At 47.0% G+C, this 71,598-nt stretch overlaps 4 protein-coding genes across 4 annotated transcripts in view; 1 reads left to right on the top strand and 3 right to left on the bottom strand.

The window, feature by feature from the left end:
- Positions 1 to 52,001: 52,001 nt before the first annotated feature.
- Positions 52,002 to 55,398, bottom strand: LOC141041301 (uncharacterized). Its single transcript, XM_073507436.1, has 2 exons — positions 54,036 to 55,398; positions 52,002 to 52,123 (listed from the first exon to the last, which is right to left on the bottom strand). Exons 1-2 carry the CDS (start codon positions 55,396 to 55,398, stop codon positions 52,002 to 52,004), a joined length of 1,485 nt encoding a protein of 494 aa, XP_073363537.1.
- A 169-nt stretch (positions 55,399 to 55,567) lies between these two features.
- Positions 55,568 to 57,264, top strand: LOC109733885 (double-stranded RNA-binding protein 4-like). The gene is made up of 3 exons (XM_073509635.1): positions 55,568 to 55,839; positions 55,937 to 56,184; positions 56,938 to 57,264. The coding sequence occupies exons 1-3, from the start codon at positions 55,638 to 55,640 to the stop codon at positions 57,262 to 57,264; spliced, it is 777 nt and encodes a 258-aa protein (XP_073365736.1). The 5' UTR covers positions 55,568 to 55,637.
- Positions 57,265 to 63,385: 6,121 nt separating this feature from the next.
- LOC109733883 (organic cation/carnitine transporter 4-like) lies at positions 63,386 to 65,828 on the bottom strand. Its single transcript, XM_020293096.3, has 3 exons — positions 65,323 to 65,828; positions 63,965 to 64,820; positions 63,386 to 63,890 (listed from the first exon to the last, which is right to left on the bottom strand). The coding sequence occupies exons 1-3, from the start codon at positions 65,804 to 65,806 to the stop codon at positions 63,524 to 63,526; spliced, it is 1,707 nt and encodes a 568-aa protein (XP_020148685.2). The 5' UTR covers positions 65,807 to 65,828; the 3' UTR covers positions 63,386 to 63,523.
- Positions 65,829 to 71,400: 5,572 nt separating this feature from the next.
- LOC109733884 (organic cation/carnitine transporter 4) overlaps positions 71,401 to 71,598 on the bottom strand; it is a 6,271-nt gene continuing 6,073 nt past the window's right edge. The window contains exon 3 of the mRNA XM_020293097.4: positions 71,401 to 71,598. This exon is cut by the window's right edge and continues 349 nt beyond it. The gene's annotated coding sequence lies outside the window, so the exon portion shown is untranslated.

Below are 71,598 nucleotides of genomic sequence, written 5' to 3'. Positions count from 1 at the left end.
TTTTGAGGTGAGAACGGGCAATGCCCGGTACGAAGAGGCTTGCAAAATATGAAAAGGCGGAAGTGCGTATAGTCCACAAACCGAAAAGACTCATACGCGGCCGTGTGTCGCAACACTCGACCTGGGCATCGCGCATATGGCACTGTCAGAAAGGGCACATGGCCCACCCACATGTTCACAACCATCCATAAAACTTTGCCCGGTGAATTCAATGTGGGGCCTAGTGTCTCCTTCCATATATAAAACTCTGCCCCATGATTTCAACATGTGGGGGGGCCGTTGTGCCTGATTAATTAGCCTCACCCGTATTTCTTTACAAGGAAACTTGAGTTTCTAACAAGCTGTCGGAAATTGATCGTTCTAACGCGCGCGCGTGTAATAGCATCCCTCTCCACAAACTCACATTAGTTATAAAGAACTCATATACTTATTGTGAAAATCTAGAAGCCCTCAAAGCAAAGCACTACTCGCATGCCTGTAGGGAGGAGGTTGGTAGGAGTTAACCATCGCCCCCCCCCCCCCCCCCGCACGATATAGAGAACACAAAGGATATCAATCAAGGATTAATTACGCTCCAACTTCCCGCCATGCCATGAACGGCACTTTAATGAATAGAACATAACAAACTTTAGTATCAATATTTTACTAATCAATGTTTATCAACTAGTAAACCTTCATATTACAACCTCAATATCGTTAATCACACGCATCATATTCAGTGATCTAGATGCAAGTTTTTATTATACCATTCTTGTATACTTATCATTTTTTGACTAAACATATTCTCATGCAAATTACCACTACCTATTCAACTCTCAAAAAGATATAAGTGAAGCATGAGAGGGCAATTGATTTCCGTAAAATATAAGTATCGTCATGGTCTAAAGATATAAGTGAAGCACATGAGCAAAATTGCCTTAACTCAAAAGATGTAAGTGAAGTTCAATGAGCATTCTATGAATTGTGATGATTGAGCGTCTCCCGTAATTGGTGTGATCAGGAAACAATGATTATGGAAACAAACAAACAAATAAAAATATAATACATGATGCACCAAGCAAAACACATATCATGTGATGAATAATAATATAGCTCCGACTGATATTGCCGATACATTAGAGACGAAAGAGGGGATGCCTTCAGGGGCGTCCCCAAGCTTAGATGCTTGGATATTCCTTTAGTATTACCTTGGGTGCCTTGGGAATCCCCCAAGCTTACGGTCTTGCCACTCCTTATTCTTTCATCCATCGTAATCTCACACAAAACATAAAACTTCGATCACACAAAACACAACAAAACCTCGCGAGATCCATTAGTATAATAAAATAATCATTAACTTAGGTACTGTCATAACTAGATTCATAATTGTTATTGCATAATACCTACTATATTCTATCATTTCCATGACTTATACCACCCGATACAATCCATAGAAACATCAAAACAAGCACACTATGCAATAAAAACAGAACCCGTCTAAAACAGAACAATATGTAATGATGTATTTTTTAATCATGCTTATTAACTCCAAACATTATGAAAAATAAGTACAACGTACACAATTTGTGTAGCAATACTATGTAAAAAATTCAGAGTTTTCTCATGCTCCGATACAAAATGTAAATTCATGCACTGGACGCTGAAGTTTCTATTTTTGCACAGAACCAAATAAACAATCCTCCACATCAACCTAAAGTCTTTGCTTGGCATATAATTCAAAAGCAAAGATACAAACATAATCATTACAGTACCAATAATCATGTTTACACATAAAGAAAAAGAAATAAAAAAGGATAACTATTGTGTTGCCTCCCAACAAGCGCTATTGTTTAATGCCCCTAGCTAGGCATAGTGCGTAGTATCAAGTGTTGTGATCGTTGTAACGCCAACATTGCAGTGTCGCCCTTGTTGCAAAAGGATGAACACCATCGTCGTAATGCGTCGCCCCACCATTGCAGAAGCGGCACAACCCCCCGTCAGTGTTCCATCATTGTTGTTGGAGATGTAGATCCGCCTATCTTTGCAGCCTTGATGTAGCTGAAGAAGTAGAACCTTCATTGTAGTGCGGCTATTTCTGAAGCACCGCCATGGTTGTAGCGTCCTGGTCGCACACTTTTGCTGAAGTGTCGCTGACATTACGAAAGCACCATCATGGTTTCCAGTGTCATCATCGTCATTGCATCCCACCAACTTTGCGCATTGGGGGTTTCGACCCTCTAAACATTGTGAGGTGGAATAGCAACACCTCCTAACTAGCAGCAATGTCGTCATTGCCGAAATCATCTACCACACTGCAACCATGTCTGTCATTGCCCCAATCTATGGTGGTCGCCCCCACCCCACCCCGGGCGCAACATACATCACCTCTCGCAACGGTCCGACCATAGGGGAGAAAGACGGAGGGATGGGGAGGCTCTTGGAACACCCGCTTCCGAGGGAGTGCGCTTGCGGAAAGAGAAGGAATGGTGGAACCGAGCAGCGGGTCAAGCAGAGGGGCGCGTCACAGATTTAAAAGAAGAGCGGTGAATAGATAAGGAAGAGAAAGAGAAGAGCGTTGTGTCGCACCCCATGTGATACATGTCGCCGCACGACATAGCTGACACACCCTCAATGTCGTGAGGGGCAGCATTTTCCTAAAAATATTCATAGATTTAAAAGGAAAAATAAAAGCAAACAAAAAGAACATGAGAAAAATGGGCAAAGGCAAGTCAAAACAGAACAAAATAAGAAATGAAAAAAAATTTGGTGTGTAAGCTTCTACAAGCTTTCTAAAACCAAGAACTGGGTACAAGCTTAAATGGGTCGGACCATGAAAAATTTATCGGCTCCATTTAGACTATTTGGCGCCTTCGAATTTCTGAAGATTATATCTCGTGATGCTATCTGAGGACATCCGATTGTCACTACTGGAATCAGGGAATTTGCCATCAGCCAGTTCTTCGCCGTCTGCTAGCGGACGACAAAGAAGGTCTTTGCCGCCAGCTTACAAAAAACAGATGACAAAGAACTGGTGGACGGTAAAGATACTATTTGCCATCAGCCAGTTATTTGTCGTATGCTAGCGGACGGCAAAGATTCTTTGTCGTCCGCTAGTAGACGGCAAAGAGGTGGGTGGGGTCCAGCGTTGTAACGGCCCACCCCCGCCCCCACTTCTTTGCCGTCTGCTAGTGGACGACAAAGAATCTTTATCGTCTGCTAGCAGACGGCAAAGAGGTTAGTACCTAACGTTTGAATAACAGCCCACCCCCCCCATGCCTCCTCTCTCTTCCCCCATGCCATCTCTCTCTCCTCCCCGGATCCCCCACCGCAGCCGCCGGCCACCCCCACCGCCCCCGCCATGCACCCCCGCCGCCCCTGACCGGCCATCGCCCGACCCGTCGCCCCACCGCCCTGCCCAGGCCGCCCGCCAGCTGCCGTGGCCGCCCCGCCGCCCTGCCCCAGGCCAGCCCGACCCCCGATCCCCCATCGCAGCCGCCGGCCACCCCACCACCCCCGCCGCACTGACTGCCCACCGCCCCGGCCCGTCGCCCCGCCGCCCTGACCAGGCCTCCCGCCGGCTGCCGCAGCCGCCCCACCCCCTCCCCTGCGGCGGCCGCCGGAGCCCCGCCGTTAGGCAGGCCACAGCGCCGCCCCCTCCACTGTTTCAAACTCCTCCACTGGCCGCCCCCCTCCCAAGGTCAGTTCGAGGCATTCTCTTTTTTCTGTTTTTTAGAATTAGTTTATGTTCAATTTAGTTTAGAGTTACTTTACTTTAGGTTTAGTTTAGGTTTTTTATGTTTTTTAATGTTTAAGTATAGATTTAGTTTCGTTTAGGTTAATAAGAAAGTTGAAAAGAAGAAGAAGAAGAAGAGGGGTCAAGGATCGAGGTGTCGAGGGGTCAAGGGTCGAGGATCGAGGGTTGCCGAGGGGTCGAGGGTTGAGGGTCGCCGAGGGGTCGAGGGTCGAGGGTCTAGGGGTCGATGGTCGAGGATCTTCCAGTCCGAGTGCTGACCGACTGGTGTCATAGCTTAAGATGAGGATGTCCCCAAGCTAAAGGTCATGAGCGTGGGTGAACTGCTTCTATCCGTGCGCGAAGAACGGATGGAAGCAGTTCGCCCGCGCAGATGACCTTCAGCTCAGGCACGTCCGCATCTTCAGCTACGACAGCAGCTGCATGCTACTTCTTGAGCTTGCGTTGGTTTTTCCCTTGAAGAGGAAAGGTTGATGCAGCAAAGTAGAGTAAGTATTTCCCTCAGTTTTGAGAACCAAGGTATCAATCCAGTAGGATACAATGAACAAGTCACTGAATACCTGCACAAACAATCAACAACTTGCACCCAACGCGATAAAGGGGTTGTCAATCCCTTCACGGTTACTTTCAAAAGTGAGATCTGATAGAGATAGATGAACGGTAAAGTAAATATTTTTGGTATTTTTGGTTTATAGAACGGAAAGTAAAAGATTGCAAAGGAAGTAAATCGGAAACTAAAATTGTAGATCGGAAACTTATATAATGGAAAATAGACCCGGGAGCCATAGGTTTCGCTAGAGGCTTCTCTTAAGATAGAAATATTACGGTGGGTGAACAAATTACTACCGAGCAATTGATAGAAAAGCACAAAGTTATGACGATATCTAAGGAATGATCATGAATATAGGCATCACGTTCGTGTCAAGTAGACCAACACCTGCCTGCATGTACTATTATTACTCCACACATCGACCGACTCCTGCCTGCATCTAGAATATTAAGTTCATGAAGAACAGAGTAACACATTAAGTAAGATGACATGATGTAGAGGAATAAACTCAAGAAATATGATGTAAACCCGATCTTTCTATCCTCGATGGCAACAATACAATATGTGCCTTGCTGCCCCTACTGTCACTGGGAAAGGGCACTACAAGATTGAACCCAAAGCTAAGCACTTCTCCCATTGCAAGAAAAACCAATCTAGTTGGCCAAACCAATTCGATAGTTCGAAGAGACATGCAAAGATATCAAATCATGCATATAAGAATTCATAGAAGATTCAAATAATATTCATAGATAAGCTGATCATAAATCCACAATTCGTCTGATCTCGGCAAACACACCGCAAAAAGGTATTACATCGAATAGATCTCCAAGAACATCGAGGAGAACATGGTATTGAGAATCAAAGAGAGAGAAGAAACCATCTAGCTACTAGCTATGGACCCGTAGGTCTGTGGTAAACTACTCACGCTTCATCAAAAGGGCAGTGTTGTCGATGTAGAAGCCCTCCATGATCGAATCCCCCTCCGACAGGATGCCGGAAAAGGCCCCTAGATGGGCTCTCATGGGTACATAAGGTTGCGGTGGTGGAAAAGTGTTTTCATGGCTCCCTCTGTTGGTTTTGGGATATATGAGAATATATAGGCGAAGAAACTAGGTCGGTGGAATCACGAGGGGGGCATAAGGGTGGGGGGCGCGCCCTCCGTCCTTGTGGCCGCCTCGTGGCTTCTCTGTGACAGCCTGGTTTTTGCCCTTTCTTATTTGCTTGAAATTTCATTTGAAAGTTTTTGAAACTTGGAGTTTCTGAATCTTTTCATTTGGACTTAAACACATGGGCATCCTTGGCTTTCACCCAAGTGTTCACTTCTCTCCCAAACCATCACTTCACTTCTGATCCACCACAAAATAACCTTTGGAATATTTTTCTTAAATGAAAAATATTCATTTTCTCTCAAAAAACCCTAAGCTAGATCTGTTTGCTTCAAGGCAACCCCAATTTTGATGGCTCAGAAAATTCTAAGATATTTCACAAATATTCTAGGGACCCTAGGGCACCTCCCTGAGCAAAAATATTTCATCACTTTTTGGAATATTTTTGCTACAGAAAATCTTTTCTGTTCTGGACAGAAATGGTGGTTTCTACAGCAACTACCATTTTACTTGCTCCATTTGACCTGAACTTTCTTGTGCATTTTTACCTTACTAACTTATAACTAGCCTCCAAAGCACAACCCCAAACTCCCAGCCATTTGACCACAGTAACATCACAAAGTTACTGACCAGAAACTTACCTGGCTTGTAAAATCTTCTCTACTGCACCTGGATCCAAACCAAACCGTGGTAAACTTCAAAACTACCACAAACAACATGTCAGACATGATTTTTGGACGAAGGCTGGCCTGAGGAGAGAGTTCGCGCGGTGACCACGCGTGTCCACGATGCCAGGCATGCGTGTCGACGCGCTCTGGGTGACGTCGAGCGCTCTGTTCGAGCGTGCTCGCTTCCCCCGCCTGCCCAACCATGCCAAACCCCGCCATCATCATCGTCTCGACGTCCTTAACTCCTCCCTGGCACTCGCCGACGCCGGAGCTCGCCACTGCGAGCACGGGCAAGGTCCGGCCAGCCCAACAGTGTGGAGCGCACTGTGCTCGTCACCATCCCCTTGATCCTGTGCTCGTCTCCGTCGCCCACAGTGGTCGCGTGACCTCCGTCGCCTTCTCCCCCTCTCACTGACGCCGCTCGTCCCCAGGCGCCGTGGACAGGTGTCCACCGGCGGAGCCCGAAGCACCCTCACCGCTCGCCTATAAATAGAGCCACCCCAGCCTCCTCGAGCACCATCCAGCACTCACACACACCCCACGATCGAGTAGGAAGCCGTAGCCCGGCCGGGCAGGCCTCGGGCCGCCGTCCCCGAGCTCGAGCTCACCGGCGATCCCCTCTGGTCTCCGCGGTAGCTCCAGCCCCTCCCAGGCCTGGGAGACCCCTCGAAGGCCTCCGCCTCTCTCCGGTGAGGCCATCTCGCCCGCTTGGAGCCTCTGGAGTGACCTTTGCTCGCCGTCTTCCTCAACTCCGGCGACCTCCACGTTCTGCCTCCACTTGCGAGCTAGTTTCCGACGCCGTCCGACCACCCCTAGCCACGCTACGGGTACAGGCAGGTGCTCCATCGTCCCCTCTCTCAATCCCTCCCTCTCGTTTGGGCCAAGGAGCCCTCGTCGCCGGCGAGAGCTCCGGCGAAGCCGCGGCCCTCTCTGTTTCTCTCTCCCTCTTCCCCCACTTGACTAGCGGGGCCCGCTAGTCAGGCACTCAGTACACGCGCGAAGCGGTACGAGTGGTGGCGCCCCTGGGCTTTACGCCTTCGACGTCACCCCCCCCAGCTGTTTCTTTTTATTCAAATTCATTTATATTCCAAAGAGCTTCAAACAATTTTAACTTTTTAACCATAAGTCCAAATGAGATGATTCTTTTTGCATTGTGTTCTTTGAAAGGAAATCTAACAGCTCACCAAAGATGAGATTTTTCTGAGCTGTTTAGAATTTCTGGTGAATTTCAGAAGTGTTCTTGATATTTTCTTTTTGTGTTTAAAATTATTTTCAGAAGGTGAGGCTTGTCTTGAGGATCACCAGGAGGCTTGTGAACCTCATCTGCACTAAGGCAAGCCACAGCAACATTTTTATGATACCATTTCAATATTTGTGATTTTCTCACTTAAATGAAATGATTAACCCATGCATTTAAATAATTATTGAATTATTTGTATTCTGTTAAGTATTGGTCAGTTGTTATGCTTGAATTACAGAATAGTTGAAACTAGTTTAAGTGGGTAAAGCAAGTTAAAATTTATTTGAGGTGATGTTAGAAATAATTTTGTTATGAATGTTAGTAATTATTTAAAGCTTTGTGTTTGCATTCTTAAATTGATAAAAATTTGTTAGAAAATATTCTGTTAAATACTTGTTTAATCATAGTACTTGTCTTACAGAATGTTTGAACCCAACTTAGTGATAAAGAAATTAAGAGTTGTTGATAATGATATCTTTTGGTCAAGCATACGAAAAATTTATCGGAGTTACTTTCTTGCGTAGGAAATTAATAAAACTTGTTGCAAAATATTTTGGTTAAGTTGTGAGTCATTTTGAGCAAGTAGAGTAATATGAGTTGTTGACGTTTATGCTTGGTGTGCATATGGATGACGTCGGTCATTTTTATCAATATGTGATGCATGTGTTGTTTTGCAATTCATGCCATGCTATGACACCGGTCATTTTTAGTTTAAAGTTAATCCTGAATATAACTCAACTTGAATATACCGTTGACTGGGTCATGGTGCCGCTGAATCGAGTTTCTTTCCAGTGCAACCACATTTTCCTTGTGGGAAGGCCTTGATTCGGTCCATTGACACGGCCTCTGGTCGGTGCCTCCATCTAGGGAAGATTATGTCATGTTTGCCCTGGCCCGGTAAGCACACATAATCTTGTGTGCTCGTTGATGAGATTGTGGTACCGAGTCCCCGAGTGGGAGTGTTTTGACCACGACGGTGGTCGGGGTGTCTTTGGTAGACACGGGGCCACCCAGGACCAGCCCGTTGGGGATTTGGGTCGGAGTGTCCGGGAGAGTGCTGTGGTAGTGGAGGGGTTTTGTCGGAATGCCGTTGGTCCACCCGAATGGGAATGCGAGGCCATGGGTTCTGTGGTGTGGGTACAATGTGCTACCTCTGCAGAGTGTATAATCTATCGATAGCCGAGTCCACGGTCACGGACACCTCGTACTAGGTCCCACCATGAGTCAACGTTTAATAAAAATTGCACACTAAGCTATGAACTTTGCATTGTCAATGGATGGCAGAAATGCCATCGAGGTATTTGGGACCAAATGATGGTCGTGGTTGTGATCGTCGTAAGGATCACGAGTTGTTCTTGAGAAAGACCACTATGGTGGTGTGTTTGTGGTCCAGAGATGATCACAGTTGGTAAGCTGTCCTGAGGGACGTTTGGGCTTGATCACAGCATGTTGACATATAATGTTGCATTATTAATAATTGGTTAAATATCATGATATTGTTTGTCATTATGATTATGCTTGTTGTGAGCTTGCAAGTACATTCAATGTACTGACCTGGCGTGTCATGCCAGATTTCAAGAAAGTCTCGTTGGAAAGGAACGTTGTTCGAGTCTAGATCGTGTCCACATCAGTGTCCCTGTGATATGGAGCTTCCGCTACGACGTTATTCCGCTGCCACGTAATTGTTCGAGTCGAGGCCCCTTTATGTTCACTAAATAATGTACACATTGTTCCGCCGCACCAAGTGTGCCGCTTGGCCTCGACCACTGTTGTAATATGAACTCTGTTCCGCTAGCATCAATAAAGCGGTTGTTTTCTGTACCAATATGTTGTGTGTTGCCAGAAGACATGATCTCTGGGCTGGTAATGCAGGGTAAACCGGTCGCTCTGAGCCGGGGTGCCACATTCTCTGACTTGCACTCCAAGTCCTCTAGATGTCTTCTGGTCCAAGAAAAATCATCGCGAAAGTTTTATTCCGTTTGGACTCTGTTTTGTATTCCTTTTCTGCGAAACTCTAAAACAAGGAAAAAACAGAAACTGGCACTAGGCTCTAAGTTAATAGGTTAGTCCCAAAAATAATATAAACTAACATATTAATGCATATAAAACATCGAAAACAGATAATATAATAGCATGGAACAATCAAAAATTATAGATATGTTGGAGACGTATCACCGCACCATGCTCATAGTGAAGGTGTTCGACAGGACCGCCGAGGGGTCGAGGGTCGAGGATTGCCGAGGGGTCAGGGGTCGATGGTCGCCGAGGGGTCGAGGGTCGAGGGGTCGATGGTCGAGGATCTTCCGGTCTGAGTGATGACCGACTAGTGTCGTTGCTTAAGATGAGGATGTCCGCAAGCTAAAGGTCATGAGCGCGGGTGAACTGCTTCCATCCGTGCACGAAGAACGGATGGAAGTAGTTCGCCCGCGCTGATGACCTTCAGCTCGGGCATGTCCGCATCTTAAGCTATGACAACAGCCGCAACATGCTCATAGTGAAGGTGTTTGACTGGACCGCCGAGGAGTCGAGGGTCGAGGATAGCCGAGGGGTCAAGGGACAAGGAATGCCGACGGGTCGAGGGTCAAGGGGTTGATGGTAGCCGAGGGGTCGAGGATCGCCGAGGGGTCGAGGGTCGCTGAGGGAAAGAGGGTCGAGGGGTCGATGGTCGAGGATCTTTTGTCATGAGTCAGTTTGGTTGTTGAAGTTTCAAAATTGACAAACTAGATTAACTGATGAATATAGATGCTGATGGACCTATCTTTACCTATTATCTGATGAATATACATTTTATTATTCATGTAGGTATTCAATTTTTGTATGTTGTACTAATTCTGTTTACTCTTCTATCATGAACGGTATTAAAAGATTGTGGGTCTCGGTGTCAAAACCGGCGGATCTCGGGTAGGGGGTCCCGAACTGTGCGTCTAAGGCGGATGGTAACAGGAGGCGGGGGACACGATGTTTACCCAGGTTCGGGCCCTCTCAATGGAGGTAATATCCTACTTCCTGCTTGATTGATGTTGATGATATGAGTATTACAAGAGTTGATCTACCACGAGATCGGAGAGGCTAAACCCTAGAAGCTAGCCTATGGTATGATTGTCGTTGTCCTATGGACTAAACCCTCCAGTTTATATAGACACCGGAGGGGGCTAGGGTTACACAGAGTCGGTTACAAGGGAGGACATCTACATATCCGTATTGCCAAGCTTGCCTTCCACGCCAAGGAGAGTCCCACCCGGACACGGGACGAAGTCTTCAATCTTGTATCTTCATAGTCCAACAGTCCGGCCAAAGGATATAGTCCGGCTGTCCGAGGACCCCCTAATCTAGGACTCCCTCAGTAGCCCCTGAACCAGGCTTCAATGACGATGAGTCCGGCGCGCAGATTGTCTTCGGCATTGCAAGGTGGGTTCCTCCTCCGAATACTCCATTGAAGATTTTGAACACGAGGATAGTGTCCGGCTCTGCAAAACAAATTACACATACCACCGTAGAGAGAACAATATTTCCACAAATCTAATCTGCTGACAGCTTTTCATAACATGACGTACTGTCGTGGTCTGGTCATGATGAACCATTTTTCCGAGCCTGCCACTGTACGTGTTGCGAGGCGGTTTTATTGGCATGTCCTGTCAAAGCAGAGATCGTGTCCCTCTTTTCACGGGATTCTCATCAATACGAGTGCAAGTAACCCAACCGTGCCATCAATTACGGCGGTTGGGGGATAAGCGATTTTACCGGGCAAGCGGGGAGGCATAGAATACCTGTTGCCTTTATAAGGGGATAAGAACGCCCATTCACACCCACGCTTTCTTCTTCCCGATCCATTCCCCTCCGCCCGAGCTCCAGCGCCCAAGCGTTCATCTTTTCTGCCCACAAAGGCCTTCCGAAAATGTCCGGATCCGGAGCAGGAGGCAAATGGATGGCATCTACCGTCCGGGAGAAGGATATCAAAAAGCTTCGGGAGGCCGGGTATCTGGCCAAGAAAATCAGCCACCATCTCCCGACGGCGGGACAGATCGTCCCTACTCCGGAACCCCACGAGAGGGTTGTGTTCCTCCCTCACTTTGTCCACGGGCTAGGGTTTCCCCTCCACCCATTCATTCGCGGCATCATGTATTACTATGGGATCGATCTTCATGATCTGTCTCCTAATTCCTTCCTCAACATCTCGACATTCATTGTCGTGTGCGAGGCTTTTCTCCGGATCTCGCCACACTTCGGCTTATGGCTGAAGATTTTTAATGTGAAGCCCAAGGTAGTGGGCGGCGAGCATGCCGAGTGCGGGGGCGCTATGGTGAGCAAGATGCCCAATGTCATATGGCCAACAGGAACCTTTAACGATTCTGTCAAGGAGTGGCAACAGCAGTGGTTTTATATCACTGAGCCGCGCGGCACGGAATGGGCCGCTATTCCTGAGTTTCGATCCGGTGCCCCCCTGTGGCTTACATCCTGGGTCAAGAAGGGCCTGGACTGGTCCTCGTCCGATGAACTGTCGGTGCTCTAGACGCGCGTTAAAGATATGGGAGACAAGAACATTGAACTTGTCAATGTAGTCCAGGTAATGTTAGTTCGCCGGATCCTGCCTTGTCAACACCGGACCTGCAATCTATGGGAATTCGATCCAGCCAGGCACAAAACCTTACGAGAGCTTTTCGGCTCCTCGCACAAGGACATCTGGAAGGTGCTTTTCAAGTCCAGCAAATCATGGCCGGACTCCGCTGAGGACCGCGGGTACCAACTGTCCCGCCCTGCAAGTTTGGTAAGTCATCATACTTTTTATCCGCGTGACCCAAAGGAAGCGCTTAACATGTTTTATACAACTCTCCCAGGGCTGGACGAAGAAGGCGGAGCGGATCCATTGTCCGGCCCCGCTGCCCGAAGAACCGGCCGTCCCACTCCTGACGAAGATGCTGGTTCCGGCGCCTTACAAGGTGCCGAAGAAGACGGCCGAGAAGGAGGCCAAAAAGACCCGGGGCGGCCTTCGTCGCCGCGGCACTTCAAACACAATATCCGAAGGCTCTGATGCCCGTTCCGCCTCTGAAGAGGATGAGGAGGAGGAGGAAGATGAATCCCCTGTGGGGGGAAGAAAGAAGAGGACGGCCTCTGTACACTTGGAGGCCGAGCCGCCCAAAAGGGGAAAGGCTCCTCCTCCGGAGGAGTCCACTGCCGCCGCCGACAGCGGCCCGGCGTGGGATCCCAGGGCCCAGCCCCTGGTGAACTCGTGAGTATATAAAATCCGAGTACGTTTATGCGTCCAGACTCATCATGGCATAGTACTTTAACCCGAGCCATATTTTTTGTAGTCCGGCGAGGTCCCGTACCAAACAATCCTCATCAGAGGATTCGCTGAGCTCGGATGCTATGGAGAGCAGGACGCCCCCAAAGGTCCCTTCCTCCAAACAGGTGCATAACACCGAGGTTATGTCCCAGAAGGACCCCGGCCAAGGAGGAGAGGAAAAGACCTTGAAGGCGGTGCCCGGAGGTCAAACTTCAGGGGCCGGACACGTGGGGGAGAAAATTCCCATGGGAGCTGACGGAGGGGGCCATCTGGAATTCGGCTCCCAGCCGGATACGGTTCCGGAGACCAATCGCAGCCTCTCTCAACTGGAGGGGACATGCCTGTTACACTGGCAACCTCTATCCAACCAGAGGTGTCGGATGCTTTGTTGGTGGTGCTGAAGAGCGCCTCCATCGTCGATGAACACCGTGCCCTTATAGGTGCGGTGATTGAGAAGATTCAGTCTGCTGAGAGTGGACTGAATGGAGCATGTATCGGCCTTATAAAAGGTTTTGAGGTATGTTTTATGAGGTTTCGAAGAGTGTCGTGGTATGGATAGTAGCCCCTGATACAATGTTCGGTGAAAGAAAGAACCGGACAGAGGATCAAATTTATGTTCGCAGGAAGACTCATTGAATGACATCTATTTCTCTTCCCTATAAGCAGGCGTCTGTAGCGGCTGCTGCCGCTCATACTGTGGAGATCTCCGGACTGAATCAAAATCTGGAGCAGGAGGCCAAGGAAGATCTTGGCCAATTGAAAATGCAGTTGGGGGATAAACAAGGTATGCACAAGTCTTGTTCGCGTTTATTGCGAATGAATTTTCAGTATGATGAAATAAGCTTCATGATTTGCGCTAGAGGTGGTGACCGAAGTCAAGGCTCTTAAGAAGGCTGTGGCCGAGGCCGAGAAAAAGGCAGCCATAGAGCAGGCTCTTCGTGAGAAGCACGAGGCCAGGTTTATTAAAGCTGAGCAGGAGCTGCAAGAGGCCATGAGGAAATGCGATACCTTCGAGCAGCGTTTAACAGAAAAAGAATCCGAACTCACCAAGGCGCATCAGGCCACGAATGATGCCCGGGGGGAAACCCAAAGCGCCCTGCAGGGGATCCAAGAGGTGATAAAGATCGCGGCGGGTAAGGCTTTTTCCATGTAAAGCAAGTATTTGAGGGGAAAATTATGTTTCTAATTTTGCATTCGGATTTCTCAGGGGTGTTTGCCGAGCTGCCCCGCAGCATATCAGATGCTGCCCAATTCTACCGAGCCAAAGAAAAGAACACTGTAGATAAGCTCTTCTGGTCGCAGTAGTTGGCACCGAATTATCCGGTGCCCTTTGTCGATCAACTGAAATAGCTGATCGAACTGCATAAGGCAGCGGAACTGGCCATGAAGGATATGATTATCCGGCTATGGCCCGCCGAGCCGATTCCGAGCAGCTACTTCGGGCTCGTGAAGCGGCTTGTGAGTGCCTGCCCTCGACTTGATGTCATCAAGCGGTCGGTCTGTATAGAAGGTGCGCGAATGGCCTTCGCCCGCGCAAAGGTGCACTGGGGGAAGATGGATGCTGAAAAGCTGATGACTGAAGGACCGCCAGAGGGAAAGGAGCACCGCAAGCCTGAATTATATTATGAGAGTGTCCGGAACGGATCCTACCTTGCAGCGGAGCTATGTAGCAAGGACATTATATTTCCATGAATGCAAATCATGTTGTCCTTTGTAATGTTTGAACAAGGTCATTTATATTATTTATTGCTTGTTATATAAAAGTTTATCCTCCTGCGCGGCCGTTTTATATATTAATCCTGAGAGTTGGCCAGTCGTCGGCTTCTGCCCCCACGTAAGAAGTACGGGGCTGTTCGGGATAAACCTTTTCACTCTTTATCCCAGTTTTGGGTCCTTCGAAGGAGGTGTTCAGCACAACGAACCAGGCAATCGGACTATAAGGCTTTATCACTCTCACTTAGCCATAGGAGCTTTAGGAAGGTAGGCGCAGCCCCTGGTGTTCGGAAGACCGCACGGGGGGCTCTATAAGCACCTGATCGGAAGAAAAACCGATCCATCGCACGCTGCGTTGGTTATGGCATTATGCGGGAGAAATCCTTAAAGATTTTGTAACCTCTCGAACAGCTGACCAGCTCTCGCCGTATCATGACAGTCAGTTTTCGGCTTTCTCTACTGAGGTGCTCGTCCGGAAGAACCGGGACACAATCGCAGTAGTTCCCCCAGTGCTACCTTAGCCGATATAGTGGAACGTAAGGTACCAAAACATGGGAGCCGGGCAAACCCAACTATTGACCCAAGACATGATTCAGAGCTGATGCATATAATGCTATAGGTTCGGGGTGCCGAACTTCCGTGAAGGTGTTTGGACTTTATTGCCGTGTTATGGGTAAAACGAAGCCCCTGGCATATTTTAAGGCATATCGCTGTGTACAGATGCCACTTGACAAAAGAATTTCAATAAGAAATAACAGCAGGTAAGCGTCATATAAATCCACATGTTGTATTTGAATAGTACATCTATGCGTATGAGTACAGGTAATGTGATAAAAAAGGAATATGACTGCGGAACCTGCTGAGACCAGGGGGAAGAAGCTGAGTGCGGATCGCCGGATGGTCATTGCGGGGAATGTCTAAGGATTCCCTTGCGCGTTCAAGTTGCCTCCGTATCGCCCGTCCTGGTCGGCGCAAAGGTGAACCTGCGAAGGAAATGTAAAAAACGTTTGCGTGCCGGAGAGTGGTTGAGCCGCCAAGTGCGGCCTGTCCTGGCCTTCGCCAGAGCATTTAATCGAGCTTTGGACGAGTCGGGCTATCCTTCCGCGAAGTAGTTCGGAGTCCCTTGACGGTGTCCGGGAGCCTGGACGTCGACTCGAGGTTCGGCTGCTAGGTGCTGCCCGTTGCTTCTGCTGTTAAGGCAGTGGTGTACTTGTTGGTGTCGAGGGAAGGTTCGGCCTTGCCATTAACCGTGATGACGCCACGTGGACCGGGCATCTTGAGCTTATGGTAGGCATAATGTGGCGCCGCGTTGAATCGAGCGAACGCGGTTCGTCCGAGCAGTGCCTGATAATCACTACGGAAAGGGACGATTTCGAAGATTAACTCTTTGGTACGGTAATTTTCTGGTGATCTGAAGACTACCTCAAGGGCGATGGAGCCTGTACAGCTGGCTTCCACACCTGGTATAATGCCTCTGAAAGTGGCTTTAGTGGGTTCGATCACCGAATGATCGATGCCCATCTTGCGCACTGTGTCCCGGTAAAGCAGATTTAGACTGCTGCCTCCGTCCATAAGGACTCGTGTGAGGTGGAACCCGTCAATTATTGGGTCGAGGACTAGTGCGGCTGGATTGCCCTGACTAGCGTTAACCGGACGATCCGTGCGGTTGAAGGTGACCGACCCTAGTTTATATTGTGGGACGACTGGTTCCGTTAAGTCGGCATCCCTAAGGGTGCATATCCGGTCCGAGTTGGGAATTTGGGTGGTGTTTACCACATTCACCGATTGAATATGCGGGGGAAATTTCTTTTGTCCTCCTGTGTTCGGTGATCTGGGCTCTTCGTCGCCATCATCGCTTTGAGACCCCCTTCTCCATTTTTGGCGCCTGCCCTGCCGGCTTGTTTGAAGACCCAGCATTCTCTGTTGGTATGGGTGGCTGGCGTTCCTGGGGTGCCATGAATTTGGCATTGGCGATCGAGTATGCGGTCCAGACTGGATGGACCTGAATTGTTATTTTTGAGTGGCCTTTTCCGCTGACCGGACTTTGAGCCCCTAAACCCGGCGTTACCTGCCGTATCTTCGGCGTTTTCACCATATTTGCGGCTCTTGTGTCTGTTGCGTCGTGGTTTGCCGTTGTTATCCCTAGCCTCTGATGTGCCAGGTTTGCTTGCTGTATTGTTACTACGAGCCAACCAGCTATCTTCGCCCGACCAAAAGCGGGTCATAAGTGTCGTGAGGGCTACCATGGATTTTGGCTTCTCTTGGCCGAGGTGCCGGGCGAGCCATTCGTCACGGATGTTATGCTTAAATGCCGCTAAGGCCTCTGCATCCGGACAGACGACAATTTGGTTCTTCTTAGTTAGGAACCGGATCCAGAATTTCCTGGCCGATTCCCCTGGCTGCTGAGTTATGTGACTTAAATCGTCAGCGTCCGGTGGTCGCACATAAGTGCCCTGGAAATTGTACGGGAATGCATCTGCCAGGCTCTCCCAACTTCCAATGGAGTTTGCCGGCAAGCTATTGAGCCAATGCCGAGCCGGCCCTTTGAGTTTTAGCGGGAGATACTTGATGGCATGTAAATCATCCCCGCGGGCCATGTGAATGTGGAGGAAGAAGTCTTCTATCCATACCGCGGGGTCTGTAGTACCATCATATGTTTCAATGTTTACGGGTTTAAACCCTTCTGGGAATTCATGATCCATTACTTCATCGGTGAAGCATAGAGGGTGTGCGGCGCCTCTGTGCCGGGCTATGTCACGACGCAGTTCATACGAGTCTTGTCTGTTGTATTCGGCCCGTCCGGATTTGCTTTTAGTGTATCTAGATCGTCATGCGTTGGGGCGCGACCCCGTGATCCGTAGATCGATCTTGTATGTTTTGCTTTGTTTTCCAATACGTCTCGCAGGTCCCGCGTGTTGCCCCGGGCCTTGGTATTTTTGTTTGAATGGCGGCGGGGTGCGGGCTGGACTTCGGGCTGATATGCCTCTCTATCTCGTCCACGAGGTGGCCAATCAGCCGCATCATACGCTGGTGATGTAGGTTTCAATGCTTCCTCCTCTAGTTGGGGTAGCAACTTGCGCTTTGGGTAACTCTTGGTTGGGCGCTCGAGTTCGTATTCCTCGGTCGCCAGGACTTCAGTCCATCTATCCGCTAGCATATCTTGATCAGCTCGAAGCTGCTGTTGCTTTTTCTTCAGGCTGTTTGCTGTGGCTATAAGCCGGCGATTGAAGCACTCCTGCTCGACGGGATCCTCAGGCACGATAAATTCTTCGTCGCCAAGGCTCACCTCGTCTTCGGAGAGAGGCATGTAATTGTCATCCTCTGATTCTCCGTTTCCTGCCTGTTCCGGAGGGCTAGCTTGTTCATCCTACCGCTCGAGGTCTGGCTGGAGGGGATTGTCGTCGTCTTCGGCACTATCCGGAGCGTTATTGTCTCTTGTGCCGGTATTGCTGCTTTTGCTATGGCAGGACTTAGAGCGGCGCAGCTGACGTCGGTGCTTGGATTGCTTCTTGGAGGGATTATCCTCCGTTGTCTTATCACCATCGCCTTCTTTGGGGGTGTCCACCATGTATATATCATATGATGAGGTGGCAGCCCAGCGCCCTGTGGGCGGTGGTTCCTGTTCATCTCCTGCATCTCCGTCCATACCGTCGATGTCTTCGGAGCCGAAATCGAGCATGTCAGTTAAATCGTCAACAGTGGCTACTAAGTGGGTGGTGGGTGGGCAGCAAATTTCTTCGTCGTCCGCATGCCATTCTAGCCGGACATAGTTCGGCCAAGGGTCTCCTGACAAGGAGAGAGACCTCAATGAGTTTAGCACGTCGCCCAGTGGTGAGTGTTGAAAGATATCCACGGAGGAAAACTCCATGATCGGTGCCCAATCAGATTCGATAGGCACGGACGCAGGCGGTTCGGAGCCCGTGGCCGGGGACGAATCCAAATGTCCGGCAACACGGGTCTCATAAGAGGTGAAGTCAGTATTCGGCTCTATCGCTGCTGAGTGTGCGGCCTCCGTGGCGGGGTCCATCCACCCGTCCTCGGACGGCATAATCTGCTCCGGATCGAGGGCTGGAGTAGCTGCAGGTGGGATCTCCCGAACACTGTCCGTTGGCAGAGCTAAGTCATGCATGTCGTGACTATGCGGCGCACCTGACATGGGCTCGAATCCGTCGAAGATCAAGTCTCCGCGGATGTCAGCAGTATAGTTCAAGCTCCCAAACCTGACCTGATGGCCAGGGGCGTAGCTTTCGATCTGCTCCAGATGGCCAAGCGAGTTGGCCCGCAGTGCGAAGCTGCCGAATACGAAGATCTGTCCGGGGAGGAAAACCTCACCCTGGATCGCATCGTTGCCGATGATCGAAGGGGCCATCAAACCTTGTAGTGACGGCACAATGGAACTCTCAATGAAAGCACCAATGTCGGTGTCAAAACCGGCGGATCTCGGGTAGGGGGTCCCGAACTGTGTGTCTAAGGCGGATGGTAATAGGAGGCGGGGGACACGATGTTTACCCAGGTTCGGGCGCTCCCAATGGAGGTAATACCCTACTTCCTGCTTGATTGATCTTGATGATATGAGTATTACAAGAGTTGATCTACCATGAGATCAGAGAGACTAAACCCTAGAAGCTAGCCTATGGTATGATTGTTGTTGTCCTACGGACTAAACCCTCCGGTTTATATAGACACCAGAGGGGGCTAGGGTTACACAGAGTCGGTTACAAGGGAGGAGATCTACATATCCGTATTGCCAAGCTTGCCTTCCACGCCAAGGAGAGTCCCACCCAGACACGGGACGAAGTCTTCAATCTTGTATCTTCATAGTCCAACAGTCCGGCCAAAGGATATAGTCCGGTTGTCCGAGGACCCCCTAATCCAGGACTTCCTCAGTGGGGGCGGGTCCGAAGCGTGGTGGGAGGGGTTCTTCCATTCCACCCGCACCTCTCCAGAGACCGTTGTTAGACAGTTTGGGGACACCGCCGAGCGCTTCTTTGTCGGTGTCGTTGCCCACCGGGAGAGGATGTCGGGGAGGGAAGAAGAGAGGAGGTATGATACGTCTCCAACGTATCTATAATTTATGAAGTATTCATGTTGTTATATTATCATTCTTGGATGTTTTACAATCATTTTATAGCAACTTTATATCATTTTTAGGATGAACCTATTGACCCAGTGCCAGTTGCTGTTTTTTGCTTGTTTTTTACATCGCAGGAAATCAATATCAAATGGAGTACAAACACCGCGAAACTTTTTGTGGATTATTTATGCACCAAAAGACATCCAGTGGGCCAGAGAAGCACCTGGGGGTGCCCTGAGGGGGCACAACCCACCAGGACGCGCCTGGGGGCCCAGGCGCGCCCAGGTGGGTTGTGCCCACCTCGGTGGCCTCCGCACCCCCTCTTTGCCCTATAAATCGTCAAATATTCAAAAACACCCTCGTGAGACCCTAGATCAGAAGTTCCACCACCGCAAGGCTCTGTAGCCACGAGAAACCAATCTAGACCCCATTTCGGCACTCCGCCGGGGGGGAGATCATCACCCGTGGCCATCTTCATCATCCCGGCGGCCACCATGATGAGGAGGGAGTAGTCCACCCTCGGGGCTGAGGGTTTGTACTAGTAGATATGTGTTTAATCTCTCTCTCTCTCTCGTGTTCTTGAGATGTCACGATCTTGATGTATCGCGGGCTTTGTTAATATAGTCGTATCATATGGTGTTTTCCCCTTTCTATCTTGTTGTGATGAATTGAGTTTCCCTTTGATATTTCGTTCTTATCGGATTGAATACTTTTATGGATTTTAGAGCACTTGACATATGTCTTGCAAATGAATACTCGTGCTGACAATGGGGTATCGTATTGATTCACTTGATATATGGTTTGGCACTCAACTCGCGGATTCCCGAGGTGACATTGGGGTAATCTATGCATAGAGGTTGATGCACGTTCTTCTCTTTGTTTCTCCGGTAGAAATCTTGGGGCACTCTTTGAGGTTCTTTGTGTTGGATTGATTATTATGAATCTGAAATTATTTGGTGTTATTTTAGTACGAACTCTTGGATAGATCGATCCAAAAGAATAGCTTCGAGGTGGTTTCGTACCCTACAAACAATTTCTTCTTATGTTCTCTGCCAGATAGGAACTTTGGAGTGATTCTTCATCGCACTTTGAGGGATGGTTATATGATCCAATTATATTAGCATTGTTGAGAGATTGCACTAGCGAAAGTACGGATCCTAGGCCTCATTTTCAAGCATTGCAATACCGTTTGTGCTCCGTTTTATCAATTGCTACCTTGCTGTTTTTTATTGTTCTTATTACAAAAATCAATATCTGCTATCCATATTACACTTGTATCACAATCTCTTTGCCGAACTAGTGCACCTATACAAATTACCATTGTATTTGGTGTGTTGGGGACACAAGAGACTTTTTATTATTTGGTTGTAGGGTTGTTTGAGAGAGACTATCTTCATCCTAAGCCTCCCACGGATTGATAAACCTTAGGTCATCCACTTGAGGGAAAATTTCTACTATCCTACAAAACTCTGCGCTTGGAGGCCCAACACGTGTCTACAAGAATAAAGTTGCGTAGTAGACATCAAGCTCTGTTCTGGCGCGGTTGCCAGGGATGTGAGTGCTTGAAGGTATATCTTTAGATCTTGCAATCGAATCTTTTAGTTTCTTATTTTTTTATCACTAGTTTAGTTTTATAAAAGAAAACTACATAAAGAAAGGAATTAAGTTTGCATCCTATTATTCATCTTTATAATGTATTTCGTGAAAATGATGGAAAGGGAAATTGTGCTCAATTGATAGAAGAAGAATTCAATAGAATGTTTGGTATAAATGATGAGCATGATTGCAATGTTTTTAGTATGAATTCTTTGAATATCCATGATGCTAATGATATGCAAAGCCATAAGCTTGGGGATGCTATGTTTGATGAAGATGATATTTTTAGTCCCCCAAGATTTGATGTGCAAATTTTTTATAATGATTGCATGCCTCCTATTTATGATGATTATAATTATTAAAGTGGATTTGGAGAGGTCATGACTTTATTTAGTGATGAATCCACCATTTTGGATGAGGCTTCAATTGACTATCATAACAAAGTTGCTATCTATGATGATTATGGTGACGACATGTATGCTATAAAGAATAATGATAATCATGAAACTTGTCATCATGATCTTAATTTTCACTCTCATGATAGTTATTTTGTTGAGTTTGCTCCCACTACTATTGATGAGAAGAAATTTGCTTATGTGGAGAGTAATAAGTTTTATATGCTTTTGTGTCATGAAAAGAATGCTTTATGTGATGATTATATTGTTGAATTTCTTCATGATTCCACTGAAAATTATTATGATGGAGGAACTTATGCTTGTAGGAATTACAATAATATCAAGTTTCCTCTCTATGTGTTGAAAGTTCGGAAGTTATGCTTGTTTTGCCTTCCTATGCTAGTTGATTCTTGTTCCCATAAGTTGTTTTCTCACAAAATCCCTATGCATAGGAAGTGGGTTAGACTTAAATGTGCTAGTCATATGGTTCATGATGCTCTCTTTGTGTTTCAATTCTTATCTTTTATGTGAGCATCATTGAAAACATCATGCCTAGCTTAAAAGGCACTAAAGAAAAGCGCTTGTTGGGAGACAACCAAACACTTATACCCTGCTGTTTTATGTTTTCACATGATTAATATACTGTACTAATCATGTTTTATAGCTTTTGTTTCAATAAAGTGCCAAGTAAAGCCTTTGGGATGGTGTGAATGATAGTTGACTTGAATCTGTGCAAAAACAAAAACTTTTGCGCTCAGTCCAGGAATTTTAAAAATTCACTGGACGTTCTTTTGATCTGAATTTTTTACAGGTGATAGATAAACTAATTCTCTATGTTTTCCTAATTTTTTAGAATTTTTGGAGTAGCAGAACTATGGTTGGAGTATAGATTACTGCAGACTGTTCTGTTTTTGACAGATTCTGTTTTCAATGCATAGTTAGCTTGTTTTTTAGTTTCTATGGCTTATATTGCTCAATATAAATTGTAGAAATGATATGCTATAGTAGGCATTGTGTGGAAACAATTATGAATCTTGTGTTTGATAGTACCAACGTGAAATGGTTTGCTCTTTATCATACTAACCTATCTCATGAAGTTCCGTTAAGTTTTGTGTGATTGAAGTTTTCAAGTTTTGGGTGAGATGTCGATATAAGGAGAATAAGGAGTGACAAGACTCTAAGCTTGGGTATGCCCAAGGAACCCCAAGGTAATATTCAAGGAAGATCCAAGCAACTGAGCTTGGTGATGCCCCGGAAGGCATTCCCTCTTTCGTCTTCAACATTATCGGTAACCTCACTTGAAGCCATGTTTTCGTTCGTCACATGATAGCTGTTTAGCTTGGAGCATCATTTTATTTTGTTAGGATTTGCTTGATGTTATTTATAATAATGTTTTGCATCTCTTATTTCAATAAAAAGTGGCAATGATAGCCTTCACCATGCTTATTTTGCAAGTCTACATGTTGTTGTTTGAAAACAGAAAGTTTATCGGTGTTGCAAAAATTCCCCAGAAAAGTCAGAATGTGATAAAATGTTGAAACTTTTTGCAAAATAAGCTCTAATAAATTTTCTACAATGTGTTAAATTTTTAGAATTTTTTAAGTTGAATAAGTATGGATCCTCTTGCATTCTTTACAGACTATCCTGTTTTGGCAGATTGCTGTTACGTTTGCATTGTTTGCATATGTTTGCTTGTTTAATGATTCTATTTGAGGATAGGAGTATTAAATATGCAGAGGCATTTAGTATGCAATGTTGAATAATAATTTTAGTGATTTTCTACAGTAGAGAATGATAAGGTTATTGCATTGATTTATACTAACTTATCTCACGAGTTCTTGTTGAGTTTTGTGTCGATGAAGTGCTTGAGATTTAGGAAAACCGTGATATAAAAGGAACTAAGCAGACAAAAAAGCTCAAGCTTGGGGATGACCAAGGCATCCCCAGATAATATTTCAAGAAGTCTCAAGCATCTAAGCTTGGGGATGCCCCGGTAGGCATCCCACCTTTCTTCTTCAACAATTATCGGTTAGTATCGGTTAAGCCTAAGTTTTTGCTTCTTCACATGATGCGTGTTATTCTTGGTTTGTCATTTTATTTTGTTTTGATTTTTGCTTGCTGTTTTAATAAAACACTTAGATCTGAAAGTTTTTAAATAAAAGAGAGTCCTCAAATAGCTATCCATTTACATAACTACTCGCTTGATCTTCACTTATATCTTTGGAGTAGTTTGTCATTTACTCTCGTGCTTCACTTATATCCTATGAGTAAATTGTTGAATAAATTGAATGTCATGAAGTTGAAATTATATGTTCATATCATGCCTAGTGGTAGCTTCACATTGGGTTTAGAAAGTGAAATCTTTTGAAGCTTGACAATCACAATATTGGTCATACAAGCAATTCCTGAATGATTACTATAAGGAAGAGAACTTTCACATGCAAATACACTATCTTGATAATCTTTTGTGATTGTGAGCCACCATCAAAATATTATATGCCAAAATTGTTGACGTTGGACAAGGAAGACTGTGTAATGATTTATATTTGTTCATATTCACATAGAAGTTATATTGTCATAGATCCTTCAACATGTGGTGCTTGCCCCCTATCTTTGCTAGCCAAAAATTCCGCACCAAGTAGATATACTACTTGTCCATCCAAAAACCCTTAAACCCAAATATTATTTTCAAGAGTCTACCATACCTACCCAAGGATTGAGTAAGATCCTTCAAGTAAGTTTGTAATCGGTGCAATAAGGCAATAAAAATTGCTTCTAAAAGTGTTAGATCATTTAGTGTAAGAGAAATTGAGCATTGTACGAACTTGTGATGGTAAAGAAATAAAAACGACATACTGCATAATAAAGTTTGCTATCATAAGGGGCAATGTAACGTGACGTTCTCTTGCACTAAGGGGTTGAGCATACAAACAAAAAGCGCACGGCAACCTCTGCTTCCCTCTGCGAAGGGCCTATCTTTTACTTTTATGTATTTACTTTCATGCAGGAGTCAAAGTTTTTCTCTCTATTACTTTTTATTTTTCTCTTTTGGCAAGAATCATGTGGTGAGGAAAGATCTAGGCACATATATCTAGTTGGATATGGTTAACATGAGTTATTATTGTTGACATCACCCTTGAGGTGAATACATTGGGAGGCGAAATCATAAGCCCCTATCTTTCTATGTGTCCGGTTGAAACGTTTTGCTCATGTGCGGTGAGTGTTAGAAATCATAGAAGACTATATGATGGTTGAGTATGTGGATCTCTTACTTAGACTCTATTGAATAAGTTGAATTGCAATTGCTTGGTGACTGAGAACATAGGTTGTTGAGTTTCAAGAGAATTCATTGTTTGAACCTTAACATGTGAATTGGTTGCTACTTTAACATAGGAAGTTTTATAAGAAAGAATTGTTGTTATGATGCTAGGAAAAGTGATTGAAATTGTCATTGATCAAACTTGTGCACTTCGCTAGCATTCACACTTCATAAATTATTTCTTTTATCATTTACCTACTCGAGGACGAGTAGGAATTAAGCTTGGGGATGCTGATACGTCTCCAGCGTATCTATAATTTATGAAGTATTCATGTTGTTATATTATCATTCTTGGATGTTTTACAATCATTTTATAGCAACTTCCTATCATTTTTTAGGACTAACCTATTGACCCAGTGCCCAGTGCTAGCTGTTGTTTTTTGCTTGTTTTTTACATCGCAGGAAATCAATGTCAAACGGAGTCCAAACACCGCGAAACTTTTTGTGGACTTTTTATGGACCAGAAGACATCCAGTGGGCCAGAGAAGCACCTGGGGCGTGCCCCGAGGGGGGTACAACCCACCAGGGCACGCCTGGGGGCCCAGGCACACCCAGGTGGGTTGTGCCCACCTCGGTGGCCTCCGCACCCCCTCTTTGCCCTATAAATCGTCAAATATTCCAAAAATCCTCGGGAGACCCTAAATTAGAAGTTCTGCCGCCGCAAGGCTCTGTAGCCACGAGAAACCAATCTAGACCCCATTCCGGCTCTCCGCCGGAGGGGGAGATCATCACCGGTGGCCATCTTCATCATCCCGGCGGCCACCATGATGAGGAGGGAGTAGTCCACCCTCGGGGCTGAGGGTTTGTACCAGTAGCTATGTGTTTAATCTCTCTCTCTCTCTCTCGTGTTCTTGAGATGTCATGATATTGATATATCGTGGGCTTTGTTAATATAGTCGGATCATATGGTGTTTTCCCCTCTCTATCTTGTTGTGATGAATTGAGTTTTCCCTTTGAGATTTCGTTCTTATCGGATTGAATACTTTTATGGACTTGAGAGCACTTGACATATGTCTTGCATATGAATACTCGTGGTGACAATGGGGTATCGTATTGATTCACTTGATATATGTTTTGGCACTCAAATCGCGGATTCCCGAGGTGACATTGGGGTAATCTATGCATAGGGATTGATGCACGTTCTTGTCTTTCTTTCTCCCATAGAAATCTTGGGGCACTCTTTGAGGTTCTTTGTGTTGGATTGAGTATTATGAATCTGAAATTATTTGGTGTTATTTTAGTACGAACTCTTGGATAGATCGATCCGAAAGAATAGCTTCGAACAATTTCTTCTTATGTTCTCCGCTAGAAAGGAACTTTGGAGTGATTCTTCATCGCACTTTGAGGGATGGTTATATGATCCAATTATAATAGCATTGTTGAGAGATTGCAGTAGCGAAAGTACGGACCCTAGGCCTCATTTTCAAGCATTGCAATACCATTTGTGCTCCGTTTTATCAATTGCTACCTTGCTGTTTTTTATTGTTCTTATTACAAAAATCAATATCTACTATCCATATTACACTTGTATCACCATCTCTTCGCCGAACTAGTGCACCTATACAAATTACCATTGTATTTGGTGTCTTGGGGACACAAGAGACTTTTTCTTATTTGGTTGCAGGGTTGTTTGAGAGAGACTATCTTCATCCTACGCCTCCCACGGATTGATAAACCTTAGGTCATCCACTTGAGGGAAAATTGCTACTGTCCTACAGAACTCTGCACTTGGGGGCGCAACACGTGTCTACAAGAATAAAGTTGTGTAGTAGACATCAAGGTAGATCAGGATGTGTCCACAGGAGAGGTAGGCTGGCTCCTACGCCTTCCTCACCGCCACCCCCAGCTGAGTCACCCGAGCACACGACTGCTAGGGGGGACACATCTGAGGAGGAGGCTACGCGGACTCCGGTCCACGAGTCTCGGGTCGACGGGCCTTCGGCCCACGAGACTTCGGGTCAGGACACTTGGGCCCACGTGACTCCGGACCAGGCTACGTCCCAGGAGACGTCCGGATGGGGTACCTGGCAGGATCCGCCAGAGGGGCCGAGTGGCCATGCTGATGGTGGCGGGCATCAGATTTCTGATAGCGGCGAGGGTGAAGTGGTTGAGGGGGCCACCGTCTACCAACGTGGTAGTACACGGTTCACGTCCCTCCCAGCGACCCGCGAGCAGAGGTGGTTGCTTTGTCCTGATGGGAAGAGGTGAGTGCATTTACTCTTTTTGTACCTTTTGCCATCATGTTTCTTCAAATATCTAATATGTTGGCCTTGTCATATTGCAGGGGTTGGGACCATGCTCAGGATGTCCGCAGGCCCAACCAAGTCCTTGGTGTGATTTGCCGGCAAAACTTCCCGGGGTTTGTCACGTTGCCCGGTGAGGGTCAGCTTCCAGAGCTAGGATTGAGCTGGGAGCACTACTTGGCTGCCCCGGCCCTGCCAGAGGAGATGATCGACGGTGTCTTGTGCCACACGAGGGCCGACATGGTGATCAGAACGTTTTGGGTAATTTCTCCTTTACACTATTAAAAATCTTCCAATAAGCTTAGTTATTATACTAATCAATGTTGCCTCGTTTGATTGCAGACCTTCTACAGGTGTGAGGAGGGATACGAGGAGGCATGTGCACGAGTTATCGATGCCGAGTGTAGGTGCCGACTACAAAACTTACGGCACGAGGCTCGGGTGCAGGCTGTTCGAGACTACTTCGCCTCGCGTGGTGTTCGGAAGCCTAAGAAGAAGTGCCGCCAAAAGTTTCTGAATAAGGAGCAGTACATGACGGTAATTGCCTATATTCTTAAGGCCTTGTTCTTAGTTTCATTGATTAGATTCGTAGGCGTAGCGCTCAAGTTTCTCTTTACTAACTTGGGTGCCCCCGAGATGGTGTGTGGATAAGATGGATTGTTCGGACGCGTTGGTGGATGAGTGGTGCTCAAATGCATGGCTAGCCATCCACAACTATGCCAAGGACCGGCGTGCCCAAATGAGAGGTATGCCACACCATCAAGGCAGCGCCAACTTATATCAATACGGGCGGAACTGGGTATGTGGTTTTGTTTCATGATTCATGCAATTCATTCTGTCATGCTAGCTTGAGCCCTTTAATTACTAATACTATGTTCCTCTCTTTTATGCGGGATACAATATGGCACCAGTGCCAGAGGTGTTCGACCTCTATGCCATGGCCCATACCGCCCCGTACAAGAAGGCCAAGGCATTCTCTGTGTCTGACCTCGATCATCCAGAGAACTTCACCAACATCTCCTCCCACAACAAGCTCGTGAGGTACAGAGATGTGGGGAAGGCGAGGAAAGGAGAGGACTTTAACTCGAGCGGGCAGTTTGATCCGGAGCTGGTGATGATATCTGGTGGCGGGAGGTCCCATGGCTCGATAGCCATTGGAGATGGACTTATACGTTGTCCTCGCTCTCTCCCAGAGATCAAGGCGCGCCAAACGAGCTCGAATCCTGAGATAAGGCCTCGTCCACGACCAATCGAGCTCGCCTTCGAGGTTAGTTATACAGTCTTAGATTTCTTTCAAGCATTACATTGTGTGTGCAGCCATCAATGATTACAATGCTAACGAGGAGTGGTGTTGCAGGCTGCTCTTGAGAGAGAGAGAGAAATACAACCAAGGAGCGGCGGAGAGGGACCGGCAGGCGGCGGAGAAGGAGCGGGACTTGGAGGAGAGGACGGCTAGGATGTTGGAGGAGGAGAGGGCACAGAATGACATGCAGAATCGGGCCATGTACGAGCTCCTCATGGTAAGTTTCTTCTGCATATTAGCCAAATCATGCACGTAATGTTCGTTTCATCACTAGCTAATATGACTAACTCGTCAAAACCAAATGTGCAGTCTATGTGCCAGAAGGCAGGTCAGACCCCTCCGCCGATGCCAGAGATTGCTCCGGGGACCACGGTGAGTTTAATTTGAATGGTCATATTAGTTACTAGTATTAACATTTGAGTGTCCTCATGCTAACGAGACATTGCAAATCATCTTTGGTGCAGCGTACCTCCAGACAAGCATCACAGGATCCTTCTCCTGGTAGTGGTACCGGCACGAACAACTCTGGTGCTTCACCTCCGTGATGACGGTAAGTTATCTCTAGTGTTTTGCTTAACAAATGCATAATGACCTAGACTTAGCTTTATTTCCTCCAAAATGATTACCATAATGACCTAGACTTAGCTTATTTTCCTCCAAAAAGACATAATTAGCTTACTTAGCTACAAAATGATCCATTTTACCTTAGTTAGCTATAAAACAATCTATAATTAGCTTTGTTTCCTCCAAAATGACCTAAGTTAGCTCTAATATGCTTAGTTACCTAGGTTTGCTCAATAATGACATACACTTAGCTTACTTATGTATAAAATAGCATAATTATCTTACTTAGGTTTGGAATGGCATAACAACCTTGGTAACCTCATATATGTCATATACTTAGCTTATTTTCCTGAAAATGACATAATAAGCTTAATTAGCTCCAAAATGATCAATTTTGCCTATGTTAACTCCAAAATGACCTAAGTTAGCTCTAATATGCTAAGTTAGCTCTAATATGCATAATTACCTAGGTTAGCTCAATAAATACCTATACTTAGCTTACTTATGTCAAAAATGGCATAATATGCTTAGTTAACTCAAAAATGGCATAATATGCTTAGTTAACTCAAAAATGGCATAATTACCTAGGTTAGCTCAATAATGATCCATTTTACCTAAGTTAGCTCCAAAATAATCCATTTTACCTAGGTTAGCTCCAAAATGATCCATTTTACCTATGTTAGCTCCAAAATGATCCATTTTACCTAAGTTAGTAACAAAATGATCCATTTTAGCTTGGTTAGCTCCAAAACGATCCATATTAGTTAGGTTAGCTCATAAATGATCCATTCTACTTAGGTTAGCTCCAAAATGATCCATTTTACCTAGGTTAGCTCCAAAATGATCCATTTTAGCTAAGTTAGCTCATAAATGATCCATTTTACCTAGGTTTGCTCCAAAATGATCCATTATACCTAGGTTAGCTCCAAAATGATCCATTTTACCTAGGTTAGTGAAGGAAATATGCCCTAGAGGCAATAATAAAGTTGTTATTTTATATTTTCTTATTCATGATAAATGTTTATTATTCACGCTAGAATTGTATTGGCAGGAAACCTTAATACATGTGTGAATACATAGACAAAACACTCAGTCCCTAGTGAGCCTCTACTTGACTAGCTCGTTGATCAAAGATGGTTAAGGTTTCCTAACCATGAACATGAGTTGTCATTTGATAACGGGATCACATCATTAGGAGAATGATGTGATGGACAAGACCCATCTGTTAGCTTAGCATGTTGATCGTTCAGTTATATTGCTATTGCTTTCATGTATGCAAATACATATTCCTTTGACTATGAGATCATGCAACTCCCGGATACCGGAGGAATGCCTTGTGTGCTATCAAACGTCACAACGTAACTGGGTGATTATAAAGATGCTCTACAGGTATCTCCGAAGGTGTCTTGTTGGGTTGGCGTGAATCGAGATTAGGATTTGTCACTCCGAGTATCGGAGAGGTATCTCTGGGCCCTCTCGGTAATGCACATCACTATAAGCCTTGCAAGCAATGTGACTAATAAGTTAGTTGCAAGATGATGCATTATGGAACGAGTAAAGAGACTTGCTGATAACGAGATTGAACTAGGTATGATGATACCGACGATCGAATCTCGGGGAAGTAACACACCGATGACAAAGGGAATTACGTATGTTGTCATAAGGTTCGACCGATAAAGATCTTCGTAGAATATTTAGGAGCCAATATGGGCATCCAGGTTCCGCTATTGGTTATTAACCGGAGATGTGTCTCGGTCATGTCTACATAAATCTCGAACCCGTAGGGTCCGCACGCTTAACGTTCGTTGACGATATAGTACTATATGAGTTATGTATGTTGGTAACCGAATGTTGTTCGGAAACTAGGATGTGGTCGCGAACATGACGAGGAGCTCCGGAATGGTCCGGAGGTAAAGATTGATATATGGGATAATAGTGTTTGGTCTCCGGAAGGGTTCCGGAGTTCACCGTAAGCGGTTCCGGATGTTTCCTGAAATGTTTGGGTACGAGAACACTTTATTTGGGCCAAAGGGGAAAGCCCACTAGTCTTTTGGAAAGTGAAAAAGGGAGTTTTGCGGAGACCAGAGGCTAGACGCCAGGGTTCCTGGCGTCTAGGGGGTAGACGCCGGGAACTCTGGCGTCTAGCCCTGGAGTCCGAGTAGGACTCTTGCCTTTCGGGCAAAACCGACTTTGAGGAGGATTTTACTCCAAATTTCGATCCTAGGGCTCAACATATAAATAGAGGGGCAGGGCTAGCACCCAAGACACATCAAGAATCACCAAGTCGTGTGCCGGCAACCCCGTCCCCTCTAGTTTATCTTCTGTCATAGTTTCCGTTGTGCTTGGCGAAGCCCTGCAGAGATTGTTCTTCACCAACACCGTCACCACACCGTCGTGGTGCCGGAACTCATCTACTACTTCGCCTGTCTTGCTGGATCAAGAAGGCGAGGACGTCATCGAGCTGAACATGTGTTGAACGCGGAGGTGCCGTACGTTCGGTACTTGATCGGGACGGATCGTGAAGGTGTACGACTACATCAACCGCGTTGATAAACGCTTCCGCTTTGCGATCTTCAAGGGTATGAAGATGCTCTCCCCCCTCTCGTTGCTATGCATCTCCTAGATAGATCTTGCGTGAGCATAGGAAATTTTTTGAAATTGCATGCTACGTTCCCCAACAGTTAGTTCCAAAATGGTCCATTTTAGCTAAGTTAGCTCATAAATATCTTTTTTACCTAAGTTAGCTCATAAATTTCATTTTTACATAAGTAAGCTCATAAATTTCATATACTTCTTCTTCATTTTCTTCTTCTTCTTCTTCTTCTAATCTTCTTCTTCTAACTTTCTTACTTCCCATTTTGCAGATTTCATTCACTTCACGGAAGCTTGCATTGATGGGGTGTCTGTTATCCCTTTCTCTGTTTCTTTTGTATCGATGAACTATGCATGTATGGTTGGATGAAACTATTGTAATATGTATGGTTGGAAGCCTGTATGTGGAACTTGCTATGTATGGTTGGATGGAACTATGCATGTATGATGAAATTATATGTGTTGGATATCTCATATGATTGCTCTGAAATTGCCCTGTGGAAAAAATATATCATCTATTTGCTGTGAAAATGCTTGAATATAAGAAAAAAAGAAAAAGAGGAAATGCAGCCTCTTTGCCGTCTGCCACCAACGGCAAAGAGGCCTTTGCCGTCTGCCACAGACGGCAAAGAGGCCACGTGCCAGCAACCGGTGCAATCTGGGAGCTGAAGGAAATATGCCCTAGAGGCAATAATAAAGTTATTATTTATTTCCTTATTTCATGATAAATGTTTATTATTCATGCTAGAATTGTATTAACCGGAAACTTGATACATGTGTGAATACATAGACAAAACAATATGTCACTAGTATGCCTCTACTTGACTAGCTCGTTGATCAAAGATGGTTATGTTTCCTAGCCATTGACATGAGTTGTCATTTGATTAACAGGATCACATCATTAGGAGAATGATGTGATTGACTTGACCCATTCCGTTAGCTTAGCACTCGATCGTTTAGTATGTTGCTATTGCTTTCTTCATGACTTATACATGTTCCTATGACTATGAGATTATGCAACTCCCGTTTACTAGAGGAACACTTTGTGTGCTACCAAACGTCACAACGTAACTGGGTGATTATAAAGGTGCTCTACAGGTGTCTCCGAAGGTACTTGTTGGGTTGGCATATTTCGAGATTAGGATTTGTCACTCCGATTGTCGGAGAGGTATCTCTGGGCCCACTCGGTAATGCACATCACTATAAGCCTTGCAAGCATTGCAACTAATTAGTTAGTTGCGGGATGATGTATTACGGAACGAGTAAAGAGATTTGCCGGTAACGAGATTAAACTAGGTATTGAGATACCTACGATCGAATCTCGGGCAAGTAACATACCGATGACAAAGGGAACAACGTATGTTGTTATGCGGTCTGACCGATAAAGATCTTTGTAGAATATGTAGGAGCCAATATGGGCATCCAGGTCCCGCTATTGGTTATTGACAAGAGAGGTGTCTCGGTCATGTCTACATAGTTCTCGAACCCGTAGGGTCTGCACGCTTAACATTCGTTGATGATATAGTACTATGAGTTATTTATGTTGGTGACCGAATGTTGTTCGGAGTTTTGGATGACATCACGGATATGACGAGGAACTCCAGAATGGTCCGGAAGTAAAGATTGATATGTGGATAGTAGTGTTTGATCTCCAGAAAGGTTCCGGAATCCATCGGAAGGGGTTCCGGATGTTTCCCGAAATGTTTGGGCACGAGAACACTTTATCTGGGACAAAGGGGAAAGCCCACGAGGTTTTTGGAAAGCGCAAAAGGAAGTTTTGCGGAGTCTAGGGGCCAGACGCCAGGGTCCCTGGTATCTGGGTCCAGACGCCGGGAACCCTGGCGTCTGGCCCTGGAGTCCGAGAAGGACTCTTGCCTTTCGGGTGAAACCGACTTTGTGGAAGCTTTTACTCCAAGTTTCGACCCCAAGGCTCAACATATAAATAGAGGGGTAGTGCTAGCACCCAAGACACATCAAGAAACACCAAGCCGTGTGCCGGCAACCCTGTCTCCTCTAGTTTATCCTCCATCATAGTTTTCATAGTGCTTAGGCGAAGCGCTGCGAAGATTGTTCTTCACCAACACCGTCACCACGCCGTCGTGCTGCCGGAACTCATCTACTACTTCGCCCCTCTTGCTGGATTGAGAAAGGCGAGGATGTCATCGAGCTGAACGTGTGCAGAACTCGGAGGTGCCGTGCGTTCGGTACTTGAATCGGTCCGATCGTGAAGACGTACGACTACATCAACCGCGTTGATAAAACGCTTCCGCTTACAGTCTATGAGGGTACGTAGAAAACACTCTCCCCTCTCGTTGCTATGCATCACCATGATCTTGCGTGTGCATAGAAATTTTTTGAAATTACTACGTTCCCCAACAGTGGTATCAGAGCCTGGTTTTATGCGTAGATGTCATATGCACGAGTAGAACACAAGTGAGTTGTGGGCGATATAAGTCATACTGCTTACCAGCAATTCATACTTTGGTTCGGCGGTATTGTTGGATGAAGCGGCCCGGACCGACATTACGCATACGCTTACGCGAGACTGGTTCTACCGACGTGCTTTGCACACAGGTGGCTGGCGGGTGTCAGTTTCTCCAACTTTAGTTGAACCGAGTGTGGCTACGCCCGGTCCTTGAGAAGGTTAAAACAGTACTAACTTGACGAACTATCGTTGTGGTTTTGATGCGTATGTAAGAACGGTTCTTGCTAAGCCCGTAGCAGCCACGTAAAACTTGCAACAACAAAGTTGAGGACGTCTAACTTGTTTTTGCAGGGCATGTTGTGATGCGATATGGTCAAGACATGATGCTAAATTTTATTGTATGAGATGGTCATGTTTTGTAACCGAGTTATCAGCAACTGGCAGGAGCCATATGGTTGTCGCTTTATTGTATGCAATGCAATCGCCCTGTAATGCTTTACTTTATCACTAAGCGGTAGCGATAGTCGTAGAAGCATAAGATTGGCGAGACGACAACGATGCTACGATGGAGATCAAGGTGTCGTGCCGGTGACGATGGTGATCATGACGGTGCTTCGGAGATGGAGATCACAAGCACAAGATGATGATGGCCATATCATATCACTTATATTGATTGCATGTGATGTTTTATCTTTTATGCATCTTATCTTGCTTTGATTGACGGTAGCATTATAAGATGATCTCTCACTAAATTTCAAGAAAAAAGTGTTCTCCCTGAGTATGCACCGTTGCCAAAGTCCGTCGTGCCCAGACACCACGTGATGATCGGGTGTGATAAGCTCTACGTCCATCTACAACGGGTGCAAGCCAGCTTTGCACACGCGGAATACTCAGGTTAAACTTGACGAGCCTAGCATATGCAGATATGGCCTCGGAACACCGAGACCAAAAGGTCGAGCGTGAATCATATAGTAGATATGATCAACATAGTGATGTTCACCATTGAAAGCTACTCCATTTCACGTGATGATCGGTTATGGTTTAGTTGATTTGGATCACGTGATCGCTTAGATGATTAGAGGGATGTCTATCTAAGCGGGAGTTCTTAAGTAATATGATTAATTGAACTTTAATTTATCATGAACTTAGTCCTGGTAGTATTAGCATATCTATGCTGTAGATCAATAGCTCGCGTTAGCTCCCCTGTTTTATTTTTTGATATGTTCCTAGAGAAAACTAAGTTGAAAAATGTTAGTAGCAATGATGCGGATTGGATCCGTGATTTGAGGATTATCCTCATTGTTGCACAGAAGAATTATGTCCTTGATGCACCGCTAGGTGACAGACCTATTGCAGGACCAGATGCAGACGTTATGAACGTTTGGCTAGCTCAATATGATGACTACTTGATAGTTTAGTGCACCATGCTTAACGGCTTAGAATCGGGACTTCAAAGACGTTTTGAACGTCATGGACCATATGAGATGTTCCAGGAGTTGAAGTTAATATTTCAAGCAAATACCCGAGTTGAGAGATATGAAGTCTCCAAAAAGTTCTATAGCTAAATGATGGAGGAGAATAGCTCAAGCAGTGAGCAGGTGCTCAGATTGTCTGGGTACTACAATCGCTTGAATCAAGTGGGAGTTAATCTTCCAGATAAGATAGTGATTGACATAATTCTCTAGTCACCATCACCAAGTTAGTAGAACTTTGTGATGAACTATAATATGCAAGGGATGACGAAAACAATTCCCAAGCTCTTCGCGATGCTAAAATCGGTGAAGGTAGAAATCAAGAAAAACATCAAGTGTTGATGGTTGACAAGACCACTAGTTTCAAGAGAAAGGGCAAAGGGAAGAAGGGGAACTTCAAGAAGAACGGCAAGCAAGTTGTTGCTCAAGTGAAGAAGCCCAAGTCTGGTCCTAAGCCTGGACTAAGTGCTTCTACTGCAAAGGGACTGGTCACTGGAAGCGGAACTACCCCAAGTGATTGGCGGATAAGAAGGTATATTTGATATACATGTTATTGATGTGTACTTTACTAGTGTTTATAGCAACCCCTCAGTATTTGATACTAGTTCAGTTGCTAAGATTAGTAACTCGAAACGGGAGTTGCAGAATAAACAGAGACTAGTTAAGGGTGAAGTGACGATGTGTGTTGGAAGTGGTTCCAAGATTGATATGATCATCATCGCAGACTCCCTATACTTTCGGGATTAGTGTTAAACCTAAATAAGTGTTATTTGGTGTTTGCGTTGAGCATGAATATGATTTGATCATGTTTATTGCAATACGGTTATTCATTTAAGTTAGAGAACAATTGTTGTTCTATTTACATGAATAAAACCTTCTATGGTCATACACACCAACGAAAATGGTTTGTTGGATCTCGATCGTAGTGATACACATATTCATAATATTGAAGCCAAAAGATGCAAAGTTAATAATGATAGTGCAACTTATTTGTGGCACTGCCGTTTAGGTCATATTGGTGTAAAGCGCATGAAGAAACTCCATGCTGATGGGATTTTGGAATCACTTGATTATGAATCACTTGATGCTTGCGAACCATGCCTCATGGGCAAGATGACTAAGACTCCGTTCTCCGGAACAATGGAGCAAGCAACAGATTTGTTGGAAATCATACATACTGATGTATGTGGTCCGATGAATATTGAGGCTCGCGGCGGATATCGTTATTTTCTCACCTTCACAGATGATTTAAGCAGATATGGGTATATCTACTTAATGAAACATAAGTCTGAAACATTTGAAAAGTTCAAAGAATTTTAGAGTAAAGTTGAAAATCATCGTAACAAGAAAATAAAGTTTCTACGATCTGATCGCGGAGACGAATATTTGAGTTACGAGTTTGGTCTTCAATTAAAACAATATGGAATAGTTTCACAAATTCGTGCCGCCTGGAACACCACAGCATAATGGTGTGTCCAAACGTCATAACCGTACTTTATTAGATATGGTGCGATCTATGATGTCTCTTACCGATCTACCACTATCGTTTTGGGGTTATGCATTACAGACAGCTACATTCACGTTAAATAGGGCACCATCTAAACACTACTAGAAAAAGGCTTACTAGTGGCGCACCAGTTTTGCAAACTAATGGCGCACTACTGGTGCGCCACTAGCACCACGCCACTAGAATATTTTAGTAATGGCGCACCACAGGTGCGCCATTAGTATCTGGTATACTAATGGCGCACCACGGGTGCGCCATTAGTATCCCAAAGGTGCGCCATTAGTAACTGGTATACTAATGGCGCACCAGATGGAAGTGCGCCATTAGTAACATTTTTAAAAAAAATCGTTTTTTCTTAATCTCAGGTCACTATTTCACATATGAGATATCCAACACATATATATACAACAAGCATCCATATAACAATCATATCCAACACACAAGTTTCATCATATATACATACATAGCCAACACATAGTTCCATCGTTACATATTACAAAAGTTTCACATTGTTCATCCAACACCGTTATCCATCCAACACCATATTACAAAAGTTTCACATAGTTCAGTTCTCATTGTTCTTCTCCTTCTCCTTCCTCAGCCTGATGCGCCAAGAGCGGCGAGGCGGTGGAGGCAGCTGTGGGATGTAGTCTTCTACCACAATTGGCGTGGTCATGTCGCCCAGCTGTGGGATCGCCGGCGCCACCACCGGTGCGTGGTCATTGTCAGGCACCACCACCATCGCGAGGCCACCTTCAGGCAGGACGGGCACGACCATCGCTAGGTCATCCTCAGCCACCACCATCTCTTGCCCATGGTCAGCCACCACCATCTCTTGCCCATGGTCAGCCACCACCATCTCTTGCCCTTGGTCAGCCACCACTAGCTCCTCATCCCCACTCTGCTCCTCTTCTCCCCCACTCCAGTCCGGATCATCCTTCTTGCTGTCTTTGCTGCTGCCAGAATCGCTGCTGCTTTCGCTAAAGCCAGAATCGCTGCTACTTTGGCTGTAGCCAGTGTCGCTGTTGCTGCTCCCATTGCCTGTCCAAATGCAACAATGGTCGTTAACAATCGATGTGAGACAAAGCCAAATGTAGAGGAATAAGAAGAGGCAGAACGCACTAGCATCTTCGTCGTCAGCGTAGCGCATGCGACACATAGTCGTGTTGAAAACCTTCACGATGAGCATTGTGGCGTCATCGTCGTACCTGAAGAGAAGAAAGTACCCGGTCCGCAGGTCGTAGGCACTGTAGAACTTGTCCCAGCCACGGCACAGGTACATGTGGCCCTCCTCGATCACCAACTCCACGTCCCACAGCCTGCGAACCCCGCCGCCGGCCTGTCAGAGCTTCACATTATGTGGCGGATCTTCACCCAGCATGTTCATAAAAGTGTCAGGCAGCCTCTGCAATTTGGGACAAGGAGTGATGTAGCAAACAACAGAGTTATCATAATGAGATGGGTGAAGGGGAGATCTCTCGTTTTATATACCTGCCTCGTGGCTGATACTGAAGTCCCAAGTATGACACTGAAGAACTCGAAAGCATCCAACTCGTACTCCAGTGAGGCAGAGCGGCGGTGGCTGCTTCCCCCATCTCTGATAAGCAGCAGAAGAGACCAATTAGTACCCTTACAACATCACATTGCAAATAGATGAATTGTGTAGGTATGCATGGATTTAAGATTATTTGTTCAAAGCCAATTTGTCAATGATTAATATGATATCTCAATTTCCACCAAATAATACATTTGTTATACACCACATTTTCTTTTCCTTTGGAAAAGAAAAAAGCACACTGCATTCAAGTGAATGTATCTTTTATTGCAAAGCCACAACTTAGCAATAGATTCAAAGTTAACGATTGGCACCTAGAAAAGCATTTCAACATCTTCACAGATTTTACTAGCTACAATACATTCAAAAAATAAATGATATACAGTTTGTATCTCTTTGCAATGAACACACTCTAGGGGTTTTGCCATCCCCCTTTTCCTTAGATTGTCACAAGTCATGATTTTGTTCTGGGAGAACATCCAAATGAAACCTTATACCCTAGGGGGCAATTTAATACTCCATACTACAGGAAGATACAAAGGTTGCATCCATTGAGCTCCAGCTGCAGCTGCAGCTGAGGTATCCATGAGCCATCATGCCAGCCAGCCAGGAAATAAACTTTACTTTCCAAAGGAAAAAAATACAATGCATATATAGATAGATGAGCATGTTCAGTTTACAAGAATGAATATAAACAAGCAAAGAATGCATGCATGCATATCAAGAGTTGGCATCTACAGGTTCTCCAAAATGAGTAGAAAGGGAGCATGCTGACATCTATACAAGCCAATAATGATTTACTACTCAATGGAACAGGGTAAGATAAACACCAGTCAATAAATTTACTACATCAAAAGGAGTAAAACTCAACAATGCAGCACTATCTCTGAACCTAACCTTTGTTTAGTATGGGTATGACAAATCAATGAGTTGGTCATCACAATGTCAAATGCCATTGGAAGACAAGAAATCAGGTCATCACATAACAACAATTGGATGGCCTCGTGAACAACCAAGACATCCTTGAATGGCTGCCAAGTTACTACTAGCAGGCTCAAAAGTCAAGTAAACTGAAGATTGACCTTCTGAAGGTCTAAGTATGGCTGTGCTGTCAGGTTACTACTAGCAGCAACATGGAAGTAGACTTGATGATAACTATTGCACAAATATGTAAGAAAGGAGCAAGTGCATCTACTTATTGGAACAAGCCTGACAGTGGGAAAGCTATAAACTTATAATGACCGCGTTCAGATAAAAGATTGCAACCAAGCAAATCTGGAAAATGTATTATCAACTATAAAATATGGGTTGCAAACCAAACAACTAAGCATACTTTGTTAGATGATAACTATTGCAAACCAAACAAGTAAGCAGAGCACATGTATATACCTGTATCATTGTCTTGGAGCCAACAAACGCCTCAATTTTTCTCCAACCGCGATCGAACCTGTTACGCAGAAACACAAACAGAGAGATACATGTAACTAACGAGGACAGACAGACAAGGTAACAAGAACTCCACAGCTCAATTAAGCCTATACATGTAACTAACGAGGACCATGTCATTATCATGGCAGTCCACTATATATTTTTATGACAAAATACATCATTATCAGGGCACATTATGGCCATTTTCTTACATGATGCCAAGCTAATGGCTGACATCTGTTCTTGGCAAATGATGAGTCTCTGGTGCCCCTTGCAAATTGTTGATGCCACATTGTACTTGTACCCCATATGTTTAACCCCAAACACAAAAACATCACCACAAGGACTGAGATAAAAACTAATACTATCATGTACTTGAAGAAACGCTGTTCTTTTCTCTTTCCATTTTGAACCTGACACACACTGCATCATCACATATTTTCCTAGAAATTCAGTACAGCATGTTGGGGGTGAGGGGCATCACCTCGAATCACCTAGAGGACGCCGGCGGGGAGAGAAACCTAGGGGGAAGGAGGGGAGGATAGAGGAGGAATCACCTAGAGGACGCCGGCGTCGAGGAGGCTGCGGGCGGCGATCCGGAGGAAGGGGCCCGTGATGTCATCGGCATCCTTGGCCGCCTTCTTGACCTTCCGAGCAGAAGAAGGCATGGGTGGTGAGAGGAGGAGGAGGAGGAGAAGCTAGGGGGATGGGGGAAGGGAGGGAGGGGACGTACGTGCTGGGGCGGGACGGCGAAGGAGCGGCGGGCGCGGGGGCGGCGGCGCGGGGGAGCTGCAGTGGTGGGGGCGGCGGGGGTGGAGTCCGGCGGCGGTCGGGGCGGCGGCGTCAAGGCAGTGCAAGACCACAGCGGCGGACGACGTGCAGGCGCGGCGGACGGAGGGGGCGGAGCAAGGGGGCGGCGGCGTACGGTTGGGGTCGATCGAGTGGGGGATCTGGCGAGGGAGGGAGGGAGGCCACAGTGCGAGGGGAACAAGTACGTCGATTCTAATGGCGCACCTCCCACTGGTGCGCCATAAGTACGTCGATTCTAATGGCGCACCTCACCCTGGTGCACCATTAGAATTTTGTTTTACTTACTAGCCCGACTGGTCAGGTTATATTCCACCTAACCCTATCTCCATTAGAACACACCCACTAGCTCGACTGGTCAGCATGCAGCACACACACTAGGAGGTCCTGGGTTCGATTCCCAACCTCCCCATTTTTTGTTTTTATGCATTTAAAATGCTGTTTGATATTTATTTGTGTTTAAATATGTTCAAACTTGTTTAAATCATAACAGTAATATTTTTTATAAAAACAGTAATGATTTTTTAAAAAATATCATCAAATTTGTTATTTGAAAATATAATCAAATTTGCTTTTTTTGCAAATTTAGTTGCATTCATTTGTTTTTATGCATTTAAAATGTTGTTTGATATTTATTTGTGTTTAAATATGTTCAAACTTGTTTAAATCATAACAGTAATATTTTTAATAAAAACAGTAATGATTTTTTAAAAAATATCATCAAATTTGTTATTTGAAAATATAATCAAATTTGCTTTTTTTGCAAATTTAGTTGCATTCATTTGTGACGGTGGAGCGGGCCGGGGAGGGTGCGGGGGAGAGGGTGCGGGGGGTCGTCGGCGATGGCCGGTGGAGCGGGTGAGGGTGCGGTGGGTCGTCGGCGACGGTGGAGTGGGGGAGGGTGCGGGCCGGGGGTCGGCGGCGGCGGCCGGTGGAGCGGGGGAGGGAAATATTATTTCTCTCCGAAACCACCTGCCCCGCGAGATATCCGAAACCGAGATAGTCGTGCACCGTCGTGAGCAGTGCGGCTCTCATAGGGAAATATTCTTTCTCTGCGGCGTCCCACGTATCAACCAACTGCCCCAGGTGCGCCATTAGTAGTTTTGCAAAAAAGTAAAAAATAAAAAAAATATTGTAGTGGCGCACTATGTTCCTGGTGCGCCATTACTAGTTACAACTAGTAATGGCGCACTATGTCCTGGTGCGCCATTAGTATGTCTGGCAAAATAAAAAAATTGTTACTAATGGTGCACTGTGTGTCTGGTGCGCCATTAGTGTATTTCACACTAATGGCGCACCAGCACATGGTGCGCCACTGCTACATAGCAATGGCGCACCACATATCTGGTGCGCCATTAGTGGCCATTCCATCTATAGCCCTTTTCCTAGTAGTGAAATCCGTTGAGACGACACCGTATGAACTATGGTTTGGCAAAGAAACCTAAGCTGTCGTTTCTTAAAGTTTGAGGTTGCAATGCTTATGTGAAAAAGTTTCAACCTGATAAGCTCAAACCCAAATCGGAGAAGTGCATCTTCATAGGATACCCAAAATGTTGGGTACACCTTCTATCACAGATCCAAAGGCAAGATCTTTGTTGCTAAGAATGGATCCTTTCTAGAGAAGGAGTTTCTCTCGAAAGAATTGAGTGGGAGGAAAGTAGAACTTGATGAGATAACTGTACCTGCTCCCTTATTGGAAAGTAGTTCATCACAGAAATCTGTTCCTGTGACTACTACACCAATTAGTGAGGAAGCTAATGATGATGATCATGTAACTTTAGATCAAGTTACTACCGAACCTCGTACGTAAACCAGAGTGAGATCCGCACCAGAGTGGTACAGTAATCCTGTTCTGGAGGTCATGTTACTTGACCATGACGAACCTATGAACTATGAGGAAGCGATGATTAGCCCAGATTCCGCAAAATGGCTTGAGGCCATGAAATCTGAGATGAGATCCATGTATGAGAACAAAGTATGGACTTTGATTAACTTGCCCAATGATCGGCGAGCCATTGAGATTAAATGGATCTTCAAGAGGAAGACGGACGCTGATAGTAGTATTACTATCTACAAAGCTAGAATTGTCGCAAAAGGTGTTGACTACGATGAGAGTTTCTCACTCGTATCTATGCTTAAGTCTGTCTGAATCATTTTAGCAATTGCCGCATTTTATGAAATCTGGCAAATGGATAAACAAAACTGCATTCCTTAATGGATTTATTAAAGAAGAGTTGTATATGATGCAACCAGAAGGTTTTGTCAATCCTAAAGGTGCTAACAAAATATGCAAGCTCCAGCGATCCATCTATGGACTGGTGCAAGAATCTCAGAGTTGGAATATACGCTTTGATAAGTTGATCAAAGGATATAGTTTTATACAGACTTGCGATGAAGCCTGTATTTACAAGAAAGTGAGTGGGAGCACTACAACATTTCTGATAAGTATATGTGTATGACATATTGTTGATCGGAAATAATGTAGAATTATTCTGCAAAGCATGAAGGAGTGTTTGAAAGGAGTTTTCCAAAGAAAGACCTCAGAGAAGTTGCTTACATATTGAGCATCAAGATCTATAGAGATAGATCAAGACGCTTGATAAGTTTTTCAATGAGTACATACCTTGACAAGATTTTGAAGTAGTTCAAAATGGAACAGTCAAAGAAAGAGTTCTTGCCTGTGTTACAAGGTGTGAAATTGAGTAAGACTCAAAGCCCGACCACGGCAGAAGATAGAAAGAGAGTGAAAGTCATTCCCTATGCCTCAGCCATAGGTTCTATAAAGTATGCCATGCTGTGTACCAGGTCTATTGTATACCCTACCACTGAGTTTGGCAAGGGAGTACAATAGTGATCTAGGAGTAGATCACTGGACAGCGGTCAAAATTATCCTCAGTGGAATAAGGATATGTTTCTCGATTATGGAGGTGACAAAAAGGTTCGTCGTAAAGGGTTACCTCGATGCAAATTTTGACACTGATCCAGATGACTCTAAGTCTCAATCTGGATACATATTGAAAGTGGGAGCAATTAGCTAGAGTAGCTCCGTGCAGAGCATTGTTGACATAGAAATTTGCAAAAATACATATGGATCTGAATGTGGCAGACCCGTTGACTAAATTTCTCTCACAAGCAAAACATGATCACACCTTAGTACACTTTGGGTGTTATCACATAGCGATGTGAACTAGATTATTGACTCTAGTAAACCCTTTGGGTGTTGGTCACATGACGATGTGAACTATGGGTGTTAATCACATGGTGATGTGAACTATTGGTGTTAAATCACATGGCGATGTGAACTAGATTATTGACTCTAGTGCAAGTGGGAGACTGAAGGAAATATGCCCTAGAGGCAATAATAAAGTTATTATTTATTTCCTTATTTCATGATAAATGTTTATTATTCATGCTAGAATTGTATTAACCGGAAACTTGATACATGTGTGAATACATAGACAAAACAATATGTCACTAGTATGCCTCTACTTGACTAGCTCGTTGATCAAAGATGGTTATGTTTCCTAGCCATTGACATGAGTTGTCATTTGATTAACAGGATCACATCATTAGGAGAATGATCTGATTGACTTGACCCATTCCGTTAGCTTAGCACTCGATCGTTTAGTATGTTGCTATTGCTTTCTTCATGACTTATACATGTTCCTATGACTATGAGATTATGCAACTCCCGTTTACCGGAGGAACACTTTGTGTGCTACCAAACGTCACAATGTAACTGGGTGATTATAAAGGTGCTCTACAGGTGTCTCCGAAGGTACTTGTTGGGTTGGCGTATTTCGAGATTAGGATTTGTCACTCCGATTGTCGGAGAGGTATCTCTGGGCCCACTCGGTAATGCACATCACTATAAGCATTGCAAATAATGAGTTAGTTGCGGGATGATGTATTACGGAACGAGTAAAGAGATTTGCCGGTAACGAGATTAAACTAGGTGTTGAGATACCTACGATCGAATCTCGGGCAAGTAACATACCGATGACAAAGGGAACAACGTATATTGTTATGCGGTCTGACCGATAAAGATCTTCGTAGAATATGTAGGAGCCAATATGGGCATCCAGGTCCCGCTATTGGTTATTGACAAGAGAGGTGTCTCGATCATGTCTACATAGTTCTCGAACCCGTAGGGTTCGCACGCTTAACGTTCGTTGACGATATAGTACTATGAGTTATGTATGTTGGTGACCGAATGTTGTTCGGAGTTTTGGATGACATCACGGATATGACGAGGAACTCCGGAATGGTCCGGAAGTAAAGATTGATATGTGGATAGTAGTGTTTGATCTCCGGAAAGGTTCCGGAATCCATCGAAGGGGTTCCGGATATTTCCAAAATGTTTGGGCACGAGAACACTTTATCTGGGCCAAAGGGGAAAGCCCATGAGGTTTTTGGAGAGCGCAAAAGGAAGTTTTGCGGAGTCCAGGGGCCAGACGCCAGGGTCCCTGGCATCTGGCTCCAGACGCCGGGAACCCTGGCGTCTGGCCCTGGAGTCCGAGAAGGACTCTTGCCTTTCGGGTGAAACCGACTTTGTGGAAGCTTTTACACCAAGTTTCGACCCCAAGGCTCAACATATAAATAGAGGGTAGTTCTAGCACCCAAGACACATCAAGAAACACCAAGCCGTGTGCCGGCAACCCTGTCTCCTCTAGTTTATCCTCCGTCATAGTTTTCGTAGTGCTTAGGCGAAGCCCTGCGAAGATTGTTCTTCACCAACACCGTCACCACGCCGTCGTGCTGCCGGAACTCATCTACTACTTCGCCCCTCTTGCTGGATCGAGAAAGGCGAGGACGTCATCGAGCTGAACGTGTGCAGAACTCGGAGGTGCCCTGCGTTCGGTACTTGGATCGGTCGGATCGTGAAGACGTACGACTACATCAACCGCGTTGATAAAACGCTTCCGCTTACGGTCTACGAGGGTACGTACACAACACTCTCCCCTCTCGTTGCTATGCATCACCATGATCTTGCGTGTGCGTAGGAAATTTTTGAAATTACTACGTTCCCCAACAGGAGCTATACCATTTGGTTACTTTGCCGTTTGTGGCAGACGGCAAAGGATGTGGGCGTTTGCCGTCCGCTGGAATACATCAAAGGCTGCCGTTAGCCACCTAACGTGGCTAACGCATGTTATTTACCGTCCACATTCTTTGTCGTCTGCCACGGACGGCAAAGGTTCTTTGCCGTCCGCTTGAGAAAGTAGATGGCAAAGAACATGTTTACCGTAGCTTTCTTTGCCAGGCAGCTTTGTCGTCGGTGGCAGACGGCAAAGAAGTTTGCCGTTCGCTTTTGGTTCCTTGGCAGACGGCAAATAAGCTGATTCCTGTAGTGTGTGTGACTGGCTTCCCAGAGCGCCACCAAGAGCTTGCCCCATCTATCTTGCTACAACCCTGAGCCTGCGGCCTTAAGGACCTATGAAGTTGGTACTGTTACCTAGACTTTTCAGTGAATCCTGTTGGACGCCCACAGACGTCATATGGACAACACAACGCTCGCGGGCTACTGAATTGGGTCGGCCTTGTAACAAGATTAGTATTGTTTGGTTCAAGCGCAACAACCGCAATATCTTTTCCTCCAGTTTATTATGAGACCTCCTATTTAGCGGCCTGCGCGGGGGAGAGCGCACAAATGCGCACCCCCCCTCCCCCCTCCTCCAGAGCGGGATTTTGGTCGGCCATGTGCGGGCGCGTTGCGCCCAAGTTTTTTCCTTTTGTTTTTATTCATAATGTCCATGATTTCAAACAAAATTCGAATTTCAAAAACTATTCGAGAATTTGAAAAATGCTCTCGGATTCAAAAAATGGTCGCGTGTTCAAAAAAATGTTCTTAAATTTAAAAATAACCGTCAATTAAAAAATGTTCACAAATTTGAAAAAAAAATGTTCGAGAATTCAAAAAAAATCATGTATCTGAAAAACAAATTGCAAATTCAAAAAAATATTCGCCAATTGAAAAATTATTGTTATTAAAAATGCTCATTAGTTCAAAAAATATTTATGAATTTTGAATACAGGCGTGAAAATTTTCAAAAATGTTCACAAATTTGATGAAATATGTTTCTGAATTTGAAATAGTTTTATGATTTAAAAAATATTCATGCATTCAAAAAATCATGAAGTTCTTTTCTGGTGTGGGTTCAAAAATTGTTCACTAATTTAGAAAAAATTCATGAACATCAATAAAATTTGCATGAATTAAAATAACGTCTGTGAATTTCAAAAAAAATTTGTCAGTTTGAAAAAGTGTTCATGACTTTCAAAATATGTCCCCGAGTTTGAAAAAAATGCTCTTGAACTGGAAAGATGTTCAAACTCGCAGGAGCAGTATGCTATTGATCGCTATTCCACGGCCTATGCAGGGAACACAATCTGCCATTTCTTATTTGCGACTCGTCTGTTCCTATGGCGCTCACTGGTTTTGTTTTTGTATAGATAGTCCCCCATCCAGTTTTGTGAAGAGTCTAGAAGGTTCCATGCATGATTTTCTTCATTTCTCTATTTTTTCTTCCTTTTTTTCTCCAGTTTTTTGCTGGGTGTTTATTTAAATTTTACGATATTTACTTTTTCATTTATTAATCTAATTTTTATAACTTACATTTTTATGAAAACGTGTCGAAATATTTTTAATGGATGCAGATTTTTTTTAATATATGATGATCTTTTCTAATTATACAGGAAACATTTTCTCATGTTTGATGAATATTTTAACTGAATATTTTTAATATATGGTGAAAATTTTGCGAATACACATTAAACATTTTTTAAACACAAACTTCGCATTTTTAGACACAAGATGAATATTTTATTAAAATGATTTTTATTAATTTTAGATATTGAAAATTATTTGAAAAGTATATTTTATATACATATATATTTTGGTAAAAAAAATTATGTTTTGTTAATGTGTATTTTCGCACAAATATTAGCACAAGGTAAATGGGCTGCCATACTTCTGGCTCATTTCGGCTGACGTGGGTGTTTCCTATCTATATGACGCCTGCCTACGTTATATAGAGGAGTTGGACTTTCGTGGAATGATGTAACACCTTCCTTTGAAACGGACGCAGGGAAGGGAAAATACCTTTTTTTTTAGACAACGAAGGGAAAATACCCGAAATCACTAGTTGAGGACTACTCGTTGCGAAGATCACTCTAACCTCCCCAGGTTGCGATAAGTGGCGTGTTGCATATGCGCCACTTGTCGCAACCCGCGAGTTTTCCCTTTTTCGTAGATCAGTTTATTCAAAACGTTTTATCTCTTAAACCGTGCATCCAAATCTCGAACCGCTTTCACCGTTGGATTCCTCGCGTCGAAATCTTCAAAACTAGATTCCATGTTGATAGGTTTTGACGAACTTTTTTTCACGAAAAAACCGGACAAAAAACGAACGAAAAAACCGAACCGGAAGCACGGTTTTTTCCCTTTCCGAAAGAGGCACGCCCGTGCCTCTCGCGAAAGCACAACCGTGCCTCTCGCGGAAGCAAAACCGTGGCTCTCGCGAAAGAAAAAAAAACAGAAAGCGCGTTTTTTCCATTTCCGAGAGGCGCGGCCGTGACTCTCACGAAAGCACAACCGTGCCTCTCGCGGAAGCAAAACCGTGGCTCTCACGAAAGAAAAAAAACAGAAAGCGCGTTTTTTTCCATTTCCGAGAGGCGCGGCCGTGACTCTCACGAAAGCACAACCGTACCTCTCGCGGAAGCAAAACCGTGATTCTCGCGTAAGAAAAAAACAGAAAACGCGTTTTTTCGTTTTCGAGAGGCACGGGCATGACTCTCGCGAAAGAAAAAAAAAGAAAATGTGTTTTTTTGCGCAAAAAAAATTAGAAAGACCGGTGAAAAACCAAAACGTCGAAAAAAGCTAGGAAAAACCGTTAAAGAAGCCGAAAACGCGTGCGAGAAAAAACAAAATACAGAGGGAGCGCCCAAAGCGCGACATGCGGCGAATGGCTGAGAGCACGCCAAGTGGCGCTGATCGTTGCGAGGCTCCCGAAGGAGCGCTCGTTGATTAGTTGCTTTAAGAAACCACAATTCCTGCCCAATGTCGAGTAGCGTGTGGGCCTTAGCGCCGGAAGAGGTAGTGCAGCACTTGGTGGAGAGGAAAGAGATCAACCCGAAGGACTGGCTGTTTGCCTTACACGAAATATTAGACAGCTGTAACTTTGTGCGGCTGATCGTTACCATCTGGGCCATATGGGGGGCACGAAGAAAGGCTATCCATGAGAATATCTACAAGTCGCCTCAGTCAATTGATGGATTCATAACTAGCTATCTTGCAGACCTCCAGATTATTCATGGGATAACACACAGACCATCATCGAGAGCACACGCAAGACCGACGCAATGGCAGGCTCCATGTGAGGGGTGTGTCAAGGTGAATGTCGACGCGGCAGTGTCTGGTCAGGCACGGTATACGGAGCCGTGGGTTCGGTATGCAGAAATGCCGATGGATCGTTCCTCAGAGCTTCAACCATGTTTTTCAGGTACATTGGTGTTTCACAAACTCCGAGGCTCTGGCTATCAGGGAGGGGCTAGCTCTGGCGAAAGACTTATATCAGAGGAGAATACATGTTGCATCCGACTGCAAGGTGGTGGTAGATGATCTGAAGAAGGAAAACTCGTCGGAATATGGCGCCATTATACATGAGATAGTCCGTCGTTCGGATGATTTTGATTTTTGTAAAATTAGTCATGAATTTAGGAGCTCGAATTTTGAAGCTCACAATTTAGCGAAGCATGCATTATCTCTTGGGGTTGGCTGCCATGTTTGGTTAGGGCACCACGGAGAACTTTCTTTCGTCCCTGTAAACATTGTGACGTCTTAATAAAAAGCTTTATGAGGTTGTCTAAAAAAAACCACGATTCCTTTAAAGCGAACGGGCCCGTAGTGCTTGGGCCTTCCTGCTTGTACTACAACACTGCGTGCGCGTGCAATTGGCGTTGGCGTTTCCCTCATCAGAATAGAAAGAAAAATCAGGATAGAAAAAAGAAAAGTAGCGTTGGCGAGTTGGAGACTCATCAAATACCTAGTACCTCCGGTGAACTTCTGCAGCCAGCACCTCCCCAAGTCAGAGACGGCGCCGCTGCCGCTGCCAGCGCTACCCGGCCAAACCACCGCGGCTACCTCATCGATCTCCGGTAAGAAGTGTGGATCACTTTCTCATCTCATGTGCTCGTGTCCTGTCTACGGATCTCGGAGCTGGATTACCTGGTATAGATTCGTTCCCAGTCAAAGCCGTGCCTCGCTGCCTCTAAGCTCCGCGGTTGTGTCTCATCTTATGTAACGATTGCAGTACTGTGGAATTCGTACGTCCGTTGAGGCTGCGGTTCTCGATTGTCTCGGTTGATTATTCCATTGAACGAATACTTTTTTTAGCGGTTTCACGTACACAATTCATCTTGCCCGATCGTATAGTGTGCTAATACTGTCATGATTATTCGCACATATTCGTCAATATACTAATGCCCAACGATCAATGTCTTGATTTTACTCATCTCAACGTGGGCCGTTCGTTGCTTTTTTTTTCAAGGTACATACAACATGGGAAAAGAGAAGAGACACATCAACGTCTTTTTTCTTGGTGAGATGAATTATACCATGTATAACTCTCTCATCGGAGAGCTGGGTGCTATCAGCAGGAGTGTCATAGCGGAACTTGAAAAAAGTCCCCAGGGTCCACTTAAGTATCTCCTTGAGGTTGCCAAGAAGGAGCTTAGAGATCAATCACTCCTGTCGAAGTTCGAGACCAGCAACTATATTTTTTGTGTGATCGATAAAGCAGAGAAAGCGGATTGCATTGTTGTGATGATGACTGAATCCACAACTAGTGGTTTTGAGGCTAATATAGAACAACATGGCTTCGTCAATGGTGGTAAGCAGATCATCTGCTGCTGCAAGGTTCGTATAGATCTGCCATATTATATAGAGTTTTAGTATCGTGGTTGTTTAAGTTGAATGATAGAACTCTCTCTGTGTATTCATTCCATCACACTGGTTACAATATATACAAGGAGGAGCCGTTACAACAAGTCCTACAAAGGTGGCACGCAGGCCAGGACGTGGCTCAGATCCTAGATACATGGAATACAAATACATACATTACATCACATGTTAACACCCCCCCCCCCCCCCCCCCTCAGCCGGAACTCCATGTGGATGGACGTTGAGGCTGGCTCGAAACTCATGAAAAACTTGTGATGGAAGGCCCTTGGTGAACAAGTCAGCGAACTGAGAGCTAGATGGTACATGCAAGACACGTGCTTCACCGAGAGCCACGCGATCCCGGACAAAATGCAGATCAATCTCGATGTGCTTAGTGCGTTGGTGCTGAACGGGGTTGGAAGCAATGTATGAGGCGTTGACATTGTCACAATAGACGACAGTGGCATGGGAAGGGGGTCGACGCAGCTCATGCAGTAACTGGCGCACCCAACAAGACTCAGCGACACAATTAGCCACTCCACGGTATTCGGCCTCCGCACTAGACCGGGATACGGTGGCCTGACGCTTGGAAGACCAAGACAGCAGGTTGCGGCCAAGGAAGACACAAAATCCAGAGGTGGACTTGCGGGTGTCCGGGCACCCTGCCCAGTCTGCATCCGTGTAGGCCACAAGATCATGAGTGGTGGATTTGTAGAGCTGCAAGCCGTAGTGAGTGGTGCCACGTAGATAGCGAAGGATGCGTTTGATGAGCTGCATGTGTGTGTAGCGAGGATCATGCATGAAGAGGCATACTTGCTGAACCGCATAGGACAAGTCCGGGCGAGTGAGTGTAAGGTATTGAAGAGCTCCGGCGAGGCTACGGTAGGTAGTTGGATTGTCTAGCAGGTGGCCAGCGTGAGCGGACTAGAAACAGGTTTACAGTTGAGCATCTTGGCACGGTCAAGTATTTTGAGGGCATACTGTTGCTGACACAAGAACAATCCAGGAGCGTTAGGAGTTACATTGATGCCGAGAAAATGGTGAAGATCACCAAGGTCGGTCATGGAGAATTCTTGTTTGAGGGAGGAGATGAGGTGGTGAAGGGTTTGTGGATTGCTAGCGGTGAGGATAATGTCATCTACATACACGAGGAGGTAAGCAATGGAGGCACCGTGGTGGAAGATGAAGAGCGAAGGGTCGCTCTTGGATGCATGAAAACCAAGAGACAACAAGAACGACCGAAAACGATGAAACCAGGTGCGGGGAGCTTGCTTGAGCCCATAAAGTGACTTACGGAGGAGACACACGTGATCCGGCCGAGCGGAGTCCACAAACCCAGCTGGTTGAGCACAATACACAGTCTCCTTGAGGTCACCATGAAGAAAGGCGTTCTTGACGTTGAGTTGATGTATGGCCCAGTTGCTGGAGGTGGCGATGATGAGCACGACGCGAATGGTAGCCGGTTTGACAACCGGACTGAATGTTTCGTCCTAGTCGACGCCCTCCTTTTGAGTGAATCCTCGAACCACCCATCGTGCCTTGTAGCGCGCCAAAGAACCGTCGGGGTGGAACTTGTGGCGAAATATCCACTTGCCCGTGACCACATTGACACCTGCAGGCTTGGAAACCAAAGACCAAGTCGAATTGTTGATTAAAGCATCATATTCCTCACGCATTGCATGTTGCCAATTAGGGTCTTTGAGAGCGGAGCGGTACGTGGGTGGAATGGGAGAGATGGGAGACGTGGTAGTGGTAAATAAACGTTTGGGCTGGCAGAAGCCAGACTTGGCACGAGTGAGCATTTTGTGGGAATTATGGGGTGGTTTGATTGGTTTGGCCCGTGCTGGTAGACGTGGTTGAATAGGAGTGGCTGGCGCGAAAGCTGAGGAAGATGGCGTGGGGTCAGGTGGTGGTCTGGTCGACGCGGGATCCGAGGAGGATCCGCTGGCAGAGGTGGCAGGCGCGGGATCCGCGGTAACTGACTGAGTGGGCGCGTGATCCGAGGGGGGTGGCGCGGTGGGTGCGGTAGGCGGCGTTCCCGAGGAAGCGCGTGGGGTGGAGTCAGGTGGGGTGCCGGATGCGGTGGAGCCGGGGGAGGGAGTTGGCGAGCGACGCGTGAAGGGGTGGGTCGGGCTGTCGGCTAGCTGGCGAGGCGGGATAGGCGTGCATGGGGGCGTCGCGTCAGGGGATTCTGGCGGGTCCCGGTACGAGGTAGGTGGCGGCCTGGGCATCAAATCAGCGGTGTCAGGGAGGAGAAAACGCGTGGGATGCGATGCGGGTGGGGAGGGTGTGGCCGAGGGTGTGTCGGATGTGTATGGAAAAATCGCTTCGTCAAAAATAACGTGACGAGAGACGATGACACGCCGTGTTGTGAGATCGTAGCAGCGATACCCTTTATGCTCAAGGGGATAGCCCAGAAAAAAGCATCGAGCGGAGCGGGGGGGAGTTTGTGGGTGGAAGTGGCATAAAGGTTTGGGAAACAGAGACATCCGAACACTCGGAGATGATCGTATGTGGGATGACTGCCATGAAGCATATAGTAGGGAGTGTTGTCGTGGATGGCACGGGAGGGACGCCTGTTGAGAAGGTATGTGGCGGTGTGAAGGGCTTCGACCTAGAATGGGGGGGAAGGGTTGCTTGGAGAAGAAGTGTGCGCACTATGTCGTTCGTGGTACGGAGGAGGCGTTCAGCCTTGCCATTTTGGGGCGACGTGTGAGGACAGGAGAACCGATAGGTGATGCCGTTGAGGGAGAAGAAAGAGCGCAAGGTAGAGTTGATAAACTCACCGCCGTTGTCGCATTGAAGAGCCTTGATGATCACATTGTATTGGGTACGAACAAAGGTGAAAAAGCGAAGAAGAGTGGAGGAGGTGTCCGACTTGTTGCGTAGGGGAAATGACCACGAAAAATGGGAGTAATCATCAAGTACAACGAAGTAGTATTGATAGCCAGAAAAGCTTACAACGGGGCTTGTCCACAAATCACAATGAATAAGCTCAAAGGGAGCAGATGTGCGGCTACTAGAAGAAGAAAAAGGAAGACGCGGCTGGCGTCCTAATTGGCATGCAGAGCATGGCTGGTGCGCTGGTTTATTACATGAAGAGAGAAAATCCTGGGAAGCTAGGCGTGACATGGTGTGAGGGCTTGGGTGGCCGAGCCAACGATGCCACACATCGGCGGTGGAGACGGTGGCGGAGAGAGCAGAGCACCAAGTCTTGTTATTCCCGAAGAACAGATAGAGATCGCCGGAGCTAGCGGAGATCATGAGTACCCTCCTGGTTCTAAGATCCTTCACAAGAAAGCCAAATGGATAAAATTCAATTGAGCAAGAGTTATCTTTGGTGAATTGACGGACAGAAATAAGACTCGTGACCACAGTAGGAGAAAAGAGAATATCACGTAGGTGAAAATTGTGGGGAGGAAGAGTGGCAGAACCGGTGGCATGAATGGGTAAGTGGGAGCCGTTGCCAACAACAATGCTAGAGAAAGGATGCTTTAAAGAAGAATTCGAGAAGGTGAGGTTACCAGGGTTGCTGGTGACGTGGGAGGCGGCGCCGCTGTCGAGGTACCACTCGGATGGAGCAGTGCCGTTGTTGGGGTAGCCGGAAGCGCTGTAGGCAGCCTGGAGCATAGCGAGATGATCCCACGACGGCGGTTGTGGGGAAGTGGGCGCGTGGAAGCTGGAGAGCTGCATCGGGTACGCCTGAGCATGGGATCCAGGTCGCGGACCGAGCACGCCGGCAGAGTTCGGAGGAACCCAGCTAGGCCGCGCGGTGGGCAGAGCCATGCCGTAGGGGGCGAAAAACCCCATGTAGGGATTGTACGCCGCGGGTGGAGGGGTGTCACGGCCTCCGTGGTCGCCACGGCCACGCCCACGACCCGGACCGCGTCCGGGGCCGCCGCGGTCAGCGCGGTCACCATCCTGGCGGTTGCCAGATCCGCGACCCTGCGGGAAACCAGGCCCGCGCTCGGTGTTGTGGTCGACGCGGTCGCCCTGGCGAGGGTTGGAGGAGCCGCTGGTCCCGGTGACGGCGAGGATGGGGACGGGCTCGTCGGCGACGCGCTGAGCGAGGTTCTCCTCGGCGAGCTTCAGGCGCGAGAAAACCGTCTCGAACGGGGGGAGAGGCACGGTATCCCCCAGGACAACGCGGATGGTGTCGAGGCGTTTGTCGATGCCGTGGAGAAACTGAGTGGTGAGGTCGACCTCGGTGACGGCGTGATCGATGTCGGCGAGGCCAGCAGTGAGGAGTTTCATGCGGCGAGCGTATTCGGCAACGGAGAGATCACCTTGCTTGAGATTGCGGTACTGGCGATTCAGCATCATATACCGCGCCGCGCGGTTTGCCAGGAAGTAATCGCGGATGTGATGCCACAGATCATAGGTGGTGGTGGCGCCGACGACGTGATCGACGAGGTTGTCCGCAAGGGTGGAGTAGATCCACAGAACGAGATGGGCGTCGAGCTCGCGGTGGAAAGCAGTGGCGTTGGGGGGGAGAGGTTGTTCGATGAACTGGGCGACGCCGTAGCGGATCAACACGAGGAGGAAGAAGGACTTCCACTTGTGGTAGTTGTGCTCATCAGGATTAAGGAGGAACTTGATGTGGTTTTGGATACTGTCGCGGAAAATGGGGTGCGGGGAGGGTGCTGTGGCGAAGGACAGTGGGGGCGCCGGAGAGGAGAAAAGGGGGGCAAATTGAGATCCGATGGAGGGGGAGGAGCCGCTGTGGGTTGTGGGAGAGGTGACGAAGACGAAGGGAGAGTGGGTGCTGGCGGCGGCAGTGGTGCCGGCGCTGGTCGACGACGAGGAGAAGACGCCCGGCGAGGTGGCCGGGCTGGTGCCCGGGGAGGTGGCCGAGCTGGTGGCCGGGGAGAAGGAGTGCTCGGCCATGGGGTGCTGGAGTCTGGTACCAAGTTGAATGATAGAACTCTCTCTGTGTATTCATTCCATCACACTGGTTACAATATATACAAGGAGGAGCCGTTACAACAAGTCCTACAAAGGTGGCACGCAGGCCAGGACATGGCTCAGATCCTAGATACATGGAATACAAATACATACATTACATCACATGTTAACAGTTTAGTTGTATCAGTTTATGTTACAATTTGGTGTTATTATCCGTGTAGATGGATGAGCACAGTTACAATGCAGTAGAGGGACAACTCTCTTCGTATTTTGTGAAATCTGGGTCCAATGCCATAATTGTGCCGATAAGTTGTGATGAAGAAGGGAACAATATCTCTAAGAGAGGCTCTAATCTCGACTGGTACAATGGTCCTGCTCTTTTGGAGGCCTTGAATCAATTAAAGGAACCAATCAGCACTCAAGGTGAAATGCCACTCTATTTTTTGCGTTGCCTATGTATATTGCGTGTCCTTTTTATGTTCTGTGTTGACATATTAACTAGTAATAATTTGCTATGTAGGTTATTATTACAGAAACAAGTTAGAGACATATTGTTTAAGGATGTACCAGATGTTTCCCATCTATGTCACAAAAATGGAAGGAGAACTGCATAATGTGAAATTCAGGTCTGAGGTCAAAGTGAATGATGATACTTTCTGTTCATTGGAGGCCCATCTACAGCGCAAAGAGGCAGAATTAGATGCTGCCCAAGTTGCTTGCACAAGCCTATTGAATAAATGCGACGATGTTACCTTGAGGATCGAGAAGGTATGGGGAATTGGGGATTCTGTTTTGTACTTGCGTGTCTTACCATACTCCATAGCTGCAATCGTTTACATCTGATAAATAGACCTCAAATTGGTAGCTCTTCTTCACGTCTATCCAGCTTGGAGATGGAGTAGTTATCCTCCAAGTTTTCTGCTATAACGTTGTAGCATAAAAAAATTAAGTTTTGTATCAATTTTGCAACTAATGCCTATATGTTTATCTATATAATATTATCTGCAAATTAGCCCCTGAAACTGACTTTGAACAGTAATGGAAGGTTAGTCTGATAAATAAACGTCCAGCTTGAGTTGTATCAATTTTGTAACTCAGCATTACTTTATGTTTGTCTATCATGTGCAAAGTAGTAGCCTGTTAAACTGACTTCGAACAATGATGGAAGGTTGTGTGTCTGATAAGTGATAAATAGACGTCCAGCTTGGAGATGCAGTATTATTCGCGCCAAGTTTAAAGCTATAATGCTCTAGCATATAACAAATTAAATATTGTAAGTACCAATTTTGCAACTAAGAGCGTCTGTATGTTTGCCTATCGTACGCGAAGTAGAGGTCAACTCTCATACTCTAAACTTCATCTTGCTGAACAAGTGACTTAATATTACAAGTAGCCTTTTTGTAAGCTTATACTGTCAATCCCATATTTTATCTTCATGTTTTACTATCCAACCTACTACTGTATTCTTCTAGCTAGTCTGAATATACGGGCTTAGTCTGATTACAACTTATTTTGTTTTAGGATGAATTATGTGCGAAATCTATTCTGCATGAGTTTGCACTTAAATCCAAGTCTAGTCTGCCTGTCTATTCTTCCTCCATAGTCAAAGAGCTTGAGATGACATACTGGAAATCAAGTGTTCTCTTTGAGGGTGTTTCCTATGTCAGCGACGACCGTGCTAAGAATAAAAGGCTGTCCGAACAGAAGGCTGCATGTGCAGCGCTCAAGTCGATTCTTGCTACAGAAGATCATCTCTTGCCCTCGATCCTGGTTGCTAAGAGAAAACCAACAAGTGCGGTGGCGAAGAGTTCCCGGGCAGCAAAAAAGCAAAAGATCGGTTCTGAATGATTTTCGGTCTATCTGCATTGCTAACTTTCTCTTGTGTAAGTGTTATCTCCCATGTGAAAAGAGGGAGATAAGAGGGTTCTGAATTGATTTGTTTTAGCGCGCCATCTGTAGCTTTTGGTTTGTTACCCATGTGAATTGATGTGTTTTAGCTCGGATGCTTTAGTGGTTCATTTATCTCCGGAGTGCTTTAGGGTGAAAACCCATAATTTGATGTTCGATGGTTCAATTCGGGGATAGATGGATAGTGTTGCTTGGTCATCGTTACCTTCCTGAAGTCGTTGAAGAACATCTCTTGCTGTCTTTTGTGATGTCAAAAGATGGTTAGTGTTGATGGTCGATGGTCGTTGTTGTAGTTTGTCAATCGCTGTTTTGATTGTGTCGGAAATCCTTTTCTTTTTCGTTTTCCTCCAACTAGATAGATTTTTTTCCCCGCAAAAAAAAAAACTAGATAGATTTTCGGTTTTGTATAACTCTGCTTTTTGTTGGCATCTTTCTTTCTCTCCATGGTTGCCTGATTTACGGCAGGAGCACACTCTAGAAGTTTCTGGTAACAATTGGGGAGGAGAGGGGCATGTCATTAATATGGGTCATACCACTAGGGTACAAAATGTGTAGTGCACATCATTGGTAATTGCACTATTACCAGTGGCGTGCTGAGGGAGGGGGGCAACTGTTTTATCATTGACGTGCGGTTTAATTATTAAGGGACACATTACTGCTATTTTTTCTAGTTTTTTATGAAATAGGGTTTCCCCCGCTTTGTATTACAAAGCAGACATCACCGATACAACCAGATAGGTGCTGGGGTGGAAGCAGCACAGGCACGCCCAAAAGAAACGAAAGAGAAAAAGGAAAGAAACAAATGCCGACATCGGCGGATCAACAAAAACGAAGAAGCTTCTCGACAGCCACGCCCACCAGGGATCCTCCACTAAGCTCCTATACTCCGAAGCGCCGGTACCAATCAACACCTCCAAGAAGGGACGCGACGATGACGACGCTGCTGCCAAGGGTTTCCACCGATACGCGACGAAGATAGAGGAAGGGTACCCCCGACGCCCTCCAGGAAGGTCCGGCGGCACCCTCAGGCACCACCGCGTCGGTGTCGGCTCGGCCGACAGGGATTTCTCCCGATCCCAACCTTCACCTCAGGCGCTTCGGAGCACGCCACCAAACAAACCACCACTCTGCGCCAAAACGGTCTTGAAGCTTCCGCGCCGTCTCACCACGGCACCGCGAAAGGGGCCTGCTCAACAAAGAAGAGGAGCCGGGACTCGGGACAGCAACATCGTCGGCACGCGGGAGGGCCCAACCGTCAACGACGATAACCGACCGGACACTACAGCAGGAGCATACCAGGCCCACAGGCCCGTCCGGGTCCGCAAATTCTCGTAAAGCTCCCGCCGTCACGCTGCAGAAGGCACGCCGTCGGTGCCACCACCACGAGTCCCGGCTGCTCCTCCTCCGCACCACGCAGAGGACGTCGAAGCCACGCCAATGGTCGGCCTGCTAGGACCCAGATGGGCCCGGGAGGGGCCAGATCTGGGCCGGGGCACGCTGCCGGCCACCGCACATCACCTCGCCGCCCCGCCGCCAAGGGGCAGCACCGCCACCTCGCCCGCCGCCAGCGACCGCCGCCTAGCCGAGCAGCACCGCCGCCGTCCCCTGCCCCGGGTAGGGGAGCCGCGCGCGCGGGGACAGGAGGTCCCGCCGCCGCTGACACCACCCAAGCCAGCGCCAGGGGCGCCCACCGGCGGCGATGGGGAGGAGCTGGAGGACGGGACGGCCGAGAGGGAGAGCAGGGGGTGCGCCGCCCCGGCCACCTCCCGAGGAGGCGGCGCAGGGGCGGACCGGGAGGGAGAGGAGGAGGGGGCGCGGGAGGGGCCGGGAGGCGCGCGCCCGGCGGCTGGCGGCGGCTGAAGGAAACCCTCGCTATTTTTTCTAGTTACTCATGGCATGTGAATGTCTCCGAGACCATTCACCCAAGGTTTCTGCTGTTGTGTCAACCAAGGTTAGTAACTACCATAATTTTAACTAGTGTTTTTTCTCTTATATATACAACAATCGTTCATGAATCAAGCTTGCCAAATTGCTCATAGTACGAGTAACTTGGAGCATCTATATCCAGACTTGGCAAATCCGATCCGTCAAACATCCACGGACGTGTCCACAAATAATGACCGGTCATACCTCAATAATTTATTCTACAATAATACCTCAAATCCATACTATTACGTACAATGTAAGTCGATCTTTAAGCGGAGTTCGGCCGGATCCGCCATGCCCATGTCTGGCGGCCGACTGCGCTCCCCAGAGTGTTGGACCGGTCGCCAACAACATAGAGTACGGCATGGGACACGAGCCGGCTGATGGGAATCAAGGCGTCGCCGTATCCCATGCCCTACTATCCCTTGTCGGAGCTCGGAACCCTGACGATGCCGGTGGACGACAGATCAATGATGGCCACGACGTGGTTGTGGCGCCCGGACTGGTACACCATACGGGACAACGGAGAATGCGACTCCGCCTCACCAACGTCCACTTCCGCGAGGGCTACCGCCACCTCCTGCACCCTCCGCTGCCTCGCATGGTGGGCACACCGCATCACGTTTGCATCGGATGACACCCATGGTGCGTCCATCGCCTCGGCGCGCCAACGGAGGGGTTGTGGCGCCCGCCACCGCTTTTGGACGCCAGACAGGCCGCGCCGTCTCCGGTGAGGCACCGATGACACAGCTAGCGCCGGATTCATGCACCATTTGGGGGGACACAATGGATTCCCAACAAAGGAGTCCGAGCGCTGCCGTCGGGCGGCCTCCTCCCGGGAGCGGCGGAGTGCAAGGTGGACGGCTCCTCCTCGAGGCCGCGTGGGATGAGTTCGGTGTTGACGTATCTGGAGGTGTAGGACTCGGATCCGCTGCCCGCCATGCCGGAGAAGGCTGGAGATCGCTGGAAGGAAGCTTGGGTGATGGATGGGACTGGAGTGAAGTGGCTAGAGTTTTGTCAGGCGAACGGATGGGAAGGAATATATGTGGGGTCGGGTTGGCCAGCACGGGCTGGGTCCGACGTGGCGGACGCACACGGTTCCGCCCGACCCATATCCACTCTAGATTGAGGCTTCATATGAGGATGTCGGTTAGTCCAGACATTTGAGGCCGGTTTTCAATATCCGGGTGAGTCATTTTTTTATGACCGGTTACTGCAAGCCGTCCGTCCGGGGTGTTCGAGGTGGGTTTGAGACGTGCAACTGTAGACCAGATTCTCTTATCTCTCAGCTAGATCTGCGATCTACTGCAACGTTGGTCCAGCCAGCTGCTGCCGACCGCTTCCACGGCAGCCCCACCTCAGATCCGTACATGAAGGAAACAAGGGCTATCCATGATGCGTCGCCAGACCGTTCAAGCTGCTATGCATCACCTGGGTTGATAGCCGCTACCTCTTGCCTGCCGAATTCAATACGGGGATGCTCCAAGCTAGCTGCACCAAAACTCCTCGTTTTCATGCATGCTATTGACGACGTCCTGCTGGCAATGGAACACGCAACGACGAACCTGGATATAGAGTATCACCAGAGCTTGACGGCACGCCATGCTTTGCTCGATCCGGGCGACACCTTTTTCTGTTAATTTTTTAGGGACACATTAACCCTTATAACTAAATTTAGAGATGGACCAAGTGGAGTCTCGTAGTTAACGGAATGTCATCTCTTACTGAACAAACAACCCTAAAAGACCTATAATTTTTTTTAAAAAACGAGCACCTATACCAGCTTGAAACAGGATGAGCTAATTCCATTTCCATCTGAAGGATCTAACCATTTGAGATATCCTCAATTTGCGAGACCTTTTTCTATTTGTTCTCTGTTGCATCTGCAATAGCAATGCGCTCCAGCATATAATCGTGGGTTGTTTAAGGGCATCTCTTGCCGATCCCTCAAAAGGCCATAACTCCTTATATTATTCATTTTGAGGAGTAAACCCACATCCAGCCCACACCGCATCTTCGCCGATGTTGCCTTTGGCGTCCACCCGCAGCCTCTGCCGTTGGCCCGACGACACTCCGCATGCGCAGCCTCCGCCCCCTCCTGCCCCATTTTGATCCGCCCACCGGTCGACACACATCTCCACCATTGTCGCCTCGATTGTGTGGCTGAAAAAAAAAAGACCACTGGAGTTGCTTCGTTTGTTACAAAATGAAGCCGGCGGACAACGGAGATGATGTAGAGCAGCCGCCGAGGAGCTTTGTGGCGGCATTATCGCGGCAATAGCGGTGATCTTTGTAGGCGACCGACGAACTTTGTCTTCAGTCGGGGCGTTAAATTTGTGGCCCGCCATCTGCTACTGGTCGTGTACCGCCCCACCGTCGACTGTTGTCCGTCTATCGCCCCGCCATCCATCCACCTCGAGCTTTGGATTCGGTTCAACGCCGCCAGCTGGTGTTCTCACCTTCTTCGCCCGCAAGGTGTTCCAAAAATAGATTGAGCATCGTGAACTGAGAAGTTCATACCCAGCTTCAAGATGATCTTTTTGAGTATCAGTAGATACTTCATAGTACGTGTTCATATTTTAAACACTAGTTAATTGTTGTGGTTCTATGATGCTCTTTACTTCATTTGGACCCTTTCGTGTGCTTGAATTTAAATAATTTGATTTTTGAACTTTGAATTTAATGTGTGTGAAAATATGTAACTGAAATGTAGTGCATATACAAAAAGTTAGAAGAATTGGTGAAGATTTTTGTTAGGGAGTTAAGTTTTAGGCGACCGGCTAGGAACCGCTTTTTTAGCGGATCAAATATAGGATTTAACGTATAAGGGGCTGTTATTCATGAATACGCAAAGCTTGCATATGTTTTCACTGATGGAAAGAATTAGGATGAGTATAAAGAAGGGTACAACGCATGGCACGAACGTAAGGTGGCTTGAACGGTGCCCGAAGTACAGGGGCAAGGGATGCTCACCCTGACCAGATGATTAAACACGGCTAAACCCACAAAAGCCCCGAACAAGAGAGGCAGGCCAAACGAACGAGATGTCCAACATCGTCAAACCAACACCGAGGACTCCGCGAAGGAGCAAGATAGTGCCTTCAAGAAGGAAAAGCAGACGCAACACCACCACGCTCCAGTCTGGCGAACCAGACCAAGGGTTTCCCCTGAGCTAGAAGAGCGACGCAGATGAAGGCCGTGACAGCGCCTTCAAGAATGAAAAATGACACCCACGAGAGTCTTCGCTGCTAGCACCGAGGAGCCGAGGAAAGAGTTTTCTGTAGCCTAATTCTGAGCAATTCCAAAGCCTCCAGGTCCGGAATGAAAGATGAGGAAGCCGTTGTTGGTCGGAACCGCCATGCCAGGAGGGGCTTGGTGGGGCCACACCTACTGTCGGAGGGTAGCATCAGGCGCCACGAGACACACAAGCATTGGATCTTGCACCAGGCATGGAGTGGAGGTGTATAGGGTTGGGGTGCGCTGAGGCAGAGAGAACCGGTGTAGGGGAAGCGACTGTGACTGACGACGCCGACAAGTTAGGACTAGAGAGAGCGTCGAGCCGAGTTGGCAGGGTCGTAGGCATTAAGACGTCGACGTCGGTGGCAGCTAGGGTTCCCTCCTCCTCGCTAGCCTGGGGACGCATGGGTTTGCGTGGGGCTGTGAGTCGTAAACTACCGTTTGAGAGACTAAATTATAAGTAAAAGATCGGCTGCCCCCCCCCCCCCTGAACGCCACTCTCTCACACACAATGCAAATGAGCTAGTCATGCAGTACTACGCAAATATATATTTTTGAACATAGTACAGACGCAAGCGCTCATATACACGCGCATACACTCACCCCTATGAACGCACATACGCACACTCTACCCCTATGAGCACCTTCGAAAGACTGAGCCAGCATATCATCTTGAAATTTACAAAGTCATCGTAGGCACCTCGTCGTCGACGGGAACGTCTCCTCCCACTGAATGTGCATCGCCGGAAATGTTGAAATAAATTCAGAAATAAATACAAGGACCAGGACTTGAAACCTGGTGGGCTTGGGATACCACAGTCCCTTAAACATTCAACCACAGATTGGTCCGCAATACTAGGCAAATATTTAGGCTACGAGAAACCACAATTTGATTTTGTCAACACGTGACTTTTTATTGCTACGAAACACGTGAACCAATATAAAATGGAACACCCGAGAATGTGTGAGTCGCTCTGGTCTGCGACATGGTTCCGTGGGCAACATTTTTAAGCACACCGACACACGCCGAAACTAACTAAATTTCGGAGTTCTCTGCTGCTGCTGCTGCTGCTGCACCTTCGTCTTCACTTCTAGACGCTCTCTCCCCTTTCTCGAGGCCAGCCATGGTGTCATACAAGGGCTTGTTCATCGTCTCGGGTTGGCATAAGAACAACAGCCCGCCGACGATCCCCGACATGCCGAACACGGCGAACGGCACGCGCTCACCGAGCACCACCACCAGCGGTGCTAGTATGGCACCCATCTGCGACGCTTGCATCGCGCATCCGAGCACCGCCGTCCGCACCACTGTCGGGAACAGCTCCGCCGTGTACACGGCCAACAGGTTGTACGTCGCCGATATGCCGAAGATCCCCACCACTCCGCACACCGTCCTCACCACCCTGCAGTGACATGCAACTGCATGCGGTTAGAGAAAAACCCTGTCATTCACAACACAGAAGAAAGGCTCAATTACCTCTCGGCACCGGCGCCGGCGATGAGACTGCCCGCCGTGCAGAAGACGCCGCTGAGAAGCATCATGCCGATGGCGACTGGTTTGCGGCCGAAGTGCTGAAGAAGCAGCGCGGTGAGCAGGTAAGAGGGCATCTCGGCCAGCGAGTTCAGGACGACGCTGACGTAAAGGTTTGTCTTCAGGTTGACCACGTTGAGGCTCAGCCCGAAGTACACCACCGCGCAGAGGAAGTGGATGATCACCGAGAGCACGAGCCTGATCCGCGTCGCCGGTGAGCGGAACGCGTCTATGATTGTGCCCGACGATGACAGCTCCTCCGCTTTTTTGCCGGCGCCAACCTCGGCGCCGTTGACGTCGTCCCCCTCATCGTCAAGCTTGAGCACGACGTTGTCCGGGATGCACCTGCCGTTGGCGGACGCGATGTCGCCCAAGACGCGCATGGCGTCGTTGGCGCGCCCGCGCACAAGGTACCACCGCGGAGACTCGGAGACGAACGGCATGACAGCAAACACGTACGCGAGGGAGGGCAGGGAGGTTACGGCATAGAGGAGGCGCCATGAGGACTGGAACATCACAGCGACCCCGGCGAGGGCCGCGATGCCCACGGAGAAAAAGTACATGGTGGACATGCCGGCGGCGCCACGGCGGGAGGGCCCGATGGGCTCCGTGGCGAGGACGAAGGAGCAGAGGCCGACGCTGCCGGTGCTGAAGCCCGTGAGGAGGCGCAGCGCGGCGTAGACCCAGTAGTTCGGGGAGAGCGCGGTGACGAGACCGAAGACGGCGTTGAGGACGCAGAGCACCAGCAGACAGCCCTTCCGGCCGAGGAACGAGTCGGAGAGGTGCCCGAAGACGCCCGCGCCTGCCGAACCCAGAGGATAAGGGCTAGTTTGGTTGGCATCCACGCCAATTCTTGCCTGGCCTGGACGGTGCCTGGAATCTGCCTGGTCGCTGTTCCGTTGGTGTCCTGGGAGTAAAAAGGTCTGCCTGGCCTGGCTTCTACAACAACCTGATTAGCCTGGTGAAGTTCAGACAAAATGAAAGAAAGTAGTCTGCTTGGCCCAGGCAGGCGATTAGCCTGGCCCAGGCGTCCATTCTTTTGCGCCTGGACATGCTGCAGCGAGCCTGGCATTACTTAAATATTGTTTATTGACTGGATGACACAACGCCAGGCCAGGAAAGGATCCAAACGCAACGCTGCCAGGCTAGCCTGTAGAGGCAAATAAGCATCAGGCTTCCAGGCTCGTCCCAGGCAGCAGATTTTCCCAGGCATGGACTCCAGGACACCAACCAAACTACCCCTAAGTCACTTCAGCAAATAAAGCGGCACCGAAGACGAATGGCCGATGAGAGTACTGGCGTACCGATCATGCACCCGACGAAGAAGACGGCCTGGACGAGGCCGACCTTGTAGCGCTCGCCGCAGACGAGGCCCCACTCGGCCACCGTGGACGAGCCGCTCCCCTGCTCCCACTCCCAGCCGGCCGCAGCGCCGGCACAACGGTCGCCGCACCGCCGGTCCCCCGCGGGGCACGACATGGCCGGCTCGCGGTCAGCGAAGATCATGACCATGGTGTGCATCGCCTCGAGCGCCCACGCCGCCGTCACCATTACGAACTGCCGCAGCTGCCACCGCCCGAACTCCCCCGCGTGCTGTGCGAGGGCATCGTCGATGCTCAGGCGATCGCCGCCGCCGCTGCCGGAGGGGGCATTAGCAAGGAGCGCCTCGGCGGCGGACATTTGATTCCTGGTTTCTTTGGCGCGGGGGTGGGTGCGTGTAGGTGTAGCCGTGTACTGGGTGCTCGCGATCGTTGGAGTATTTGTAGGCGGAGCGAGGCACGTGCGCATGTCAACGGTTCTGCACAGCTAATTAATCACGGGAGAGGGACTCGTGGAGTAGTAGGAGTATTAAAACTGAGGGGCTTGCAGGCGCACGGCTTCACAGATCTGCGAGATACAGTTTCACATATTTGACTTGCAGTAGAAGAGTGTAAGAGCATCTCTAGCAGATCCCGTATAACTCTGATAAAACACGTTTTTTCCGGCCGTTTTACGGGATGGCCCAAAAAAATAGCCCGAACAGGTGCGCTAAAAAGGACCCGGCCCGTAAATCGTTTACGGAAGCCCGTAAACCGCCCGTGATTCTAGTATATATGCTGGCCCCGGGTCGATTTAGGATTCCCGTCTTGTTTCTCCCCCATTGCCGCGAAACCTTTCCCCCGGCGAGAAATCCCTATAACTCAACCTACGATTTGCGGCACTGTCCCCCACCCAAACTTGCCAGAGATGTTGACGGCTGTTGGCGGTTGGGGTGGCCAAGGGGGGTGCGGCGGGAACGGCGGCCGCCATGGGCTCGGCGGCGACCCACCCCTTAAGCGCTGCCACGACGCGGAGGTCGGGAGCTCCTCCCTCCACCCGTCGGTGGACGAACGGCGGAGGCAGCAGGCGCGCGACCATGGCGCCCGCTCCCGCAGCGCCGGCTATCGGGTGTGGACAAACTTCCACCGCCTCGACTGCATCTTCTCCCAGGCTGTCGGTACTAAACGGCCGGCAAATCTCGGGTCGGGGGTCCCAAGCTGTGGATCTTCGAACGATGGTGAACATGAGACAAAGGGCATAATGTTTACCCATGCTCGGGCCCTCTCGAAGATGTAATTAAAATCCTACGTCATGCTTGATTATATTGATGATGGAGTATCGAGTACAGGTTGATCTACCTCGAGATCGTATGTTGTCTTCTAAACCATAAGGCTGGTAATTATGATTGTGTCTCTATGGACTAAACCCTCTAGGTTATATATGCACCAGGGATATCTAGGGTAACACATGGTCGGTTGCCAACTAAAGATAAGCATGCCGATAGGTGAAGTAGTCCTTGAAGTACACGCCAAGTCTTCGGCAGAGTCCGTCTTGGTCACGTCAGGGTTCGAGGCTTCCGGAGTCCTTCCTTGTGAGATCGGTGGGCCATAAGCTCGACTCATGGACTGTGGACCGACTAGGTTGGTACCTCTTAGTCCTGGACACCATCAGTAGCCCCTGAACTTGTCTTTGAAGTCGGGGACAACAATCTTCCTCAAACTAATGTCTTTCGGCTTGGAGTCTTCAGCTTGACACGAGTTCCTCTCTCCAAGTGGTTCTCATGTAAACCCAAACTCTCCTTTATTTGAGGCAACTATCGAGCTTCCCTTTAACAGGGCCACCCACCGACCACATGTTTTAAGGGTCATATTTTGGCATCTGCAGCCTTGAGATAGCTTTGCCTCGAAGGCCTGCCGCATAGGTGTGAACAGTGTTCTGGCCTCACAGCTTTTACCGAACCGTCACCACCCGTGGCGCTCAAGCAAGCCAGTTATTGTAGCTCAAATCTTGGCCCGAGTCAATTCTTTCAATAGCACGTCTCATCAAAACAGAGATCATGGTCTGTATTTTGAGGGGTATCATCAAGAATTGTTTCACCCCATGCGCATGTAACGGCACCAAAGACTGGAATGTGGCGATTCCTCCGGCCCAGTAAAATGGACCTTCGGCCTTTCACTAACCTATAAAGGCAAGGAGCAGTAATCCACTTTCCCTCACGCAAGGCTCCTTCTAGCCTGCTTTTTCAAAAAAGGCAAACATGATATTTCCAAGTTTCACAAAAAAAAAAGTCTTGCAAAACTTATATGTATTTGTCACAATCTGTAAAATTTTGTTCAGAAACATTGTAATTTGCAAGCTGCGGGAAAAAAATCCAGGCCCAACAATAAAAAATTTGGCCCATTCTCATGTACATATTTGTCTTTTTTTGTCTAGCCACGTATACAATTGTTGTTGGATAAATTATAAAAAGTTCACCACATTATTACTTTTTTTAACTGACCACATTAATACTTTGATTGACTGGATTTGCTATCTCTAAGAAGATCGAGGTATTATAATTTCTAAACTGATCAAGTGGTACACCATGAGACTTGTAGATGCATCAAAAATGGTTCTCGCATTTTCAAACCTAATATTGCGCATAATTTTTGAAGTGTGTAACTATCTAATTTCCATCCGGCAAAAAATAACTGTCGAAGTTACCGACTTGAAAAGTAAAAACAGAAATCTTATCAGGCGACTGTCAGCCGGGATGTATCCGGTGCACCTACATTTTGTGGTGCTATCGGTACACCGGATGCCATAGAACATCTTAAAAAATCTGAATTAAAATATAGCATATTAACACAACATTAATGTACGATGTCAAATGATTTTGTATCAAAATTTGAAACATTTTTGAGATACAAAAATGACAAGTTTGACATCAGTGTGATAATGGGTCAAATCTAAAGCCCAAGTTATGTTATGTACTATTTAGTGTCGAAATTGTCATTTTTGGTTTTCAACTTATGTTTCGAAATTTGACTTGAAATTTTGTGAGAAGCTATATTGATGTTGTGTGAATGTGCTAATTTCTTTTAGAATTTTTTTGGACATTTTAAAAGCGCAACGTTGAGTTTGATGCACCGGTAGCACTACAAACTTTGGTGCACCAGATATTTTCTGAGATTCGTTTGCACGTATACTGTCGCAAGATCCGAGCCACGTCAGATTTTCAAACCAGTTCGCTATAAGAAAGAAAAACCAGCAAACTACTTTCAAAACACCACAACCACTGCATTGGCTGACAGCGCGAACCTCCACCTAGGACCACCCGGGTTCCAATCATTTTTACTAAGAGATGACATTTTTATATTATTAAGAGATGGCATTATTATTATTATTATTATTATTATTATTATTATTATTATTATTATTATTGAACGTAGGTACAGACGCAAGCGCTCATATATGCGCGCATACACTCAACCGTATGAATACACATGCGCACATCCTATTTATATGAGCACCTCCAAAAGATTGAGCCGGCATATCATCTTGAGCTTTACAAAGTCATCGTAGGCGTGTCGTAGTCGACAGGAACGTCTCCTCCCACAGAACACGCATTGCTAAAAATCCTGAAAATCCAGGATAAATGCGAGCACTAGGACTTGAACTCTGATGGGCTGCAGATACCACTGTCCTCCTAACTATCCAACCACAGATAGATTCGTAATGTCATTTTTATTATTAAGAGATGGTTTTTTATGAATTTATAGTGTTGTGCATATCTTTTGGTTCATGGCGATTTTTATCTAGAGGAGCGCAATTTTAAAGTTTAAAGGATGTCAGTTTTGAAATTTACATGGCAGTTTTATAACAAAATACAAACTCGGCTTTGGCCCAATCAGGGGGTTTGATCTGGGCTTGCACCCCTGGCGAACGACAAGGAAAGGTCGCTATGAGGCAAATCCTAAACGGCGCCTGTTTCTTCGCTTTTCCTACCCCCCCCCCCCCCCACCCTGCTGCTGAGCTGGGCCGGCCCGTTTTCCCTTTTCCCGTTCAAACAGAAGCAAAAAAGATGTGCGCTGGCGGGGTTCAAACTCAAGAGCTCTTTTTTTCTTTCTCCACGTGGTGGTTTTTATTTTATTTTTCATGTTCCTGATTCCTTTCTCTATTCATTGTTTTCTTAAATGCACAAACTTGGTTCAAAATCATTTTTAAAATCATTGAACTTTTTCTTCAAAATTGGTGAACTTTTTTCCAAAATCGATGAACTTTTCTCAATGAACTTTTTCCAAAACTGATGATCTTTTTTCAAATTTGTGAACTTTTTTTCTGGATCGAGGAACATTTTTCAGATTTATGAACTTTTTTCAAATTCGTTGAACTCTTTACGTACGATATTTTTTTCCAAATTATTGAACTTTTTTCAAATTTGATGAACTTTTTTCAAAATTGATGATTTTTTTTAATTTTTGTGAACTTCTCTTCCAAATTCGTGAACTTTGTTTTTGAAAATCAATGTTTTTTCAAGTTCGTGAAATTTTTGCAAAATTTGATAACATTTTTCAAAACCGGTGAACTTTCAATTTTGGTGAACTTTTATGAACTTTTTTCAGAATTTATGAACTTTTTTTTCAAATTTATGAACTTTTAGAAAAATCTTGGATGTTTTTTAATTCACGAAATATTTTTTTAACCTATAAAATTTTCGGTAATTCATAAGTGAGCCAGCGATCCTGTACGAAAAAGAGGCTCGTCAACAAGGGAGCGAGCGATACTTTTTCTTTTGTAAAGAAGCGAGCGAGTTCTTGGGCCACGGCTCAGTAAGTACGGGCATGAGCGCCAGCACGAACAACTCGCCCTTAAGAGCATCTGCAGCCGAGCGTCCAAAGCCCGCCTAATAAGCCAGGCGGGCCGTCCGGTCACTGGTCGGTCGTATAATTTCGATTCTGACGGCCCCTCAAACGGCTTTTAAAGGCCTGGACTGATCGGCACCCCTCATAACCAGCCCAATTATGGGGCGGATATGGGTGCGTTCGGGCACGCCACCATTGGCCCACCTGACTTCACATATATTCCTCTCAATCCGCTCGACGGAACAAACCCTAGCCACTTCACTCCACTCCCCTTCGCCACCCAAGCTCATCTTCGGCGCCTTCTAGCCGTCTCCGGCATGGCGGGTAGTGGATCCGAGTTCTTCACCTACAGATTCGTCGACCCCGAGGAGGAAATGGCTGTCCGGCTTGCGCTTCGCCGCGGCCGTGCACGGCAGCGCTCGGACTCCTTATGTCAGGAATCCATCGCATCCGCCCAAATGGCGCGTGGATCCGGCGCTAGGCCAGTCATAGCTGCCTCGCCGGAGGGGTGCACTCCATCTGGCGTCCGAACGCGTTGGCGGACGCACAACCCCTTTGTTGGCGCGCCGAGCATCGGGACGCACCATGGGCCTCGTCCGACGAGAATATGGCACGGCGGGCACGCCGTGCCAGGCATCGGGCGCGGGAGGCCGTAGCAGCTCTCGCGGCGGTGGACGTCAACGAGGTGGAGTCGCATTCTCCGACACCCCGTATGGCACATCAGTCCGGGCACCACAACCGCAATGGTGGACGTCGGCGGCTCGTCTCAAGACAGATTCGTCATCAATCTGACGTCCACCGGCACGCAACGGGTTCCCAACTCCGACGAGGAAGAGTAGGGCACGGGAGACGGCGACGCCTTGAGTCCCGTGAGTCGGCTCGTGTCCTATACCCTACTCTACCTTGCTGGCGACCGGGCCAACACTCTGAGGAGAGCAGCCGGCCGCCGGACATGGCCACGGCGACCAGACGAGCTTCGCTTAAATATCGCTATGTTGCACGTAATAATATGGATTTGAGGTATCCGAACGTGGGTTGCATTTTTTGAGGCGTAACCGGACGCATCCGCGGGCGTTTGAGAAATCAGATTTGCAGTCCGAGTGTTGATGCTCCGAGGCGCCCTATACGAGGTCCCTCGCTGTGAGCTGCTCCCCCTGCCGAACGATTCGTCAGATGGGAGCAGCTCCATGGCGACCGAACACCAGATATTGGCGTCCAGTGAACTATGTCTCAACCAACTTAGAGAAAAACATTCCTTTGATTTTATCAACAAGTGAAATAATCTACAGTATATTCCAAAACAAAAATCTACAAACCCCATACAACAAGAAAATAAATCTACAAACAAAGCTACTTGAGCGATTCACTCTACCAGCAACATTTTCCACCGGCAACATGTTTCAGTATGAAGATACACACGAAAACTGATACAGTTCA

Source organism: Aegilops tauschii, chromosome 2, assembly GCF_002575655.3.
Source record: "Aegilops tauschii subsp. strangulata cultivar AL8/78 chromosome 2, Aet v6.0, whole genome shotgun sequence".
In the NCBI taxonomy this organism is placed as follows: domain Eukaryota; kingdom Viridiplantae; phylum Streptophyta; class Magnoliopsida; order Poales; family Poaceae; genus Aegilops; species Aegilops tauschii.
The sequence above is the reverse complement of the archived record's forward strand: the minus strand, read 5'-3'. Positions and strand labels throughout refer to the sequence as shown.

Coding starts and splice junctions, on each gene's coding strand:
- LOC109733885 (XM_073509635.1), top strand. CDS start 55,638: ATGGATGAGCACAGTTACAATGCAGTAGAGGGACAACTCTCTTCGTAT. Junction 55,840..55,936: donor GGAACCAATCAGCACTCAAG/GTGAAATGCCAC, acceptor TTTGCTATGTAG/GTTATTATTACAGAAACAAG. Junction 56,185..56,937: donor TTACCTTGAGGATCGAGAAG/GTATGGGGAATT, acceptor ATTTTGTTTTAG/GATGAATTATGTGCGAAATC.
- LOC109733883 (XM_020293096.3), bottom strand. CDS start 65,806: ATGCGCACGTGCCTCGCTCCGCCTACAAATACTCCAACGATCGCGAGC. Junction 64,821..65,322: donor CTTCGTCGGGTGCATGATCG/GTACGCCAGTAC, acceptor TGGGTTCGGCAG/GCGCGGGCGTCTTCGGGCAC. Junction 63,891..63,964: donor GCCGGCGCCGGTGCCGAGAG/GTAATTGAGCCT, acceptor ATGTCACTGCAG/GGTGGTGAGGACGGTGTGCG.
- LOC141041301 (XM_073507436.1), bottom strand. CDS start 55,398: ATGGCCGAGCACTCCTTCTCCCCGGCCACCAGCTCGGCCACCTCCCCG. Junction 52,124..54,035: donor CCACGTCACCAGCAACCCTG/GTAACCTCACCT, acceptor CCAAGCCTGCAG/GTGTCAATGTGGTCACGGGC.